Raw genomic sequence first — 71,612 nt, 5'->3', positions numbered from 1 at the left:
CTTGTAATGATTTCTACAGATATTTCTTCTTCTCAGTGATGATGGTGGGTCCAATATTTCTGGACCTTACCACCCAATAATCTGTGGGAGCAGAATAGCACTTGAGCCAAAGGGGGAATTAAGGAAAAATGTACAGCTGAAGGCAGTTATGTCAACAAGCCTTCATCTCCCCTTCTAAAAGTGGGGGTAGCTCAGGAAACCACAGTGATGTTTATCAGAAATAGTCAACTGTGACAGCCTCATTTACTGCTGACCCACATTTCTCCACTTCCTCCTCCTCTCCCCTCATGAGATTTGCAAAGTGCCTAACATAGTCCATCTCGTTTTGAAAATCTGTGAGAGGCAGGATCTATGTCCACTGACAACACCCTTAAGTGACACTATGAGAAGGTAACAGGAGGGTCTCCCAGGTGGCTTCTGACAGAAGGTGACCTGCTGACAGTTACGCAATCGACAAAAGTGGGAGGGGGAATTGCCCACTATGTGCCCGGCGCTTTAAAACATTTTATCTCATTAAATCCTCATAATACCCCTGCCAGGTCAATGCTATTAATGCCCCCATTTCAAACTGAGGAAATGTGATTAAGTGATTTGTGCAGGGACACTGGGCACTAGGAAGTGACTCAGCTGGGACTTGAACTCAGATCTTCCTGATCTCCAGGGCTCCATGCACTTTCCCACCAACTGCCTCCCTGTGGGAGTTCACAAGAGAACTAAAGCATTTCCTCTTCTAAGGCATCATCGGAAATGACCCAACAAGAAGAACAAAGAACCTGGGCTCTGGAAAGCACTTAACTCAGGAGAACAGAACGCAGATGGCCAGGCAGACCCCCACTTTGGTGTGGGCGTCTGACTCAGGATGGGCAGGAGGGGCCCCTCCCCTGGCCAGGCCTCCCTGGGGCTGTCATTGAGGAGGCTGGATGCTGTGGACTCTGAACTGTGAGAGGCTGTTCGGGCATCTGCTCTAACCTGCCCTCCTGCCACCTCCGGACAAGGGGTCAGCCTGCCCGGCTTAAGCTCTCCTTCGAGTCAGGAGGTCTCCACTCCACTCCCTGGTCCTAGCTTGGCCTTCTAGGGCTGATCCCAAAGAGACAAAGACCTGAAACAGCCTGCCCGGTCACCTTCCCTGGACCCTGCATCCCTCAGGCCATAATCCAGTACCTCCGCTTCCCTTTCCTTGCAAAAGGCACATTCCTAGAAGCATATTGGATGCATTTCCTGCTCACTCCTCAGCTTCCCCAGTCCTCCACCTCCTCTAAATGGTCCCTAGTTGTCTCGGATGGCTTTTTCTCATCCTATTCTTCCTCCTCAACTTCTGTGATGCTTCTGGCACTGCCAGTCACCCACCCGGCCCAGCTGGGACGGCCATGATGATTCCTGGACGTCATGGCCCGGGAGCTTGTCTGCACTGGCTGTCCTGACTGCCCGGAAAAGCTGCCGGTGCCTATTGATCTTGCCTGCAGGTCTTTTTCACACTCTGCCCTGCCCGTCTGACATTGTGAGGTCAACTTTTCAAGGGCAGCCACCTCAGTTTACCTTTATCATAATGGCAGAACCACATCTGGAACGCCATGCAGGGTCAGGTCGGCGTGGAACAGTGTCAGGTTACCTGACTTCAGCAGTGTTTGTAGGACGGTCCTACAGCAGAATCATTGACAGGCAACAGCACTCTAAGGTCAGGGGACCCCAGGATTGCTGATGTATTTCCCCTAGAAGCTGTACCCCACCACTAGCATGGAAAGGACAGCCTTAGGAAGAGGTAGTTTCCCTCTCTCCGAAGGCCTCCCAGCAGAGGCTGAAGCACCATTTATCACATAATGCTGGGAGAGTTAGGCCTCTTCTATCTCATGGAATCCTTGACCATGGGACTTGTTCTAAGGCGGCTGCTCGAGGCCCGAGAGGAGATGCTGGGGCTTCACTGCCTCCTTAGACTAAGGACCTCCGAGAGCAGTTTCTTCTAGAAGCTGTTTCTGGATGCACTGCCCAGGACAGGCCCTCCCCAAGGGCGATGATTAATCCACAGTCTCTAATAAGGGGAGAAATAGGAACAATCTCTATACAGGAAGGTTTTGGATGTTTGTTTTCTGCCAATGATACTGTAATGCCAGAGAAACAGGGGCAAGATAGAGATTAGAGAGTTTTTAATATTTTATTTGAATTTCTGAGAGGGACAGATTGTCTGAATTGAGCAGAATCCATTCTGCCCCTAGGGCTGAAATGGACTCAGAACGAAGTAGTCTCACAGAATTCAGCATTGAATGTGAGATTCCAGTGATTTTTATAGGGCCCTAGAGATCAGGGGACACAAAGGGGGGAGAGGGGGAATTTCCAGGAATGGACCATAAATCTGGTTCTGACAGGTTGGGGGGTGAGAAGCATAAATATATCAGTCCTAATAGTCAGGAAGGGGGAACTGCAACTAGAGAGATTGAGGCTGAACAATTCAGGTAAACTGAAGTAGAACAATTCAGGGAAACTGAGGCAGGACAATTCAGGGAAACTGAGGCAGGACAATTCAGGGAAACTGAGGCACGACAATACATGAAAAAATTCACCAACAGAAGCCAGAGAATTTTTGGCGCCACGGGAGTGCTGGGTTCTTAATACTGTCTTTATTTTTATCATTGCATTGCAATCATCTTCATTTCGGGCTGAGTGTGGCAGGTGGTTGCTGGGGTGCCACACAACCCGGTGTTTGTGGGGTTCAGCTCCTCCAGGGTTGCCGCAGCAGTTTGCTCCACTGTGAAATAAGGACCCCTGGAGGTTGTGTTCAGCAGGACAAGGAGGGGAAGTGCGCCTGCGTGTTCTTATCCTTTAGGAATAATCCTATCTCTAGCCACAGTCACCAGATGCGCGCGCAGCTTCCTCTTCACAGAGGGCGGGATCCTACGGGGCGGGGCGTTGGAACAGAGCGCGTAATTCTAGGGAAGGAGGTGGGGCGAGGAGTCCCCTAAGCCGGAGACTGTGCTCAAGTCCGTGCCCATGTACTGAATCCGTTCCACTCCCTAGAGAGAATTTTGATTTATGTCACAGGCACCTTGCCCTCCCCCGTTCCTGTCCTGGATTGGACAATTGATTGATCACGTGATTTGTAATCAGACTGTTCATTGGCTTACTGTTTTACCCTATGACGAAAGAGATCGCATGATCCAGACCAGGATTTCTGATTGGTTGCTTGTCGCTTCCGATACAAAGGCGTAACTAAGCACCCTGAGGAGGGTGGGCATAGGGCGGGGAGGGAGGTCTCTTTCAAGGCCGAGCTTTCATTGGCTACAACTGTTGTCAGTCACGCCACTTCGCCAGGGATGCTTAAGAATGAGGGGGATTCGAAGAGAGATTTCCGGGATCAAATCCCTCCCCGACCTTGAAGTCATGTGATCTTACCCAGGCATATTACCCGCCCCCACCTAAGCTCCCCCCAATATTGTCAGTCAAGCCCCGAATTTAAGCTTTGATCCTCATGTTAATCCTGTGGGAGCAAAGAAAGGTAAAAATAGGGTCTCTGCCCCCAAGGAGCTCCTGGGCCAACGCGGAACAATCATTAGTCTGAAGCAAACGAGATACATTCCGGGCAGCAGTTGTGGGAGCCGAGAAGGGTATCGGCCCCAGGCCCCAGACCCCGGGTCATAGAGGACGTGGGGAAGGGGAGAAGGGCATGGAAAAGTGTGGCAGGTCCTCTAGCCCGACCCAGCCGTCCCCACGGGTCCCAGCTCCGAAGTCAATCACCCCCCCCCCCACACACACACACAATTCCCGTGATGCTCCCCACCCCGATGACCTTGGGCATGGCTACCCAGCCCGACAGTCTCGGTTTCCTCTATTGTATAAAAGGGAAGGAAATAAGCACTTATTATAAGTACCGGAAGGAAGTGCTGTCATCCCCATTTTGCAGTAAGGGAAACTGAGGCTAGGTGACCTGTCCAGGGTCACCTAGTGAGGAAGTATCTGAGATTGAGTTTGAATATAGGTCCGTCCTGCCCCTGAGAGATAATTAATGGATCAAATGGCTCTTTACTGGGGATCGAGGACATCTGCAATGTGCTGTCTGCCCTGAAAGATCCATTCATTCTTTAAAAAATGGCCTATTCTACCCTTGGTCTGACCCAGGGGCACACCCCTCCCTGCCGATCCTGCCTAAATGCCCACTGAACGCTGTCTGCTTTCTCTATGGCTCTCTCTGGGGACATTCCTTTGGCTCCCCCCAAGTCCCATTCTGAGGCGGGAGAATCACAAAGGGAGGTCTCAGCTGCATATCGAGAGGGAAGGCGCCCTAGTCCCTGGAGGGGCCGCGGCACAGCGGATGGCGGTCCCTCATTCATCATTCCCTCGGATAAAAGAGGAGCGAGGATCTGGTTTTCGGGGTTAAATGAGAACCAACGGCAGCGGCCTTTACCCCTTACTTTGTGATACAGAAAGGAAGGAAATCCGAGGAGACCCACGTGCTCGCTCCCCAGGCCTGGAGGAGTCCATTTCAAAGGGCTCAGAAGGGAGGGAGGGAGTACCCTATGAACCGGAAACACAAAGAAAAGCAATCGCAGCGAGGATGAAAGGAGAGGGTTGTGGCCTCTGTGGGAGGTCAGCCACCCGTAACCAGTTAGACCCCCAATAGTGGCATGGGATGTAGCTCCAGAGGAGGCAGGACGGACATCTCTGCCCCCTTCCCTTACCCTTCTCTACGAGAGGAAGCAGGAGGCGGGGTCTGTTCTCGGGGGGGGGGGGGCGGGGCTAGAATGACAGACCTCTGCTTCCTTAGAAATGTAGTCCAGAAACAGGAGTTTCAGGTTCAAAATAAACGTTTCACTAACTGGAGAAGCGGGGCCCTGAGGTTTATATTTGACCCCTTCACCTCCAAATACAATTCCACAATGAACACACATAGTGAAAGGCGAAGAAACCCCTTTATTCGCGCTGATAGCAAAGCAGACCCCGGAGAAGGCAGACAGGAGAGCGCGCGCCAGCCAGGGAGGGAAGGAGTACCTCACGTAACCCCACCAGCTCCCAGGGGAAGCTCCCTGTGATCTCTAGTGCTGCGAGCAGGGGCGGGGCGGAGAAGCAGCTGCTCTCCCGCGGCTTCTTCTGAGGCTGCTCCTCCAGTCCGAAGGGGGGCGCCATCGCCCAGCTTCTCTCTCTGAGCTGGGCCCAAAGCAGAGCCCCACAGGCCGACGTTCTCCTGCCCCTCACCCGAGGGCGAGCGTGGACCTCCGCAGCAACCGGCGTTGGGGCTCCATTAATATTAGCGGTCAAAGATATGGCCAATGAGGGTCTCCCGTATGTGCTTCCTGTGGGCTGCACTGACCGTGGGCAGACGTGCCCTCCGAGGGCTCTCCCTCTCTCTATCTCTTTTTGTGTCTGTTTGTCTCTCTGTCTCTCACCGTCTCTCACCGTCTCTCACCGTCTCTCTTTGTCTCTCTATCTCTTTTTGTGTCTCTGTCTCTCTGTCTCTCTTTGTCTCTGTCTCTCTATCTCTTTTTGTGTCTGTCTCTGTCTCTCTTTGTCTCTGTCTCTGTATCTCTTTTTGTCTCTCTGTCTCTGACCGTCTCTCTTTGTCTCTGTCTCTCTCTCTTCCTCCCCCCACCCCCACTTTGTATGTGTTGATGAGTATGCCCATGTTCACTCATGCTCACCCCCTACACAGGCCATCGGGAGAATCCTTCCTAACTACTGATCTCGCTATATTCTCAGTAAATACCCTTTATAAAAAGCTAACTAATGTCTGCTGGTGGAAGGGCAATCAGGAGCTACAGGTTAAACAGCTTCCCGCATCTCTCAGGCTTCCAAGTGCCTTGGAAGTGGGGGTTGTGGAAAGGCTCCAAAAAAGGGGGCAGGGACAGAGTGATGTGGGGGAAGGGGCTGGTGCTCAGCAGGGGCTGGTCCAAAAGGCCATTCCCCAGAGCAGAGCAAGGAGGAGGCTCCAGACAGCCAGGTCCAATGCCAGGCCGCTCACCTAGGGGGTCTTGCCTAATAAAGTCTAATAAAGAGTCATTAATCGGGGCAGATGTAAATAAAGTCTAGACTAAACAATGCACACGGTGAACAGTGCTGGGAAGCAATCGGGGGCTGCTTGGGAACACCCGGAAAAGGCGATTTCAGAGAACTGGGTCCAAAAAGCAGCCCGGATCACGCTCCTCTCTGCTTGGATCACATCTGGAGAAGAGCTGGGAAAAGAGATTCTGGTCCCACGTTTTGCAAGAGAGGCCATCTAGGGGACTGAGGCGGTGGAGGGTTCTGCAGCTCTCGGGGGTCTTCAGACAGAGGTTGGAGGGCCCGTGGTCAGGAGGTTGTGAGGAGAATTCTTCGGATGTGGATAGACAGGATGGTGACTTGGGCCACGTGGTGCTAAATGTCTGTGACGGTGAGTGAGGGGTAGAGAGCGCTCCCCTCAGGAGGTGTTACAAGAAGATTTTGCCCTTAATACAGGGAATGACTTCCTGGTGATGAGAGCATCTCAAAAAGGGATTCCTTGCTTTAAGGAGCAACTGAAGTTTTCCAAGTGGAGCTCCATTGGTTTCCATGAAAAAGTAGTATCGGGGTATATCAGAGTGATTGAGGATAGAAAACCTCTCATCCCTTCCAGTTCTAAGAGTGTTATTGTCCAAGCATCATTTTTGAACATTTAGGTTTGGGTTCATTTCAGCCTTATACTCTACTTATCTTTGCTCCTCCAAAAACACAATTATTTGCACACTAGATTTGTTGTTGTTTCATTTTGTTTTGCTTTTTCTCATACACGTGAAGCTGAAGGACTCATTTCTTAGTTCTCACCTCAAGTTTCTAAGAGATTTTATTTTTCAGAGCAGGAGCTGCTGTCCTGCATAAGGAGTCAGTGGGCAGCAGGTAGTGCAGTGGATAGGACTCTGGACAAGTCCTGAGTTTAAATCTGACCTCAGAGGTATTCTACCTGTGCGGCCCTGGGAAAGTAACTGCCTCGATTTCCTCATCTGTAAAATGAGCTGGAAAAGGAAATAACCCCTCCAGTATCTCTGCCAAGAAAACCCCACAGGGGTCACAGAGAATCGGAACGACAGCTGAACAGCACATGAAGTCAGTAGAATGCACTAGCATGTGCCCGCCTGCAGCTAGGGACCCATCTTGGACATTCCCTGGGCACAAGACACTCAGCCAAAAACCTGCCTTATGGCGTCTCATTTCTGCCCCACGCCAAACAGAGCTTCCCCCGAAAGCCACTGCATCAGGCTTGGACTCCGCAGACCCGACGATGCCTTCTGCCCTTTCCTGCTTTCACTCAGGATTCAGGGCAAACCACGGGTGGGGCAGGCGGGCACCCACACAGTAACCTGCAGCCAGGGCCAGGCGGTTTGTACCTGACAAAAGGCCATAGAGTGACTAGTCAGGGAGAACGGAGTTCAAGTGGCCTTAGCTGTGTCACCCTATACAAGTCACTTAACTCTGCCTTAGTTTCCTCATCTGTAAAATGGGGATACCATAGCACCTGCTTTGCACATTGTTACATAGATCAAATGAGACACCATTTGTAAAGTGCTTAGCCTAGTATGTGCTGCACAGCGGGAGTCACGTAAATGTTAACCACCTGCACCTTCCAAGAGCTATTTACGTTTGGGAGCAGCCCTGTGGTTTCTGAGGCCACATAGAAGGTCTGGCCTGGGCCCCAGACCCCATGAGTGCGATGGTCTCTCCAAGAGAGGGCAGTCACGGCAAGTGGCAGCATGGGGGCCATCCTCCCCCTCTCATATTTTTTCCTTCCCAGGCATGAACCCATTCCTGTATCCCCCATCCCTGCAGTGTTTCTGCTGCTGCCAGACCTTGCAAAACAAGCAACTGCAGCAAGAAGGATACCAGGGTCAGGGTGGCCCCTTGAGTCATGCACTCCTAGGCCTGACAGAGGGATCTTCACAGCCCTACTTCCCTGATGCAGAACACATGTGGAAGCCCATGCAGTGCATGCCTATTTATTTCCACAGATCAGTCAAGCCCATTGATTGACCAAAATCTTTCACTACTCGCTTCCCCCTTCCCCTCTTCTTACATGACCCTCCTTCATTACTTCCCCCACCTTCCCTCTCTTTTTACATGACCCCACCCCACAATGCATCAGGACAGTGACCTTTGCCTCTTATTCCCCCAGTAAGCCTGTCTCTGAGCCTTGGTGACTGTCCCCCCTGCCCCATCTCTGCCTGGAATGTTCCTCCTCCTTCCTGGTTCCCTGCTTCCCTGGCTCCCTTCCATTCCCACTGAAATCCTACCTTCTACAGAAACCTGTCCTGATGGCCCTTCAGACTCCTGCCATCTCTCTGTGTTGATCATTTCCAGTTCACCCCCTAACATGTATATAGATAGTCATTTGGGGGGGGATTGTCCAGGATGAGGATGGGGGCCCTGGGCTGCTCAGGGAGGGCTGCTCATCCACCTTTGGTGTCCACCTGTCACCTGACTCTCACCTGTGGCTCCCAGAAGCTGGAGCTGGGACAGCCGCATCCTGTGAACTGTTTGACAGCTGGAGTCTGAAACCCATCAGTGAGTTAGGGAGTGTCCACTCCAAGCGTGTGAAGACTTCCTTCAATGTTATGAGCAGCTGAGAACTGTAAGGGCCCTTTAAATGGGCGGACACAGTGCATCGGGATTGAGGCCCAGAAATAATTTCTGTGGATATTAGGACTGCCCTTGGGCGGGATCCTGGCCATATTGAGATAGCTTCGTAATGGGTGACTCTCTCGCTGATTGGCTGTGTGTGTGACCTCACAGGCCCTATATAAGCCCACTGCAGGCAGCAACCGCTCTCTTTAACCTCCTGCTGTTCACCCTGGCTCCTAGCCTGAGTGGCCAAGCCAAGATGGGTAGCCGAAAGAGGTAAGGATTTTGGTAGTGAACACATGGGTCTTCTGACCAGGTGTTCACCAGGGAACCAACAAGTCAGGGCATCAGTCAGGGCATTATGTGAGTAGGTATAATAAAGGCTTTTAAGATTACACGTGGTTGTTCTTGAGTGCGCTACCGGTTACTAAGCTATAGATTCAAGAGATTGTGGCCAGAGACCTTAGAAGGCCTCAGAGGAGGCGAGCCGGGTAGAGCTCACACTGCAAAGGACAGTGGTCAAAGGTGCTCTGGTGGGTCTAGGACAGACTAGTAATTGTAACTGCCAGGAGAGCACGTTACAAATGGCGCCCAACGTGGTGGACGCATCAGGAATTATCAGGTTTTGAAAATATTTAATATTCAGAATTAAGATTCTGAAAGATCCGGTAGAAACGCCACTTAAGAGGGAAGACAGAGAAGCAATATGGACCCAGGTAAATCTGGGATCAGACTCAAGGACACAGCTGAACATAATGCTTATTATATCAAGAGGTTAAAGAGCCAGATGGAAGATCTTTTAACAAAGATCACCACTGAAGAACAGCAGGAAGCTTGTAGTCAAGCTCCCAGAAGGCTATCCCCACACCCAGTAAATATAGCTCCGAGAGAGAGCAACCTAGAGCTAATGCGATTGTATGACAGTAGAGAGTATAAAATGCCACAGCAAGAGTTGCTGGAATTGCAGGTTAAACTACAGATGGAGATAGAGAAAGAAGAAAAAGCTAGGTTACTACAGATAGAACAGGAAGAGTTCAAACCAGTGGCAGAAACTAAGGAAGGAAATAAACGAATCACATGGACTTCAGTTGTAGAAATTCTTCTTAGCATTTTGTTGGTTTACCTCCTGCATTGTTGTTTTAAGGAATGTATTGATTACTCTTCCATTGAGAAGAAGTTTAGTTCTTTTTATGTGCAAAGCTCAGGTTTGATTTTGAATCAGCCTTTGGGGGATTTTCCAATTCTTCTTCCCTCTGCCTCACCTTCTTGGGCCAAGGGAGAAGGGGGAGGAGGAAAAGGAAGGGCGATAATACCATCTGCACTGCCCATTAATCCATTCAAAACTCCTGTGTCTTCATTTCAAAGGACAGGAGTAGGCTTTATGCCCCAAGGCAAAAAGGAATTGTGGGGTATTGAGTATAATCAGAAAAGTTTTAAAAATACAGTTCAGTTAATTTCTAAGAAACCTTACAGGGACAAGACCTTGCAGTTAGAGAGAGTGGAGTTTTATACTTGTAAAACTGCTAGGATCGTCTTTGGAGAGTTGGAACTCCTCTTTTCTTACCTCGTGGATTTTCCACTTCCACAGGTGAGCTTGATTTCCCAACCCCCTACGGGTACTTATAAAACAGTGTTTATGTCTAGAATGGGTTGGAAAATTGTTGTTTTAATCACTAGAATAAATAGACAGTGTGTGATCTTTGACCCAGGAGGAAAAGTAATATCAGATTTATTGATTCACACTCCTGGAGTACAATTCGGTATCAGAAACTCAAACTTTGATTTTTAGGCAAAAGAATTCAGGGATATAGCCGAGTGTTCTAGTAAAGTCATTACTGCACAGACTATCCCCAAGATCTTCTCTTCTAAACAAGAGAAGGGAATTTTGGGATATGTGATTGCTTATAATTTTTAAATTTTGATTTTACATTTTAAAACATTTTTGATTTTACATCTTCAAAGTATTTTGATTTTACATTTTAAAGTTATTTTGGTTTTATATTTTTAATCTATTTCGGTTTTACACTTTTAAATTATTTTGGTTTTACATTTTTAAATTCTTTGCATTTTACCTTAGCAATGCACTTCGGGCATACACAGAAAGTGCAGCTAAGTGACAGACTGACTTTTGTCTGACTTTTGATCTTTTTGACAACAACTTTGTTTCCACTGTGATGTGGAAAGGCCTGGATGGCATTTGGAAAGGCCCAAGTTGGGCCCCGGGGACATTCCTTCCTAGGTGCAGATCCAGCAGCAGAGTTCATCCCCACCAGAGACATTTGTAACCTGGGGATCCAAGAGAAGGACCAGACAACAGTCCAGAGGGACCAGCCAGATGTCCGCAGCCCTTCAGACGCTGATGGCAGCGATGCCCCTCCTGACCGTGACCAGAGACAGCAGACACGGTTCCAGTGTTGCAGCTGAGATGGACAGTTTTGGGTGATACGCAATATAAAGACTGTAAATGGGCAATGGGCCTGCTTGCTTCTCCCGTGGCCACTTGCCATATGGTGGCCTGGGAAGAGGCTTTGCCCTATGCTTTCTATTGAAGGACTATGCTTTTAAATTAGTGGGTGAAAAACCAACACACCCACCTGCCATTGTTATTGAGACAATGTTACTGGACATGACTGCTTATGTGCACCTGTGAAACTAGAATTGTTCTAGAATTGTGAAAAGTGCAATAGAGAATTGTGATAAGCTAGAATTGCTCTAGGATTGTGAAAAGTGCAATAGAGAATTGTGATAAGCTAGAATTGTTCTAGAATTGTGAAAAGTGCAATTGAGAATTGTGATAAACTAGAATTGCTCTAGGATTGTGAAAAGTGCAATAGAGAATTGTGATAAGCTAGAATTGTTCTAGGATTGTGAAAAGTGCAATAGAGAATTGTGATAAGCTAGAATTGTTCTAGAATTGTGAAAAGTGCAATTGAGAATTGTGATAAACTAGAATTGCTCTAGGATTGTGAAAAGTGCAATAGAGAATTGTGATAAGCTAGAATTGTTCTAGAATTGTGAAAAGTGCAATTGAGAATTGTGATAAACTAGAATTGCTCTAGAATTGTGAAAAGTGTAATAGAGAATTGTGAGAAACTAGAATTGCTCTAGGATTGTGACAAGTGCAATTGAGAATTGTGATAAGCTAGAATTGTTCTAGGAGTGTGAAAAGTGCAACAGAAAATTGTAAGAAACTAGAATTGGTCTAGAACTGTGATAAATGTAACTAGAATTGTGACAACCTACCTACTGATATTTGTTAACTAGAATTGTGATGTTTTACCTTGTTGACTTCCCACCTCAGTGTTGACATCCTACCTCATTGGCATCCAATCTCTTTGGCTTATTATCTCGAGTATGACTTTGATGAATGGGTTGAACATTTGGGCCACTGTTGAGCCTGGTTCTCATTGTCATACTTCTGTTTACTGATCTGCTGCTTTGTACCTCCTTGGGCATAACACTGTCATCTCATGGACCAAGTGAACTATAGCTGGTGCTAAAAGTTTAGCTTGGTGAGATGTGCGGTTCCCGCAAAACAAGAGAAAGGGAATTGTAAGGGCCCTTTAAATGGGCGGACACAGTGCATCGGGATTGAGGCCCAGAAATAATTTCTGTGGATATTAGGACTGCCCTTGGGCGGGATCCTGGCCATATTGAGATAGCTTCGTAATGGGTGACTCTCTCGCTGATTGGCTGTGTGTGTGACCTCACAGGCCCTATATAAGCCCACTGCAGGCAGCAACCGCTCTCTTTAACCTCCTGCTGTTCACCCTGGCTCCTAGCCTGAGTGGCCAAGCCAAGATGGGTAGCCGAAAGAGGTAAGGATTTTGGTAGTGAACACATGGGTCTTCTGACCAGGTGTTCACCAGGGAACCAACAAGTCAGGGCATCAGTCAGGGCATTATGTGAGTAGGTATAATAAAGGCTTTTAAGATTACACGTGGTTGTTCTTGAGTGCGCTACCGGTTACTAAGCTATAGATTCAAGAGATTGTGGCCAGAGACCTTAGAAGGCCTCAGAGGAGGCGAGCCGGGTAGAGCTCACACTGCAAAGGACAGTGGTCAAAGGTGCTCTGGTGGGTCTAGGACAGACTAGTAATTGTAACTGCCAGGAGAGCACGTTACAGAGAACCAACTCTGGAAGAGAGAGGAAAGCTGATGACTCTGCAGTTCCAATTTCAGGACCTAAATCTGCAACGTCACTGGACCTCTTTGGAAACGAAGGACAAATAAAGAGCAAAATCACCAAAGCTGTTTGCATGTTGTCTCCCCATTAGACTGTGAATGAAAGGGACTTTCTCTTGCCTATCTTTGTAACCCCGATGGTTTACACAGCATCTGGTATGCAGTAAGCACTTAATAAATGCTTATTGTGTCAGGCACAGGGTGAAGTCCTGGGGATACAAATAGGAGCCCGCAGTCCAATGAGGGGAGACAAAAATCAGGACAGACAAGACAAATATAAGACAGATGGTGGAGTTTTGGACAAACAGGTCACCTGCTCTGGTCCAACCCCATGATGGAGGACTCCAACACTTATTGACTAGGTTTCCCTAGGTAAGTGGTTTTCCCTCCCTAGCCTCAGTTTCCTCATCTGTAAATTGAGGTGATGGGATATGATGGACTCCAAACTCCCTTCCAGACAAGATTTTATGATTTTTCCCCTTCTTTCCCTTCTCACTCTTCCTCTTCCTTCTCTTTCCCTCTCCCTTTTATCTCTGTGACCTCCCTTATTAGTTCCTACCATGGTTTCCCAGAAATGTTTACTCTGAGTCTTCTGTTTAAATTGTAAACACTGCTTTTGTTCATTAAGTTAGACTGCTCCCTTAGCCCCCAGAGGCCAAGTATCCCAATCCCAAACATCTGAAAGAGAAAGAGGAATGAGTCAGGCACTTGGTATTGACATTTTTCCTTTGTAATTAGACTTAGAAATGAATGTTTGGGTCATATATTCAAATCATTTCAATTGTCTTAATTTAATCTATTTTATTAATTTAATAGAAATCTTGGTCAGAGGAACCAAGCATGAATATTATATTAGGTTGTAATCACACACACACAGAGGAACTTAGGATCTTCCACTAAAATGCTTCCTCCCCACAGGGCAGTGCTTTGTGCTAGCTAGCCATACCTAGACCATCAGGGTCAGCAAGGTGCCAGGAAGGTCAGGAGGAGGAAGGAATGGCTATCTAGCACAATCATATAAATGGAGAGCTGCAAGGGACCTGGCAGGCCAGCTAAACCAGCCTCTTCAATTTACGGAAAGGGAAACTGAGGCACAGAAGGGTTAAAATGGCTTATCCAAAGTTAAGACACTGGTGAGTGCTAGAAGTGGGGTTTAAGTGCAGGGTGTTTCAATGCCAAATCCAATGCCATCTCCTTTGCACTAGTGCCTCTCTGAAGAGGGTTTCAGTGGTGGAGAGCCTTCCATCCTATGGGAGTACACAGCAGCCAAGGAAAGAGATGAAGTCTCTACCTGGATCCTGGAAGACCTAGAGAGCCTCAATTCCTCTCCCATTCATCACTTTAAGGCTGTGTAAGAAACATTGTGGGTTTGCTGGCAGTCTCCTGGAGAGACAATAGGCAGCAGAGGGAGATTCTGGGCTCCAGATTCCTTCCTTGCCCTTCTCTTTTGCCCTCCTGTCCCAAAGGAGGGATGGTTTGGTTTTCTGCATCCTACCCTGCTTAAACTCCATGAGCAATTAATATTGCCCGCTGGGTACCACATTTCAGGGAGGACATTGATCAACTAGATGGGATCTGGAGGAGCTTGGCCAAGACAGGGAAGGAGTGAGAGCATAGGACGATAAGAGGGGATGCTTGTCCAGGAAAAGAGGCTTTAGGATGGATACAAGAAATGTCTGCAAGTACCTGAAGGGCTGTGGTGTGGATGGAGTAGGTGCAAAATGGTAACTTGAGATCTGATATCAAAATAAGCTTCCCAACAAAGAGAACTGTATACAATGGAGAAGGTCTGGAGTCCTCAATGCCTTTCTTTTAAGAGAGGATGGAGGACCACTGGTCTGGACTGATGGGATGGTCATGGTCTTCATTCAAAGGAAACTTTGGTTCAGTACTGTGTTAGTGACAGTATAATTAACATCAACTCTAACTGATGTCTCCAGGCTGGAAGCTTCAGAGTTGGGGGGGAAGGGAAATCTATTTCTGTGACCATGAAATATCACTTTCATTTCATCCTCTGCATAGGTTATCACATACACATTGGCTTTGGCTGCTTGGTGGTCTTTTTGCTTAGGTTCATCAAGAATATAGAATGGCAATTCAATAAATTTAATAATTAGCTCTCCAAAAAAAATACCCACATACACTTTGAAGTTCAATCTACATTATTAATCTTTCCTCTATTATTTTTAAGTTTAATTAATCAACCAAATAATAAATCAAGCCCTGACTTGTAGTGTTTGCCTATTTCTGAGGAATAAATGCTCACCCTGAAATTAATTTCACAACCTGCTGCATGCGTCCATATGAGGGGTTCCAGCCTAATACTTTTGTTTGTGCACATTTGGCTGGCAAATACATCTCAGGCTTGATTGTTCAGAACAGGGACTCAAAGATGCTTATGCTTTATACATTGACTGGCTGCCTGTTCTGTACCAGGAGGAAAAGACAAAACTGAAATGGTTCCATGTCCCAGTAGCTTTTTTTCTATTGGGAGGTTACAACTATCACAGAACTGGGGGTAGGGAGGGGGGCCTCCTGAGCTAGCCTTGAAGGACTTTGGGGCTTACCTTTCAGGTGTGTGGGACAGCCTAGGCAGCCACAGAGGCAGGCCATGGGAAGTCCCCCACTAGGAGCTGCAGGACCCTCAGTTTGTCTGGAGCCTTGATGCTCCTCAAGGCCACAGGGAACACTTGAAGCTTCTTGAGCAAAGGAGTAACAAGTTCTGAAGAAGCTTAATTTGGCTAATGAGTGATAGTGATTGTTGTCCTTTCTTCTTGAAGAGGACCAAAATGACATCACAATGTTAGAGTTATAGTGTGTACAACTGAGGCTGATCAGAGCCATGAGCTCAGAATGCTCTGCCACAGATTATTCAATGTACGGTGTGGATCAGAAAAAAAAGACAACTGTTTATTTCCTCTACATGAGAACAATGCTTAGAACACAAAAGACTCAGAGGTGCCCCTTGACAGGTTATCTAAAACAGGAGCTGTCTGGGACTCAAGTGTTCTCTCAAGTGTTTAGAGCACCTGTCTTAGAGTCTAGAAGGCCTGTGTATCAGGCCTCTGCATAACGCTGAGTTTCTGCCTTAACATTCTTTGAACCTCTGTGCTAATAACTATACTTACCGCAGATTTCTTGGGATTGTAGTGAGAGAACAATATCATACACAAAACAAACAAACAAACAACAAATTACTTTGTAGCCCTTAAAGCTCTAAATAAATGCTTGTGTCCCTTAGGGTAAATCAGCAGTATTGTCTCCCCAGGGAGACTGAACTTCTCAGGACACCCAAGGGCGTTTCACTGTCCTTTGGGTCCTCAGCCCTCGGGCGGGACCAGATGCTCCAGGTCATCATTTTATTTACAGAACTGCACTCCCTGGGTCCATTGCTTGGCTTTCTTTACTGGCCTTCACTTTTGGTGACCTTCCTCCTCCTCAGTCTTTTTCATCAAGTCTTGATTTCCTTGGGTGCAATAACATTACACATGACCTTCACCCAAAACAACCCGGTCGCTCATGCCCCGGTGGATGGGCCCAATTACAGCTTTCTGTTTCTTGGGATTAGGATCTTTCCACTGAATTAAGTTCCTTAGGGTCAAGTAGGAGCCCTAGGAGAACAGACAGGCCACCCGACCCATTTTACAGAGAAGAAAACAGATCCCAGAGAGAAAATGGGAACGTCCTAAAATTACATTGCAAAGGGAAGGGAAAAAAGGAGGAGGAGGAAGGAGAAGAGTAGGGAGGAAAGAGAAGAGGTGGGAAAGGAGGATGGGAGGACAGAAGGAGGCGGGGCTTGGCCGTGGGGGCGGGGCCAGAGCCTCCGCTGAAACCCGTTTGGTTTGCAGGTAGGGGCCGGGTGGAGAGCAGCTGGACAATACCGGGTGGGAGGGGGCTGCCCCGCCCCACTCTCTCAGACACACCCAGCACACACACACACACACACACACACACACACACACACGCATCCGTTACGCACGCCTGCCCCCCTTCCCCAGAAGACCCCCCTCCAGGTGCAGCCCGCCCCGCCTCCGCGCACCTCCCTCCCTCGGTTTGCAGCCGGTCCATCCATCCGTGCACTCTTCCTGGCCCGCCGTCCGTCCGATCCCCAGTATCTGGGCCTGGAAGCCCCGCCTGCCCTCCTTTCTCCAGCTTGGGAAGCGCCGCAGGGCCCGCCCAGCCGCGGTCACGGTCACAGCAGCCCAGGGAGCCGGAGGCAGCTGCCAGCTCGAGGTAAAGCGCTGAGCGGACGGTCCCCGGCGTCCCAGGGTTCCGTGTGAGCCTCTTTACTCCTCCGCCCCGCGGCCCGGGATTTACCCCTGCGGGCAGGAGGGCTGGGGGGCGGCGCGGAGTGTGGGAGAAGGATGGGAGAGCCGGGCTGCGGGGAGCGGTCCTTCCGTGCTTCCGTCCTGAGGGTCCCAGAGCCGGAGCCGGGAGGGGCCCGGGGCTCGCGTCCTCGTTTTACAGAGAGGAGACTGAGACCCCGCGAGGGGAGGGATCACGGCTGGGAGCACTGAGGCAGGATTCGAATCCCGGATCCCCACGTCCCTCTGCCTCTCCAACAGAAAGTTTGGAGAAAGTCTCCGCGGAGAGTAATGGCCGGATTCCGGGGGTGGGAGGGTGCCCGCGACTCCGTGGGCAGGGGGGCCTCGGGGCCTTGTGAGAAGTGAGCGAGCCCCAAATCCACGAGAAGACAAGCCCCCCTTCCCCTTCCATGTGTGTGGCTCTCGCCTTGTCCCCCGGAAATCGTTCCAAGACCACCCTTTATGGTGGCGGTTGTTCCTCCCTTTCAATCATGCTTGATTCTTGGTGACCCCATTTGGAATTTTCTGGCAAAGATACTGGAGCGGTTTGCCATTTCTTTTCTAGCCCGTTTTTCAGATGAGGAAACTGAGGCCAATAGAATGAAGTGAATCGCCCAGCAGTACCCAACTAGTAAGTGTCCAACATCTGACTTAAACTCGGGAAATGACTCCAGGCCCGGCGCTGGAGTCCCGCACTGAGCCCCAGATGAAGGCCCTGGATGGGTCGCCATCCTGTCACCAGCTCCTTCCCAGCCACTTAGTCGCCCTCTTCCCCGGTAGTTACCGAGCAGACCCCGAGGGGGCAGTTGGTTAATGAAGATCAGTGGAGCCAGAGCAAAAACAAAGTATCCCGGAACCTCTCAGCTTGGCTGAAAGTGGCCCTTCCAGGGCCCGGCGGGGAGGGGGGCGGGCGGCCCTGAGCACAACGAAGAGAGGAGGGAAGAGGGCGTCAAGAACGCTTCAGACCACTCAAAGCAAGCTCAGGTCACTCGGGCCAGCAAAGGGCATTTGTCAAGTGCGGCTGTGGGTCAGCCATAGAGAGACCAGAAGGAGACAGTCGGCCCCCAAGAGGATTATATTCTAACAGGACGGACCCCAATGTGTGCCTTGTGGGTGGGCACAAAATACGGACTGCGGCTGGGGGAAAGTCCCTCTGTCAATGCCGGGGCCCTCCTAACCTGAGGGAGCTCCGGAGCAGGGAGGTTCAGGACCTTGGCCAGGGTCACACTGCCAGGAAGTCTCCAAGGCTACACTCGAATCCAGATCTTAGCTTTAAAGCCTGCTTAGAAAGTGCTAACTGGAGATGGGCAGGAGCGAGGCTCTAGCATCTGAAGGAGGGAGAGCTGAGTATGGAAGCAGAAGGAGGGGGAGAATGGGACACAAGCAAAGGCTCACAGGCTGGAGATCAAGGGTCACGTGGGGTCAACAGCAAGGCCATTTTGGCTGGACTAGGGAGAAATGGATAAACTCGGAAAATAGGAAAGGTTTAAATGCCAAACAGAAGCCACCGGGAGCTGAATTTAGGAAGGAAGACAGTGTCTGTGGTCCTGTGCTTTAGGAAAATTGCTTTGGCAGCCATGAGGCATGGATCGCAGAGGGGGGAGGAAGTCCAATTGGAGACTTGTGACCACTGAGTAAATTCTGTAAAATGGGTTGATAACAGCTTTGACTTCCCAAGGCTCTTTGGGAATCAGACATTGTATTTGAAATTCTTCAGGTTTGACATTTTATCATCACTAGCTCTTATTATTCTCATAATTATCACGATGTGTATTATTTATTTACCATCTCATTATTATTTGTCATTATTTTTGTTGGTCCAGGTCAGGGGTGATGAGGATCTGGTTCACCCAGTAGTTGATGAGTAGTGAGAAGGGGCCAGGTGCAGGAGATGCCGGGGAGGTAGGAATGGCAAGATTTGGCCCCAGTTGGCCAAATGGGGATATCCATTTCCATGAGCCCCAGGCCTTGCATCCTACATTTGTATTTTCAGATTTGAAAAAGAAGGTACAAACTCCTGATATTTTCTAGGAAGATTGGTTTATATAGACAATACAGTTTTGGGGTCTTTTCCCCAAAATGGCCCAGACTCATGTGGAGATGAAGGCTTTTGGAACGACTGGTTTCAGGTTTCTTTTCTCTGACCAGGGACCCTGTCCTGAGTTATAAGAGTGAGGGTTATCACCTAAGATCCCACCAGCTGCAGGAAGCCATTCCCATCCTTCTTAATGTTAGTGCCTCCCTTTTTGTTATTTATATCCAAATTGTTCTCTCTCCCGCTGGTATATACATATTTATCTGCATGGCATTTGCTCCATTAGAAGGGAAACTCCATGAAGGTAGAGACTTTTTTTGCCTTTTTTTTGTCTGAGGCAATTGGAGTTAAGTGACTTGCCCAGGGTCACACAGCCAGGAAGTGTTAAGTGTCCTAGACCAGATTTGAACTCAGGTCCTCCTGACTTCAGGGCTGGTGCTCTATCCACTATACCAGCTAGCTGCCCCAAGAGACATTTTGTTGCCCCAATATTTAGCACAGTGTCCAGAATATAAAAGGTGCCTAATCAATGCTTGTTAACTAATTGACTATTGCCATAATTCACCTTCACCATAGAGGTAGAGGTAGCCAGAGAGCCCGTGGATAGGGTATTGGACTTCTGGATTTGCTGGGATGAACCTGTTGCAATTCTTTTTCTTTTTTTTTTTTTTTTTTTAAGTGACTTGTCCAGGGTCACACAGGAAGTAGTTTTTTTTTTTAATTAATTTTATAATTATAACATTTTTTTAAACAGTACATATGCATAGGTAATTTTTTTTTTTTACAACATTATCCCTTATACTCCCTTCTGTTCTGAATTTTTCCCCTCCTTCCCTCCACCCCCTCCCCTAGATGGCAGGCATTCCCATACATATTAAATATGTTATAGTATATCCTAGGTACAATAGGACACTGATGCATTGTTGGTGGAGTTGTGATAGAATCTGGCCATTCTAGAGAGCAATCTGGAACCATGCCCAAAAGTTATCAAACTGTGCATACCTTTTGATCCAGCAGTGCTACTACTGAGCTTATATCCCAAAGAACCGAATTTTGTTGTTGTTGTTGTTGTTGCAAAGAAAGAATTGGATTCGTAAGGTAAAAATAATCTGGGGAGAAAAACAAAAAATGCTCACAGTTTACACTCATTTCCCAGTGTTCCTTTTCTGGGTGTAACTGATTCTGTCCATCATTGATCAATTGGAATTGGATTAGCTCTTCTCTATGTTGAAGATATCCACTTCCATCAGAATACATCCTCACACAGTATTGTTGTTGAAGTGTATAATGATCTTCTGGTTCTGCTCATTTCACTCAGCATCAGTTGATGTAAGTCTCTCCAAGCCTCTCTGTATTCATCCTGCTGGTCATTTCTTACAGAACAATAATATTCCATAACATTCATACACCATAATTTATTCAGCCATTCTCCAACTGATGGGCATCCATTCACTTTCCAGTTTCTTCTTGTATGTACAGGTTCCTTTCCCTTCTTTAGTATTTCCTTGGGATATAAGCCCAGTAGTAGCAATGCTGGATCAAAGGGTATGCACAGTTTGATAACTTTTTGGGCATAATTCCAGATTGCTCTCCAGAATGGCTGGATTCTTTCACAACTCCACCAACAATGCATCAGTGTCCCAGTTTTTCCACATCCCCTCCAACATTCTGCATTATTTGTTCCTGTCATCTTAGCCAATCTGACAGGTGTGTAGTGATATCTCAGAGTTGTCTTAATTTGCATTTCTCTGATCAATAGTGATTTGGAACACTCTTTTCATAATGGAACACTCAATTTCATCATCTGAAAATTGTCTGTTCATATCCTTTGACCATTTATCAATTGGAGAATGGCTTGATTTCTTACATATTAAAGTCAATTCTCTGTATATTTTGGAGATGAGGCCTTTATCAGAACCTTTAACTGTAAAAATGTTTTCCCAGTTTATTACTTCCCTTCTAATCTTGTTTGCATTAGTTTTGTTTGTGCAAAAGCTTTTTAATTTGATGTAATCAAAATTTTCTATTTTGTGATCAATAATGATCTCTAGTTCTCCTTTGGTCATGAATTCCTTCCTCCTCCACAAGTCTGAGAAGTAAACTATCCTATGTTCCCTCTAATTTATTTATGATCACGTTCTTTATGCCTAAATCATGGACCCATTTTGATCTAATCTTAGTATGTGGTGTTAAATGTGGGTCCATGCCTAGTTTCTGCCATACTAATTTCCAGTTTTCCCAGCAGTTTTTGCCAAATAATGAATTCTTATCCCAAAATTTGGGATCTTTGGGTTTGTCAAACACTAGATTGCTATTTTTATTCACTATCTTGCCCTGTGAACCTAACCTATGCCACTGATCAACTAGTCTATTTCTTAGCCAATACCAAATGGTTTTGGTGACTGTTGCTTTATAATATAGTTCTAGATCAGATACAGCTAAGCCACCTTCATTTGATTTTTTTTAATTACTTCCTTTGAAATTCTCGACCTTTTGTTCTTCCAGATGAATTTTGTTGTTATTTTTTCTAGGTCATTAAAATAGTTTCTTGGGAGTCTGATTGGTATAGCACTTTGGGGAGTATTGTCATCTTTATTATATTCGCTCGGCCTATGCAAGAGCACTCAATCAATGTCTTTCCAATTATTTAAATCTGACTTTATTTTTGTGGCAAGTGTTTTGTAATTTTGCTCATATAATTCCTGATTTTCCTTTGGTAGATATATTCCCAAATATTTTATACTATCGATCGTTATTTTGAATGGAATTTCTCTTTGTATCTCTTGCTGTTGGATTGTGTTGGTAATGTATAAAAATGCTGAGGATTTATGTGGATTTATTTTGTATCCTGCAACTTTGCTAAAGTTCTGAATTATTTCTAATAGCTTTTTAGGGGTTCTCTAAGTATACCATCATGTCATCTGCAAAGAGTGATAGTTTTGATTTCCTCATTACTTACTCTAATTCCTTGAATCTCTTTCTTGGCTCTTATTGCCGAGGCTAGCGTTTCTAATACAATAGAACCTGTTGCAATTCTAAACCTGGAAGCCATAAGACAAATGACCTGAGTTGGGAGCTGTTCTTGCTCAGCTTAGGGGCCTCCTCTGGATTAGAAAGGACTAAGGGAGTTTTTGAGGGACATGAAATAGGTCACAAGTGTGGCCTAGAACAGCACAATAGAGTTAGAATGCTGCTGCGTCCACACACATGGAATGAGAGCTCCTAGTTCATCTCTGATCCTTACCAGTGGAACCCAGAGATGGGCATTTGGCTGCTGTAGAACTTATTCTCTCCATCTATAAAATGGATATGTTGGCCTTCATGGTCTCATAGATCCCTTCCTGTTCTAAATCAATGAGCCTGAGGTGCTACCATTATCCTCTAATTCCTGACATGTCATGCCCCCTCACTCTCTACTGCCACTGTTAATCACTCACCTGTTCTCTAAGGTTCACTTCATCCTAGTGTATCCCTCTACAAAGGGATGGGTCGCTGTTATCTTGAGGCTTCTCCCAAAGTCCTCCTTTGGGATCTTCCCCAAAGTTCTCCCCTTGACTCACTCCAGACTGACTTCCCCTCTCAATGTTGGCTCCTTATACCCTAGGAAGTTTGGAAGGAAGTTTAGAAGGAATGAAGTAATCTAGGAAGGAAGAAAGGGAGGGAAGGAGAAAGCTTTTATATGGCTCCTAAGTTGCCAGACACTTTACTAAGCACAGATCATACAAACTCATTTGGTTCTCATTACAACCCCGTGCTATTATTATCACTCCCCATTTATTGTTGAAAAAACTGAGTCTCAGGGAAGTGCTTAGGATCACACAGTTTCTAAAGCTGGACTTGGACTCAGGTCTTCCTGACTTCTAGCACTTTATCCACTGTGACACTAGCTAGCTGAACAAGGTCAAGCACAGTCCCTGGTACCCTCCACTAGGGACTTTTCAGGTTGACATACTAGTGATAATGTTTATTAGCCCAGCCATTCATGCAGTTCCAAATGAGCCTCTGTGTACTCTCCTCTCTGGTTCACAAGAATAGCATTGATAGAAATGTAGGTCACCTCTGTTCAAAGCATTTCCCTTGTTTACCGCTGAGAAACCTGCCCTGAAAGGAAGTGAGCTCAGTCCAACATTACCTGTGCTTGATGAAATCAGGTAGCCTCTTTACAGTGATTGCTTTTCTGTTACACGTTCACCAGCTGCTTCATTTGTGATGAATTTTAAGACTTCCCATGAGCCAGTGCCAAATTCCCTGGTCTATAAGGAAGATTCCATTTCTTTGTCTAATTTTAAGCATTAGGGCTACAATTACTCTTCCCCAGTCTCCACAGTCTTCCTTAGGTCTCTGACTACAACTCTATAATCCCATTGCCAGGGTTTTTAGGATCCTGACTTAGTTTTATAAAGGACAACTAGGAGCTGCCATTTCCCTAGTCACTCACTGTCCTCCCAGAGCTTTCCCCTGGTGCTCCAATCTCCCATATCCAGTTGCCTATTGAACATCTCAAACCGGATGCTCAGGAGACATTTTCAACTCAGTATATCCAAAGGAAGAGTCATTATCTTTCCTCCTAACAATACCCCCCCTCTCTTCCCAATTACTGTTGGGGACACCACAACCCTCCCAGTTCCTCAGGCTCACAACCTAAAAGTAATCCTGAACTTTTCCCTCCCACTTTCCACAACCAAGCTATTGCCAAGTAGATTTTCCTTTTGCAGCATTTCTCAAATATGATCTTCTCTCATATAACACTGCCCCCACCCTGACATCCCACATCTGAACTATTACACTTGCTGCTGGTGGGTCTGTCCTCCTCAAATCTCTCCCCATTCCACTCCTTTCTCCATTAGACAGCTATCAGTAATCTCCTTCTTATCTTCTTCTTCTCCTCCTCCTCTTCCTCCTCTTCTCCTCCTCTCTCCCTCCTCCTCTCTCTCCTCCTCCTTCTTCTTCTCTCCTCCCTCTTCTTCTCCTCTCCTCCTCCTCCTCTCCTCCTTCTTCTACTGAAGTAGTTGGGGTTAAGTGACTTGCCCAGGGTCACACAGCTACATCAGTATCCTCTTAAAGCCCCACTCTAACCATGTTACAAACACACACACACACACACACACACACACACACACACTCACCACCATCCCCATTCAGAAAGCTCCAATGGTTCCCTATTGCCTTAAAGATCTAATGCAGAATGTTCTGGTAGTCCAAGCCCTTCATCACTGTCCCCTCCTACCTCCCAGTCTCCTCATATCTCACTCCCCAACATGTCCTCTTCCTCTAGTGACTCAGGCCTCCTGACTATCCCACCAACAAGGCACTTCATTTCTTGGCTCCAGCCATTCTCTCTGGCTAGCCCCTGGGCCTGGAATGCTATCCCTCCTCTTCTCTGATTTCTGATCTCCCTGGCTTCCTTTCCGTCTCTACTAAAACTCCACTTCTGAAGGCGGTCTCCCTCCCTGACCTCCCTGCTGAGAAGACCTATCTATAGGAAGGTCTTGTATGTTCCCTTTCAGTCTCTACTAAAACTTAACCTTCTGAAGGAGGAAACATGCACAGCACGATATAAATGCTAATTAGTGCTAAAATAATAATGTTAGATTCTATTAATAGCTATCGCTAGGAATATTAATAGCCAATACTATTCTGTGACAGAATAACATTTATATTTACAAAATGCTTTGCAGGTTTTTATCTCATTGATTGCTTTTTATTTATTTTTAATTTTTCTTCTCTCTCTCACTTTCCTCCCATTCTCTTCTCCTCCTCCTCCTCCTTCTTCTCTCCTCCTCCTTCTTCTCTCCTCCTTGATCTCATCATCTCTCATTGATTGTAACAAAGCTGAGCCGGCTCTATGGCGTTCCCTTCTTCTAGGCATTTACCACCCATCAAGATGCTCAGGAATCCCACTCTAGAATGGAAAGGGAAGTCAGATTCACCGGCCTACAGTTTGCTGACTCCACTCTGTTCCCTTGTGGAAAAGTGGAGCCGGCTCTTCCTCAGTCTTGCAATCTGCTCCATCTGTCCCAGCCAAGGGGCTGTTGGTACCGATATTTCTGGTGCTCCTTATCAGGAGACATCTCTCTTTGGGGAGAGCCTTTGGGTAACTGACTTTAGCTGTGAACAAAAGAGTTGTAGACACACAGCCTGTGCACCAGGACAAAGGAAGGGCTTCTGTTTGTTTTCATTTCAGACTCTGTGTCCCAAATAATGCACATTGGGAAGGACTCCTGAGACATCCCACCAAGCTTCCCTGGGCTGTTCCACACCTGGGATCAGCCTGTGTTCTGGGGGTGCCCTTGCAGCACTAATTGTGCCCATCGGTGACTTGGGTGAGTAGCATTGGGATGGGCTTGTTTTGGGGGTCCTGAGTACCCAGATACACAGAGACACCTAACATGCTGTGTGTACATGGACACACAGGCCAGGCTTCCCTTACTCCATCTCAGTTATTAGAATTTTGTAATTAGGAGAAACACCAAGACTTCTCACCTTTTTGCCCAGGGAATATTTAGACTTATGGAAATAATATTTTCTGCCTTCTTTCTGGTAGTGGTTGGGTTGTCCCTTAAATGACCTTGCATGCAGGGCCATGGCGTGCAGCCTAATTCAGTCCTTTCAGGTGGGCAGTGCAGACCAGCGGGTCCTTGCCACTGCCTTCTCCAGCTGAGGCCTTCTTGGTGCCTCCAGCTCAGTCCAGGCCTGGTGAGCAGGCCAGGCTGAGTGTGGGGGCATGGGGAGGGTTGGCAGGACCGGCCCTAAATTCTTGGCCTGAGGAGGCATTTTTCAGGTGCAGAACTTCTCCATGACTGTATTGCAGATGGGCTTGTATGCCCTGGAAATCCCAGATGGCGCATGGAAAGGGCAGAGGCACTGAGCAGGGAGCTTCTGAAACAGAAAACAAATACCCTCTGGGCCCCAGGGCCTGTCCAGCCTTCAGGAAGCCGGGGTCCAGCTCTCACTGGGGTCTCCATTTTAATCCACCTGCCCTGGTCGTGTCACTGGAAGACCAAGAGGACCCTGCTTCCCTGAGGCCGGCTCTCTCCTCGGGTCTGTTCAGTACGTAGCAGCCAGGAAAGGCTCAGCCCAGCCTCCTGTGACTCTGCTGTTGGCCCACTCTTGGAGGTCCTTCATAATCTGAGCCTTAGCCTTCTGCCCCTACTTCTTCACATACTAGCTCAAGGAACTACCAGTTAATTCTCAGATTTATCATCTAGCTGATGGCAGCGGGGTAGCACAGTGGATAGGGCACCGGACCTGGAGTCAGGAAGGTCTAAGTACACATTCTGCCTCAGATGCTAGTTAGCTGTGCAACCCTAGGCAAGTCACATAACCTTGCTGCCTGCCTCAGTTTCCCTGCCTGTAACATGGCAATAATCATAGTAACATACCTCAAAGTGTCATTGTGAGTGACCAGTTGGGGAGCTTAGTGGCTGGAACTTTAGGGCTCTGAGTTAGTGAGGTCTCAAGAGGACCTTCCACCACTTAAATTATTACAGTGCGGCTACTGGTATTCTCTGACCTTTGTGCATCTGAAGATGGGCTCCGTTGGGACCTGCTGCTAAAAGACCTAGTTCTTCCTTCTGTGTGAGCACGATTCTTTTAGGAGATAACTATCTGTATATTACCATACATGTATTTTTATCCATATAGACAGATAAGAAAAGATAAAAATATCAGCTTTGTCGTGCTTAGATCCCTAACCTGGAACGTTCCCGCTCTTGTTTCCAGCTCTTGCTTGGCAAATCAGGCTCTGGTGAAGCCCCAAGGGTGCCCTCGAGAGTGGGCGTGCCCTGCAGGCACTTGGAGTGTCTGAAGCACACAGTGGCATTTCTGAATTTCCGAGGAGCAGGGAAGGAACAAACTTGGTGGATGCTGATGGAGCTTCAGTGCAGCTGTGGTTGACGAGCTCCTGGGCCCTCTAAGGTCCCGGCTCTCAAATACATCACTCTGGGAAGGAAGGAGAGGCGGGGGGGGGGGGGGGGTCTGAGAGCCCTTCTGGGGTCAGGATGGGCATGAAAGGGATGACCCTTCCCTTCACCCACCCACTTATAAGCTTTCCTCCCTCAGGGCTGCCAGGCTGGGGCATGGAAATAATCTAGAGGAAGAATAATCTGTGAATTAGAGAGAGCCATGACCCCTGCCTCCAAAGCCAGCACATACTGAGTGTGACAAGCTGACAGCCTCAGCCATGGGGCCGTGGTACCTCTCTGCTCAGAGGTCCATCTTTGACAGGACAATTACAAAGTCTGACTTTAATGAAGGGGCTAAGGGACTAGCCAGTGTGACTTGATGACCTCTGTGTGTGCTGCCACACTGTGGGCCTCTCTTTGTATCCCCAGCACATAGTAGGTGCTTAATGCATGCTGACTGCCTGAGTCCTCTGGGGGACACTGATGAATGTGCCTGTGCTTCCTGGAGCTTTGGACAGAAAACACCGTCAGCTGCTTTGGGCGTTGGGTGGCGTGGGCAGCTGAAGCCGGACATATGTGTGTGCGGTGACTGGTTGGGGTGAGATGCAAGCTGTCGGGATGTGGGCGAGAGATTTGTCACAGCTCATCTATCAAGCTCCTGGCATTCATTGGCTAGGAAATCTGCCCGGGCACCCCCAGGGCTCGGGCACAAGCCAGCGCCAATTTGGGCCTGAGCTGAAGAGCAAACGGCGGGCCTTCAGAACTGCGGGGGTCTGTTGGCTCCGGTCAGACACTGAGCAGAAGATGGCCAGATGTAATCTGTGGGGACGCGTGACTGGAGAGCAGGAAAAAAGTAGGCCTAGATATCTGAATTAGGGAATCATCAGCATAGAGATGAAACTTTAAGCTGATAAAATCACCAAGCAAAAAATGGTCTAGAACGGTGGTTCTCAACTTCTTTGTCCCATGATCCCGTTCAACAAAAATGAAAAAATGTATCACGCACTATTCAGGTGAACCTAATATACTACTTGTAATATTCTTTTACATTTATTCCTTATGTACTTATAATAACTGCAGTGATCATTTTTGTCCTCCCCAAATCTCCCAATTAAAATGTATATTTTGTCATTAAAATATAAACTATTCTTCCGCCTATTGTGAAAACTCCAAATATAAAAATTATTAAATTAATTATAAATATTTTATGTGGGATAGTCTATAATTAGGAGAAGTAATCCAGCAAGGTCTCCTAAACTGAGGTGAGGGAGAAGGTAGGTTGAGGCACTGCCCGCATGGATGTGGAAGCCCCCCTAACATGAGGGCGGGAGGAGTGAGGAGGAGAAACACCATGAGCCTGCACTGGGCTCATGGAGGAAAGGAGGGGAGTGTCCCAGAAGTTGATGGACAGTTGTGACCAGAATTGATTAGGTGGCAGATGTAGCATGAGTGGATGACATGGATAGAGAGAATTACAAGTGGCACTGGGGATCAAGACATATCTCCAGGTTTTGCAATGGTCAATGTTGAAAAATTACATATGCATAAAATTTTTGTAAAAATTAAATAAATTAATTAAAAAATAAATGTTTGATAGGATTCACATGTTAAAAAAAAAAAAGACATATCTCCACTCCCACACCTGGACCACTGAGTGAAGGGAATGAATGAGGGTGCCATCAGTGACATTATCTTGAAGGGCCACAAAATAAACTCTGCAATCCTCCAAGGCCCTCAGGAAGAACAACTCCCCTTTCGGAAATGCTTGTTTGGGGTATGGTGGGTCCTAGGCAGATGTATGCTGGTAAATGTTTAACAGCCAGCTGTCCACCCAAAAGTGTGCATAAAACCCACTTTTCAGCTTGATCACTATTAGTGACATTTTCTCCATCGGTTTCTCAAGTCTAGAAACTGACAAAAGGAGCCCTGATTGGTAGGACCAGTGAGGTATCGGTGCTCACTGAACATTTAATGATGAGTTCTAGGGGTCCTGGGGTCTTTTGGAGGGTGGCCTGTCAAGTCTCTCAGTCCCTCTGCGTCTCCCCCAGGATGGAGTCTGAGGCTGCCGCCCAGCTGGAGAGACAGCACGTGCACGAAGTCTACGAAAGCACAGCAGCCTGCTTCAGCGACCTGCAGGGCAAAGCCTGGCCGCGTGTCCGCCAGTTCCTGTTGGAGCAGACGCCTGGCAGTCTCATTGCAGACATAGGTAAGCCTGGGGCTTCCTGGATGAGCGAGGCTGGCGGATGCTGGAGTCGAACCTTATGTGGTGGGAATCCACATTTGGTGGATTGTGGCTTTTGTACATCCTCCATGAGGCATCCATGGGTCTTCAGTGAAGACTCTGCAGGAAAGGGAAGCAGACTCTGTACATGGCACATGCTGGGTCCTCCATAATTGCTTATTCCTTTTCCTCCTCAATGCCCCCCATCTTTGCTCCAGCCAGAGAAGACTATCTTGAGAACTCCTTGTCTCAGCTGGCAAAGGCACCATAAAATGGTCCAATTTCTTTTTTCCTGTTAAGTGTATCAAATTTTTTATTTTCAAAACGTATGTAAGGATAATTTTTCAACATTGACCTTTGAAAAACCTTGTGTTCCAATTTTCTCCCCTTTCCCCCATTTCCTCCCCTAGATGGTAAGTAATCCAATATATATGGTAAAAACATGGTAAAATATGGTAAACATGGTAAAAAATATATGTTAAATTCAATATAGACATACATATTTATACAATTATCTTGTGGCACAAGAAAAATCAGATTAAAAAAATTTTTTAAATAAGAACAAAAATAAAATTTAAGCAAACCCCAACAAAAGAGTGAAAATGCTATGTTGTGATCCACCCTCAGTTCTCCACTCCTCTCTCTGGGTGCAGATGGCTCTCCATCACAGTTCTTTTGGAACTGGCCTGAATCATCTCATTGTTGAAGAAATGGTCCAATTTAGTCAGATGATGGTTCGAGAATAGCAGTGTCCATTCCTCCCTGGGATCCCTGGGTCAGGTCTTTCCAGAAGAAGGTTCGTCCGTCTGTCTGATGTTGGGGCTTGTGATGGAGAGGGCAGGGCCCAGACTGGAGGTTCAGGAATAGAGCCTCTTAAGGATGGACTGCCTGATAAAGTGACCCCTAACCGGCCACGGTGAATCCTCCACTGCCTCACTCACTTGGAACTTCTGACCAGCTCACTCTCACTCACTGCTACTCAGTTAATTCTGTTTTAAAAGGGTTGCAAAGAGAGTCATTTCTCCAATGACCTGTGTTTGCAAACCTGAGCAGATTCTGTTGAGTGTTTTAATTGTTCTAGATCAGCCCCTTGCAGCTAAATGCAAAGCGACCACTCATTGTACTCTTCCATGGGGCCGAGATCCTGTCTCCATGTGCACGTCCTCAAGTCCCCCACAAGTGCAAATGTGCATCTTCTCCGCAATTTTTGTGTTTCTCTGAGTCTCGCATCCCGCAAGGCGTCCCTTGGCTGAATGCTGGTAGGTGCCAGCTGGAGATGAGAGGGCTCTTCCCATCCATCACCCAAGGTGGTCTTCCTTAGGTCAGATTTGTTCTTGTCATTCCATAGGAACCCATGAAACAAGGCAGAACCACACAGCATGCCATGACAGGCAAATGAATTGGATTTGGCTGAGGGAAGGCTGTGCAAAGTCACCAGCTGGAATGAACGTAAATAGCCTGGCACAGTTAATGTTTAATCAATACTTGTTCACTGACTGATGCGTCCCTTCCGGCAAACCAGAACTAACTCCCCTACCCCCCATCCAGGCCCTTGAGATTCCTGCCCCCTCCCTTCCCTAGTACTTTTCTGTTTCCAGAATGCCCACCCTCCTCACCTCTCTTGTTTGGTTCCCACCTCCCCACTCCCTGCTCCTGAGATTTTACTGGTGTCCCCAGGAGAAGAAAGCCTTTCTGCTGATACATGTTGGTACTTTCTCTGCTGCTGGAGCTCTCCAAGGAGAATGTGACTTACCTAGGCTAGAATGAATCCAAAATTGGGCCCCCTCCACCAGGGCACACTGTCTCTATGAGACTTCTCCCGGGCATGGTCCCTAAGCATAATTTTCTCTTAATTATTCTGCCTCTTGACTTCTTTGCACAACCTTAGTCACATTGTGTGCCATTTATGTACCTGCGGAGTTACCCTGATTATTCTTTTTTTTTTCTTTAATAGTTTTTATTTACCAGATATATGCATGGGTAATTTTACAACATTGACAACTGCCAAACCTTTTGTTCCAACTTTTCCCCTCCTTCCCGCCCCCTGCCAGATGGCAGGTTGACCAATACATGTTAAATACATTAAAGTATAAATTAAATACACTACATGTATACATGTCCAAACAGTTGTTTTGCTGTACAAAAAGAATCGGATTTTGAAACAGTGTACAATTAGCCTGTGAAGGAAATCCAAAATGCAGGCAGACAAAAATAGAGGGATTGGAAATTCTATGTAGTGGTTCATACTCATCTCCCAGAGTTCTTTCGCTGGGTGTAGCTGGTTCAGTTCATTACTGCTCTGTTGGAACTGATTTGGTTCATCTCATTGTTGGAGAGGGCCACGTTCATCAGAATTGATCATCATACAGTATTGTTGTTGAAGTCTATAACAATCTCCTGGTCCTGCTCACTTCACTCAGCATCAGTTCATGTAAGTCTCTCCAGGCCTTTCTGACCCTAATTATTCTTTGATATCCACGGAGACATCCCCTGAGACACCCTTCTTCCTAAAAAGCACAAGCCCTAAGCCCGCCGATCGTGTCTTTCACAGGTTGTGGGACTGGGAAGTATCTCCGTGTCAACAGCCAGGTGTACAAGCTGGGCTGTGACTATTGCGGGCCTCTGGTGGACATCGCCCACAGCAGGGGATGCGAGGTCCTGGTGTGTGACAACTTGCGCTTGCCCTTCCGAGACCGCAGCTTCGACGCCATCATCTCCATTGGCGGTGAGGAAGGGAGGGGGACGGGGCCCCCTTCCTCCTGATGGATCCCAACCCCCGGGAGGTCAGTTAGCTAACTTAGCATGTGTGACCCAAAGAAAATTCCTCGTGGCTCGTGCCCTTGGAAAGATAAAAATAGGAGGGCCTCAAGTGGACCCGGAGTTTCTGGAGGGAGGCTGAAAACAGTCTCGGGGGTGTCAAGTTCTCCCCAGAGGGACATTCATCAGATCCAGAGAAGGGGCCTCAGAGCACATCCTGCCCAACCTCTACCTCTTACAGAGGAGGAAAGTGAGACTCAGGAGATCAAGGACACAGTTCCACAAGTAGTAAGTGGCAGAGGTCCTCCCACGCCAGAGCTGAGGCTCTTCTTCCCAACCCTGACTTTCCCTCAGAGGGAAGACTTCCTTCTCTTCCTTCCTCTCCTTCTTCCCCTCCTTCCTTTTCAGAATCTAGAAGTCATTGAGTCCACCCTGAGACCTAGGGCCACCAGTCAGAGAGGGCTGCATTCACTGGCTCTTCCTCAGGACCTACAATGTAGAGGGGGATGGACCTCAGGGAAATTCAGTCTGGCTGAAGCCAGAAGAAATCCTTGTCCTTTGTACAGCCTTTTTGTCTGCAGCCCCCCGGGGATATGAGGAGTGTCAACATTTAATACAATTTGGGCAAAGCTAAGAACCCAAAATTCTGTCTTAGATGGACCCAAACACTCCAGAACTTGGGGGGTCTGTAGATATTTTTGGCATTCCTGGAGAAATACTGAGGTCACGACAACATTCTGCGTTCAGACAATCTCAAACCACGTTAGGTTCAAGCCATATTAATAAATGATTGATAATAATCCACACACTGCATTCATTCAACAGTATTTATTAATCACACACTATAAGCATGTGCTAGGTACTGCAGAGACAAATGCAAAAACTTAAGAGCCCTGGGGCAGCTGGGGGGAAAAAAACAACTTAAGAGCCTCTTCCCTCAGGGAGCTAACATTCAATTTTGGGGAAAAGACACATAGATTTAAAAATATATATACTTATAGATATTCATACTCATGCACACACATTTTCACATATATATGCCCATAGATGCAAGCACATATGCACACATATATAAATAAAATCAACAGAGAGCAGCAGTTTTCACTAGAGAGGGGCTTAAGGTGGGCTTCGCAGTGGAAGGTAGCACTCGAGCTGAGACTGAAGAGGATCAGGGATCCATGGAGGAGGAGAGGATGGGCAAGCTGTCCAAATGCTCTGGAAACCTCTAATTATCCAGACTGGCTGAAATGTGGACCATATGAAGGAGAGACATGAGTAATGAGGATGGAGAGGGGGGGTAGGACCACAGCCTGAGGGCTTCCCAGAACAAACAGAGGCGATGGAGTCTTCCCTTCCCGGCAAGAGGGAGCCCCTGGAGCTGTTTGTGTGTCATGTTGGCAGCTGTGCAGGGGGCAGGGGGAGAGATGGTTCAGGGACATCTTTAGGAAGCCAGGTGAAAGAAGATGCTGGCTCAGTGAGTGGACAGGGGACACACCTGAGGGACATCGGGGTAGGTAGAATCGCTAAGACTTGGCAACTGACCAGAAAGGAGGGGAAGAGAGAGGGATGATGAGACTGCAGGGCTGTGAACCTGAATGACCGAGAGGGTAATGATGCGCTCACCAGAAACAGGAAAGTGTGGCATAAAGGAGAGAATTCGGGGTAGATAATAAACTGTTTGGAATATGAAGCATTCATTACATCCAACAGATTAGGGATACAAAGCAGAAATCAAATGGTCCCTGCCCTCAAGAGTTTCCAGTTTTCTTGGGGTTATCTACGTGCTCACATTTAGGTATTACAGAAAACGAGCTATAAACGAATGGAGAATTGGAGGAGGGAAGAGACACTTTTCCTCCCTTCCATCATTCTTTCTCAGTCTATATTGCCTTCTTGTGCTCTTGTGGAATACTTCCTACTCTTCATTTCCTATTGTTTCATCTCTCCTTACACTTACATTTTCCAACTGTGGCCATGTAATTTCTCTTCAATCCCCAAAGGGCAGATCCAAGAATAATTAGGAGAACCTAAGACCTTTCTCTCTGTCTTCCATGTCTTTGGCGTATATGTCTTGCACTGTGATCCCTGTTAGAGGCATAAACGTTTTAAGGCTATTTTTACCTTAATTCTCGGTTGCGGACTGATAGCTTCAGCAGCAGCGTATAATATTCCATCTTACCACAGCCCTTCCAACAAGAACTGTTTCCATCTTTTGTCATCTTAGCCACTTTCTTGGGTGTGAGAGGAGACTGTAGAGTTGTTTTGATTTGTACTTCTCTTATGGAGAAACCTTTCACATTTTAAAAGAGATTTTATAATTACTGTTGTACTTCTTCTTCCTCTCCTAGAGAGGATAGAAAGAATAAAAGAAAGAAAGAAAAAAAGAGTTGAGCAAAACTAATCAAGAGGTCAGAATGATCTGTTAAAATATAATATTAAAAAAAATTACTCATGCATATATACTGTGAAAAAAATTATAAATAAAAATTTTTAAAAAGATTAAAGACATTGCTCAATATATATATATATATATGTAACTAATATTCCGTATTCTACCTGCAGTGAAGAGAAGGGAGGATCTCATGCTGCCGTCACAACTTTGCAGGATTCTGTCTGTCGTTTAGTTGCCGTCACCCGTCCTTCAGTTCACATCGTTATTGGTCTCGTTTTTTATATTGTTTTTTAGCTGTGCTCTCTCTACTCTCCATCAGTTCACGCAGATCTTCCAAATAATATTCCATCACATTCAGCACCCCAATTCATTAGCAATCCCCTAATTGTTCCCCTTCTTTGCTACCACAAGAACTGCTGCTGTAGATATTTTGTTGGATATGGAGCATTTTTTAAAATTCTTTTTAAAATCTGAGTTCTAAATTTCCTCCTATCTTCCAACCCCGTCCCAACCCGCTGAGGAGGCAAGCAGTGATATAGCAGTTACACATATGAAGTCATACAAGACCTATTTCCATATTGGCCATTTTGGGGGAAGGGCATGAAAAATAAAATGAAGAAACACGTGCTTCAGTTTGCACTCAGAATCCGTCAGCTATGTCTCTGAATAGAATTGAAATTTGCTTTGTGGGCGCTTTAGGACTGCCTTGGATCATTGCCATGGCCAGAGCAGCCAGGTCTTTCACAACTGATCATCATTCGATGTTGTTATTATTATGTACCAGAACATTTCTTTTATTAAAAAAAGATCTCCTTTGGGCATACACCTCAGAGTGGGATTTCTGCATAAAGAACGTGGACTCGGCTTTCTCGGTCCCGAGGCAGAAGCTCGAGCTCAGAGGGACTTGGCAGCCCGGGCAGAGCGGAGGCTCTCTCGAGGAGGCTGCGCTGTCACTCTCTTTAATTACAACATAAGTTAGTTATGTGAGTGGGGCCGCGGTGGGGTTTGCGGAGCGGGATCGCCGCCCCCTTCTCGGCCGCCGCCCGCTCTGAGTGCTCTTCTCTTCCTTCGCAGTCATCCACCACTTTTCCACGGCGGAGAGGCGGACCCGCGCCGTGCAGGAGATGGCGCGCGTGCTGGCCCCCGGCGGCCGCGTCATGATCTACGTCTGGGCCATGGAGAAGAACCACCGGCGCTTTGACCAGCAGGACGTGTTCATCCCCTGGAACCCTGCCCTGTGCTCCCAGTCCCTGGCGGAGCCGGTCCCGGCCGTGTGCGCGCCCCCCAGGTCCGCCGCCAGCGGGCCCCCCGGCCGCCCGGCCTGCTCCGCCTGTGGCTACCCGCTGTGCCCTCGGGAGAGGCCGGGGTCCCGGCGCTCCCACAGCCTGGACGGCCCCGGGCCCCCCGGCTGCTGCGGGAAGCTGGCACAGCGGAGGGCCGAGGACGGCGGGTTCTACAGCGTCCTGGGGAGGTCGTTCCGCTCCTGGTTTTTCTCCCGCTCCTTGGACGAATGCTCCCTGAAGGAGCAGGTGGAGATGGCGGGGCCCGCCACGGAGGAGCTGGCCCCGTGTCGGCCCGTGTCTGTCCAGCCCGCGAAGCTCCGTCACCCGGGCCTGGGTGATCGGGAGCCCTGGGCAAAAGAACGAGGTGGTCCGGCCGACCGCGGGCTGGCACGCACCCCAGAGAACCCCTCGGGAAGGCCCCGCCTCGGAGAGCCCCTCGGAGATCCTCAGGCCCAGCAGCAAGGGGGCCGCGCTCCTGGGCGGGCCGCGGCGGAGCGGAGCTGCGGCCCGGCCCCCGGCCAGCCCTGCGAGCGGACTTCCCTGCCCCCTCCCTCTCTCAGCTTGGCAGCCGCCGTGCCCACCGGGCCGTGCCCGCCAGAGGCACTGGGCCCCGAGGCCTTCACCCGTTACTACCACGTGTTTCGAGAAGGGGAGCTCTGCCGCCTGCTGGAGCAGCACGTGCCGGCGCTCCGGGTCCTCAGTTCCACCAACGATCACGGGAACTGGTGCATCGTGGCGGAGAAGAGGCCTGGGAGGTCCGCCCAGTGAGGGGCCCCGGAGAAGTGACTCAGGGAAAGAGCGGCCTCAGCCGTCCGCGCTTTCTCCGGCCCGGACGTTGGCAGGACGGGGCGGGACACGGGCCGGACAGCACTCCGGGGCCTCTGCCCCAAACAGTCTCCGGGAGCCTGGAGGCCCTGGTAGAGAGTCCGTGGAGCGTTCGCTCAGGCTTTTATTATGACGCTTGATTTTTTTCTACGAGGCTTTTATTTCTAGATCTTTCTCTCCTTTCTCCACCCCTCAGTGAGCCATCCTTCGTGGCAAAGAATAAAAAAGAGACAAAGATGTCTAAAAACCCAACCAGTGACCCATCAGCTGAGGCAGGAAATCCAGTGCTCCGTAGCTGTAGCCCCCCACCCAGAAGGAGGGAGGGGGGCACACTTCTCATCTCCTTGCGGGCTTGGTTTAACCATTCTAATTGCACAGGGGTCATGCACAGGGGGTGGATCCCCATCACTTCCACGTCTGTGCCGCGGGGGATGCCCTCGCGGTCCTCTGGGCTTTTATCGGGAGATGGTTTGGCAGGATTGTATCCTCTCTCCTTTTCTCCCGGGGATACCTGCCTTATGTCCCGGAGAGATACCTTGTCTCTTCTTATGAGAATTCAGAGGTACGTGAACTCACGGGAGGGTGAGACCGGGCCTGGGCTTCTCCTCGGGGCACACGTGGAGCTAGACTCACTTTGCAAAAGAAGATCTGAGCATCAGGCATTCAGCAACTCCCTGGCCGGATACCTCGGCCCGGGCTGCCCCTCCCGCCCCACCCTCTCAGAGAGCCGCAGCCGTGCCTCCTTCCTCAGCCCTCTCCTCCAGCCCGTGGTCTCTGCTGTGCTCACTCACACCCCACGCCACGCCCCTTAAGTTCTGGAACCCCCTACAACTATTCCTGCCCATCTCGTCCGCGCTGTCATAATGCGCTTGGAGAGGTCTCTGCCTGAGGAGAAAGTTGCCCGTCGACAACGCGCCCTTACCCAATGGGTTGGTGCTACCCCGGATGGCCAGGCAGAGGCCAGTCCTATTTTTGCCCCACAAATTCACCTGAATGATAACTTTGGGTTTTATTTTTCTTCAGAGATACTCAAGAGAGCTGGAATTTGAATTCAAAATCCAGAGAGTGAGTCAGCTATTAGATAGTTACATGATGAGTGAAAAATAGTCCCTGTTCTCAGGCACTCACACAGTCCACCCCACTAGAAGCAGTTTGTGAGACTTGTCACGAGGAAACATCCTGTGTCACCGTTCTCTGTGGGCTGGCTTCTCCCTTTGGAAACAAAGCTCCTTGGAAGGAGGCCCTGTTCTGCGTCTGGTATTTGTATAGCCAGTGAACATCGCTGTGTTTGCCACACAGTAAGTGCTTAATAAATGCTGACTCATTCATGGATTCACTCAGATACTTTTCTGAACTGGTCCTTGTTCAGTTTTTTTTTTTTTTTTTTTTTTTTTTTTTTTTTAATCACTAAACTGGTAAAGCAATGTAAACTGGGGATAACTTACTGAGATTTTAGAAAAAACAAACAAACAAATAAATAAATAAAAAGAGATTTTAGAAAAGGATCTGACAGGGTCTCAGGCTATCCTTGTGGCCAAGATGGAGATGGACTAGAAAGAGAAAATTATATGGACTCAGAAACGGTTGGATTTCTGGAACAACAGGATAGTCCCTGCTTGTGGTTTGATGTGACCTTTAAAGGCAATCCCTGGTGGAAGGTCCTTGGGTACCTGACTTTTTTTTTTTTTTTTTTTTTTAATCAGGGCTTACCAACTGATAGAAATGACATATTACCATACTTGCATCTGACATGCTAGGAGGAATAGATAACATTCTAGATGGAATGTCATAGACAGATAAATCTGATATCTATAATAATAAATATGTAATATAAATATATGTACATATCACTTTAGGAGGAATAGATAACATTCTAGGTAGAATGTCAGAATAGACAGATAAATCTGATATCTATAATAATAAATATGTAATATAAATATATGTATATATCACTTTAGGAGGAATAGATAACATTCTAGTAGAATGTCAGAATAGACAGATAATCTGATATCTATAATAATAAATATGTAATATAAATGTATATATCACTTTAGGAGGAATAGATAACATTCTAGATGGAATGTCATAGACAGATAAATCTGATATCTATAATAATAAATATGTAATATAAATATATGTACATATCACTTTAGGAGGAATAGATAACATTCTAGGTAGAATGTCAGAATAGACAGATAAATCTGATATCTATAATAATAAATATGTAATATAAATGTATATATCACTTTAGGAGGAATAGATAACATTCTAGATGGAATGTCATAGACAGATAAATCTGATATCTATAATAATAAATATGTAATATAAATATATGTACATATCACTTTAGGAGGAATAGATAACATTCTAGGTAGAATGTCAGAATAGACACATAAATCTGATATCTATAATAATAAATATGTAATATAAATATATGTATATATCACTTTAGGAGGAATAGATAACATTCTAGGTAGAATGTCAGAATAGACAGATAAATCTGATATTTATAATAATAAATATGTAATATAAATGTATATATCACTTTAGGAAGAATAGATAACATTCTAGGTAGAATGTCAGAATAGACACATAAATCTGATATCTATAATAATAAATATGTAATATAAATATATGTATATATCACTTTAGGAAGAATAGATAACATTCTAGGTAGAATGTCAGAATAGACAGATAAATCTGATATTTATAATAATAAATATGTAATATAAATGTATATATCACTTTAGGAAGAATAGATAACATTCTAGGTAGAATGTCAGAATAGACACAGAAATCTGATATCTATAATAATAAATATGTAATATAAATATATGTACATATAACTTTAGGAGAAATAGATAACATTCTAGGTAGAATGTCAGAATAGACACATAAATCTGATATCTATAATAATAAATATGTAATATAAATATATGTATATATCACTTTAGGAAGAATAGATAACATTCTAGGTAGAATGTCAGAATAGACAGATAAATCTGATATCTATAATAATAAATATGTAATATAAATATATGTATATATCACTTTAGGAAGAATAGATAACATTCTAGGTAGAATGTCAGAATAGACAGATAAATCTGATATTTATAATAATAAATATGTAATATAAATGTATATATCACTTTAGGAAGAATAGATAACATTCTAGGTAGAATGTCAGAATAGACACATAAATCTGATATCTATAATAATAAATATGTAATATAAATATATGTATATATCACTTTAGGAGAAATAGATAACATTCTAGGTAGAATGTCAGAATAGACACATAAATCTGATATCTATAATAATAAATATGTAATATAAATATATGTATATATCACTTTAGGAAGAATAGATAACATTCTAGGTAGAATGTCAGAATAGACAGATAAATCTGATATCTATAATAATAAATATGTAATATAAATATATGTACATATCACTTTAGGAGGAATAGATAACATTCTAGGTAGAATGTCAGAATAGACACATAAATCTGATATCTATAATAATAAATATGTAATATAAATATATGTATATATCACTTTAGGAAGAATAGATAACATTCTAGGTAGAATGTCAGAATAGACACATAAATCTGATATCTATAATAATAAATATGTAATATAAATATATGTACATATCACTTTAGGAGGAATAGATAACATTCTAGGTAGAATGTCAGAATAGACACATAAATCTGATATCTATAATAATAAATATGTAATATAAATATATGTACATATCACTTTAGGAGGAATAGATAACATTCTAGGTAGAATGTCAGAATAGACACATAAATCTGATATCTATAATAATAAATATGTAATATAAATATATGTATATATCACTTTAGGAGGAATAGATAACATTCTAGGTAGAATGTCAGAATAGACACATAAATCTGATATCTATAATAATAAATATGTAATATAAATATATGTATATATCACTTTAGGAAGAATAGATAACATTCTAGGTAGAATGTCAGAATAGACAGATAAATCTGATATTTATAATAATAAATATGTAATATAAATGTATATATCACTTTAGGAAGAATAGATAACATTCTAGGTAGAATGTCAGAATAGACACATAAATCTGATATCTATAATAATAAATATGTAATATAAATATATGTATATATTACTTTAGGAAGAATAGATAACATTCTAGGTAGAATGTCAGAATAGACAGATAAATCTGATATTTATAATAATAAATATGTAATATAAATGTATATATCACTTTAGGAAGAATAGATAACATTCTAGGTAGAATGTCAGAATAGACACATAAATCTGATATCTATAATAATAAATATGTAATATAAATATATGTACATATCACTTTAGGAGAAATAGATAACATTCTAGGTAGAATGTCAGAATAGACACATAAATCTGATATCTATAATAATAAATATGTAATATAAATATATGTATATATCACTTTAGGAAGAATAGATAACATTCTAGGTAGAATGTCAGAATAGACAGATAAATCTGATATCTATAATAATAAATATGTAATATAAATATATGTATATATCACTTTAGGAAGAATAGATAACATTCTAGGTAGAATGTCAGAATAGACACATAAATCTGATATCTATAATAATAAATATGTAATATAAATATATGTATATATCACTTTAGGAGGAATAGATAACATTCTAGGTAGAATGTCAGAATAGACACATAAATCTGATATCTATAATAATAAATATGTAATATAAATATATGTACATATCACTTTAGGAGGAATAGATAACATTCTAGGTAGAATGTCAGAATAGACACATAAATCTGATATCTATAATAATAAATATGTAATATAAATATATGTATATATCACTTTAGGAAGAATAGATAACATTCTAGGTAGAATGTCAGAATAGACAGATAAATCTGATATCTATAATAATAAATATGTAATATAAATATATGTATATATCACTTTAGGAAGAATAGATAACATTCTAGGTAGAATGTCAGAATAGACACATAAATCTGATATCTATAATAATAAATATGTAATATAAATATATGTATATATCACTTTAGGAGGAATAGATAACATTCTAGGTAGAATGTCAGAATAGACACATAAATCTGATATCTATAATAATAAATATGTAATATAAATATATGTACATATCACTTTAGGAGGAATAGATAACATTCTAGGTAGAATGTCAGAATAGACACATAAATCTGATATCTATAATAATAAATATGTAATATAAATATATGTATATATCACTTTAGGAAGAATAGATAACATTCTAGGTAGAATGTCAGAATAGACACATAAATCTGATATCTATAATAATAAATATGTAATATAAATATATGTATATATCACTTTAGGAGGAATAGATAACATTCTAGGTAGAATGTCAGAATAGACACATAAATCTGATATCTATAATAATAAATATGTAATATAAATATATGTATATATCACTTTAGGAGGAATAGATAACATTCTAGGTAGAACGTCAGAATAGACAGATAAATCTGATATCTATAATAATAAATATGTAATATAAATATACGTATATATCACTGTAGGAAGAATAGATAACATTCTAGGTAGAATGTCAGAATAGACAGATAAATCTGATATCTATAATAATAAATATGTAATATAAATATATGTATATATCACTGTAGGAAGAATAGATAACATTCTAGGTAGAATGTCAGAATAGACAGATAAATCTGATATCTATAATAATATGTAATAATATAAATACATTTTATATTTATATATAATTTTATAATATTTCTATAAATATAATAGATAATAATAAATCTAATGTTGTGACATTTACTAGTAGTAAACATCAGTTCTTAGACTTAGGTACATTTATTTCACAAGTAAATTCACTTAAAAAGAGATCCGCAGTTTCCGTGGACTGTAAGTTGAATATGATTTATGATTGTTATTGAAGGTCAGTACCTCCTGCCTCTGCTTCCCCCTCTGAAAAATGAAGAGGTTGGGCTCCATGACCTCTAGGTCCCTCCCAGCAGTCCTTCAGCATATGATTCCAGTCTGTCCTTTCAGGAGGAAGTGGAGAACCAAATATGGAAACTGGTCGACTTTTTAACCTGCAACTTTTGGCTAGGGAGTAGAGGGAATGAATAAGTCATCGTGTGTGTGTGTGTGTGTGTGTGTGTGTGTGTGTGTGTGTGTGTGTTTTATCATGTATTTTTTAAAGTGAGATGAAGTAGAAGAGAGAATCGTAGATTACAGAATTATTAGCTAGAATTGGAAGGGTTCTCAGGGGTAACTGAATCTACCTTTTCTCATTAAGAGGCAAGTCTAGAACTCAACTTTTCTCTATAGATAGAATAGTAAAGGATATTAACCCCCAAAAGTCTCTCTTCCTCCCCCAGCTTTCCTTTGGGTCTGCTTTCCTCAGGTGATAAATGCCATCTCCATCAGTTGTGAGCCCTGATAAAAATATCCAATTCCACAGGAGCAAGGGCCCTCTATTAGGGGTTGTCATCAAAGGTCACATGATCAGTTGACTATTCTTTTGTTCCAGAAATCTGATTATTTTTGAGTCTACTTAATGTGAGAGGAGAAACCCTGTACCTGACATTCCTGTTTTTCAATCCAGCTTTAGTTTATGTTCCCAGGCAATCCCTTCCTACCTCTGTGCTTCATCCAAGAAGGCTCACCTGCTGTTCCACACACATGGCACTCCATCTCTCCTCCCCACGCCTTTGCACAAACTCCACACCAGCATTGGATCCCCTTCTCACCTCTAATTTGTTAAGTCCCTACTTTCTTCAAGGCTTAGCTCATATTCCTTCTCTTTTAAGAGGCCTTTCCCGATTCCCCCCAGTTATCAGTGACCCCTCACCCTATCACCACAACTACACTGTTTATATATACCCAGATGGCTGCTCAGGTCCCCGCCAGCCCAGAATGTATCCCCTTCCTTCAATGAACACAATTTCGATTGTTTGCAGTCAAATATAAGCTCCCTGAGGGCAGCAGTGTCTGTATCCCTAACACAGATTGTCACGGGCATTGAATAAATTCTTCTGGAGTAACTGACTGGATAAATGATGAAGATAAGTTGCCTTTCAGTGATAACTACTTCTCTTTCTAAAAGTTAATAGATTATCTCCTTAATAAAATATTCCCCAATGTTTGCAGGAGTCAAAGTCAGGTTCACTACCCTGTTACCCACAGGCCTGACTCCTTTCTCACTTTTGGAAAATTGATGCAAGATTTAAGGTTCTCCAGTGCTGCAGCATCTCTCCTGTTCTTAGATAGACCTCTAGGGAATCCAGATGGTGGGCAAGGCAGGGAGAACTGAAAGGAGCGTGAATTTCACACTTTCATTTTCTTTGCTTGCCAAAAAAAATTTGATGCAGAGAAGATTATTTGTTAGCAGAAGGCATTGGGCTCATGGCTCACCTGGATTAAATAAGGAGCCCCTGAAATGTTTCATAGGAATCCTGGGGTTAATTACAGAGCTCAGGATGCAGAATCCAGACCATCTCTATGTAGTGAACCAGCAACCTGAATGCAGGGGAGATATGGGCCAAATAAAGACCTTCACAGAGCCTGGGGGTGCCCTTGGAAGGAAGGCCTGTGGCTCAGCTGGAAGAAATAGCCCATCCTAGCAAATCACTGGGGAAGCTGGGTGATACAGTGGGCATCCAGCCTTAGACATTTCCTATCCGTGTGATTCTGGTCAAGTCACTTAACCAAGTTTACCTTAGTTTCCCCATCTGCAAAACGAGCTAGAAAAGGAACGACAAACCACTCCAGTATCTTTGCCAAAAACAAAACAAAACTCAAATGGGGTCACAGAGAGTCAGGTGTAACTGAAAAATGAATGAACGGCAAGCAAACCACCTGAATAGGAGCCAGGTAACAGGTGCCATTATACATTTGTAAGCAGTGAGGCTGGAGAAAATGAAAAAGAAGACAAGTTAATTCAGATGGGCTGGGGAAGTGAAACTATAGGGTACAAGATATAGTTGGGGAATCTGCAAATCTGTTCTGGATGGTGTTCCCCATCTCTTATGGCACATTTTTACTAGCACTCTTATGGACTGCTAATTGATTGCCTCTTTAACAATAAGTTTTGGAGCCACAAAAAGATGAAATACAGAAGTTTATTACTACTCAAAACCTTGATTTAAACAATACATAAGAAAAAGAGGAAACATAGCATAAAAGTAATGCACAATTAATAAACACGGTGGTCACCGAGACAATATAAAAAACCAACAGACAACCTAGAACATACATTGTCACCACTATGCGGAAGCCTAAAGCATCTGAATTCCAGCAGCTGGAAGAACCTGGGTTACAGCAACCCACAGTCCTGAGTGGGAAGCAAGTGGTACCAAAACTAACAGTTCTCAAAGTCTCTTTCCACTAAGGGGTTTTTACAGGCTGAGAACAAAGAAACCATTAAGCTTACTATTCTCATTTGATATGTGACCTTTGAGACAGAACAGCCCCTCTTAGATACAGGGATGTTCTATGGCAAGAGTTCCATCAAAGAGAATATTTGTTTTTTCCTTTAGGAGGATTATGTTTACTCCAGGAACTGGCCAGGTGTGCAGGATAAACACAGGCTGACCATAAAGAATGTTCATTAATTAAGACACCAGGAAGATGGCCAATATTCCCAAGGCTTCCTGAGATCTATTAGATAACTAGGAGCACGGTCCAAAGTTCTCAGCAAACAAATTTACACCCGAGACTCACTGGAGGTCCTCACTAGAATTCCCTACACCTCCCCACAGGGGCAGTTTGGGAATAATATAGTCTGAAAGGGAAAATCTCTTGTTCTGCCTAAGAACAAAGAATGTTTGATGAACATTTAAAAAAAAACAACAACTTAATCAATGTTCAGTCAAATCCTCAAGCATCATTTTTCTAGGAAAGAATTCCCTATTCTTTTCAAATAGGAAAGCACAGGGGCAGAAACTAGGTTTTAGACCAAAGTTTTAAGCCACATCTTACAATCAGTTCAAAATGAATCCATGCCCTGAATAATAAAGATCATTCTAAAGGTGAATTCTAAATACACAAACAAATAGAGGGAAATACAAAGGATTAAGTAGAACATACTTATTATATAAAATTCAAAGACTTTTCTATCAACAAACCTAACTCATATGGAATAAGAAAGGAAAAGATCAGTTAAGGAAAATATCTTTGTATCAGATGAAAGTGTTTCAGATCCAATACACAGAGACAACTTACAGAAAATAAGTTTAAGATGAATAAACAGTTCCCGCAGAAGTGCAAACTATTAACATCCATATGAAAGAATGCTGCAGGTCACAAATAATAAAAAAAAATGTAAATCGAAACAACCATGTGATTTTTAGCAAATCGGCAAAGATGACAAAATATGGAAACAGTCAAATGTTGAAAGAGTAGTGTTAACAGACCTGCTAGTACATTATTGGTGGAGTTGTGAATTGGTCCAAGGATTCTAGAAAGTAACTGGGAATTATACTAACAATGTCATTTAAATAGCTATATTCTCTGACTCAAAGAGTATACTGTTAGACATATCCTACAAAGTATAGAACAGGAAAAAAGTTTCTACTTACACCAAAATATTTATAGCAACATTTTTTGTGGTACCAAAGATCTGGAAACACAGTAGGTGCCAAATGAGTGGAGAATAGCTATAAATCATGTTACATAAATGTAATCAAATATTATGGGACTGGTGTAAATGATGACCCTGATGAATATCTGGAAGATTTATATGAAATGACAACATGAAGTAAGCAATCAGGAAAACAATGCAAACAATTCAGCCATATGAATAGCCAACTCAGAACAATGAAAAGTGAATGTTATGAAATAATAAAGGCCATGTTGGCCCCCAAGAAGAGATAAGAAAAGGCGCTTTTTCCCTGTGCCTTTGCAGGGATGGGGAGGAGGAAGGCAAAGCAGGTTACTGGGTAGCAAGTGAATATGAATGACATGAAAAGTCAGAATCTGTTGATGTCCTGAATGGTTTTCCTGCATTTATTTAAACATATGGGATGGTTCTCTGGGGAAGGAAGAAGGGAAGGATAGCATCACAAAGGGAAATGAAAAATCAGAAGGTAAAGATCTATTAAAGAACACATGGGATAAGATAATTTTGCAATGGAAGCATAGTATGTGTTTCAGAATACTGAATTAATTTCCCAAAACTGCCCATTTGTAACTTGGAATTTGGGTTAGGGTTAGAAATGAATTTAGGATTAAAGTTAGAATTTATGGCTAATATTAGGAACAAATTTAGGAGAAGGTTTAGAAATGAGTTTGTGTTGGGTTTATATAAACGGTTAGGATTATTGTTAGAAATAAATTTAGCATTAGAGACAAATTTAGGGTTAATTCACAAACAAATTCTTGGTTGATGATGAAGAGAGGTCAGCAGACTCCTGAGGCTTTTCTGTTGTCCCTCTAGTTCCCCTTTTCCAAATGAGACTGCTGGGGACCAAGAGTCTAAAAAGAAAATTAACCACACTAAATCCCTGGCCAGAGGAAGGGTTAAAAGGAACATCTTTTGTCCTTCATTGTTGTCATTGTTCAGTCATGTCTAATACCCTGTGACCCTCTTGCCCATTGCCCTCTTGTCTTCCATTATTTCTCCTTTTTCTTTCTTTTCATTTTTGCTGAGGCAACTGGGGTTAAGTGACTTGCTCAGGGTCACACAGCCACTCCATTATTTCTCAAAGCCTGTCTAAGCTCATGTTCATTTTTTCCATGACACTATCTTTTCATCTCATCCTCTGCTGTCCCTTTCTCCTTTTGCCTTCAATCTTTCCCAATATAAGGCTCTTTTCCAATGAGTTCCGTCTTCTTTTTATGTGGCTAAAGTAGTTAAGCTTCTGTTTTAGTATCTGGCCTTTCAGTGAAGACCCTGGATTAATTTCTTTAAGTATTGACTGATTGGATCATTTTTCTGTCCAAGGACTCTCAAAAGTCTTCTTAAATCCCACACTATGAAAGCACTGATTCTGTGGCACTCAGTTTTCCTTATAGTTCAACTATCACTGCCAAATATCACTACTGGAAAAACCAAAGCTTTGAATATATGAGCTTATTATTATGAATATATTCATTATATGAATATGAATTATTATGAAGATATGAGTTGGTAAATTGCTATATCTGCTTTTTAGTATAATATTCAGATTTGTCATCGCTTTCCCTAAAGATAATAACAAATTTTGGAGGGGATTTAGAAAAACTAGGACATTAATGCATTGTTGGTGGAATTGTGAAAGGATCCAACCATTCTGGAGAGCAATCTGGAATTATGCCCAAAGAGCTATAAAACTGTGCTTACCTTTTGATCTAGCAGGGCTTCTACTGGATCTGTATCCCAAGGAAATCATAAAGGAGGGAAAAGGACCCACACATGCAAAAATGTTTGCAGCAGCTCTTTTTTGTGGTGGCAAAGAATTGGAAAAGGAATAGATGCCCATCAAGAGGGGAATGGCTGAATAAGTTGTGGTACATGGATGTAATGGACTGTTATTGTTTTATAAAAATGATGAACGTGTCATAACTTTCCAAAGAGCAACCATCTTTTAACTTCATAACTGCAGTCACCTGTCTACAGTGACTTTTGAGCCCCAGAATTTAAAATCTGACACAACTTCCATTTTTTCTTCCTCTATTTGCCAGGAAGTGATGGGGTCAGTTGCCAAGATCTTAATTTTGTTTGGTTTGGTTTGGTTTTTAGATTAAACTTCAAGCCAATTTTTACATTCTCCTCTTTACATTAAAAGGCTTCTTAGTTTCCCTACACTTTTTGTCATCCACAAAATATAGTTGAGATTACTAATTCAATATGCTTGGCATTTGCTTTATATACTCTTCATATAAGTTAAATAAATATGATGACAATATACAATCTTGTCATACTTATTTCCCAGTCTTCAATCAGCCATTCTGTGTTCTATTGTGTTACCTCTTATTTTATTATTTTTAATTTGTAAAATAAAAGAAGCATTTTTATAACAAAGTAGAATAAAAAAAGATGATCATACACAATCTATTATGTACAGCTTACTATTTCTTTTAGGTATGTAATAAAGTTATCATTTAACTTTCTTAACTTTCCTTTTTTTCATTTTTTCACACCTCCCTACTCCTAACCATGGAGATGACTACCATTAGGCATAATTATGTGTGTGTATATTATATATATATAAAATCATTCTATAATGCTTCTATCTATCAGTTCTTCACCTAAATGTAGATAACTTCCTTCGTGTGTTTTGCTTAGTTAATTCAGGAATTTATGACAGCCAAAATGATTAAATTACTCAGTTTTTAAAACAGCACGGCTTTTACGATGTACAATGTTCTCTTGATTCTGCTCACTTAATTTTTCATTATTTTATGTAAGTCTTTCCATGTTTTTCTAAAATCAGTCATCTCATCATTTCTTATAGCACAGTGGTATTCCATCGTGATCATATATCATAATGTGTTCAGCCATTCCCCAGTGGACAGACGTTCCTGCAATCTCCAATTCTTTGCCACTACAAAGAGAGTGATATTTTAGATAGATTCTTTTCCTTTTTCCCTTATCTTGGGAAAAGATCTAGTAATTGTATTTTTGAGTATAATTCAGATTGTTCTCCAAAATGGCTGGATTAGTTCACAGTTCTGTGGATAATGAATTATGTTCCAATTTTTCCACATCTCCTTAAACATTTGTCTAACTTGCTTCTTGCTCTGTACACAAGTTTCTCCAGAGACAAGGAAGATAATCTGGTATTCCCATCTTGTTGAGAACTCATCACATTTTTTTGTGATCCACCAAAGGTTTTAGTGTAGTATATGTTTTTAAAGAACTCCCTTGTTTTCTCCATAATCCAACTCATCTTCCAATATTATCTCTTTTATCATTTTGATACTTTTCATGGGGTTTTCTTGGGAAATATACTGGAGTGGTTATTTCTTCTTCAGTAAATCACCTTTTGTCAGCACTTTATTATGGCAGGTCTTGGGCAACCCTGGCTCATAGTTTCACTGAGCTATGCAAGACCCTCCCACAATGCAGTGGTCACAGATGGATTTGTCCACAAGATGGTGCTATTTTTCAAGAATAATAAGAAAGGTACCCTATTACCTGGGCAGCTGAGTAGTGAGTGGATAGAGTTCTGGAGCATCTTCAGGGTTTTAATCTCACCTCAGACACTTACTAGTATGTGAACCTGTCCAAGTCACTTATCCTGCCTCAGTTTTCTCATCAGTAAAACGAGCCGGAGAAGGAAATGGCAAAGCACTCCAATATCTTTACCCTAAATGGATCCATGAAGAAACAACTGAAAAACTAACTGAATAATAAACCTATTACTTAAGAATGAATGAATGTAGGTCAGTTTTGACCACTGGCGAGAGTGGCCAGGGTGTTAGGATTAGCCCACAGGTGACAAAGTCTTTTCAGCCAATCCCAATATACTTCCAGGATCCATTATTTCATTTTACCCAGCCTTAAAAGCCTTCTCCTTCCTCAATTGATGTAGTAGGAATGCCTATGATGGATTGATGTGATAGATGTATCTTCACCAGTTAAAGATGTCGGGAGGAAATTTCCTGGTGAATTCTATTTTGGCAGAGATTTCGCTCAGATCCAGAGGCTTCCTCTAGTTGGAGAACCCCAAATGTACAGGGAGTATACATTTGCTAGCTCTGTCACCTGCTTAATTGCCTAGTGTGAAATGATTGATTCTTCAGGAAATACCACGATAGGGAAAATTAGATTTTTGGATGCAATGAAAAAATTGGAAATGTTATTTTGTCAAACTTAAGTAACAAATTATGATGATACTTAAGTACTTTAATCTGCAACTAAAAATCTTTGGCTTAACGAAAATGCTTCTATTTTCTTTCTCTCAGCAGTTCTCTTACAATAGAAAGGGGAAAGGAACAATCATTAAGCATCTGCTATGTGCCAAGTGCTGTGCCAAGAACTTTATAAATGTTATCTAATTTGATCCTCACAAAAATCCTTTAAAAGCTCATAGAAGTGGGGCAGCTAAGTGGTGCAGTGGTTAGAACACTAGTCCTAAAGTCAGGAGGACCTGAGTTCAAATCTGGTCTCAGACCCTTAACACTTCCTGGGTGTGTGATCCTGGGCAAGTCACTTAACCCCAGCCTCAACAACAACAACAACAACAACAACAACAAAAAAAAAAAAAAAAAAAAAAAAAACCAAAAAAAAAAAAAAACCCAATTCACAGAAGTAGTATTAATTTTGTTGGAAAATGTCATTTCAAAACTGAAATATCAAAAGCTTTTTAGGGCTTCAGACAGAAGATTGCATAAACTTTTTAGATGAGGGAAGGTGATCTCAAACATAAAACAGTCTAACTTTTACTGTTGCTTATTTTTCTAATAGCCAAGATTTGTTTTCTTCACTGAAATTCAGACAGGGTTCAGAGATCCTTGGGACTGTCCACAGTTGGCAGATACCCAAACTGGACCAAAACATTTTGGTTGATTTCTTCCTTCATCCTTCCATGTCTACCTACATTTATCTTTGTTATAAAATGTCGTCATCTTGTGGAAAGATAGCTGTATTGCGGCAATACCCATTTACACAAAATACACACACAAACATAAATATGTTCAGATCTACTTATCTACATCCACACAAACAATAACTATACAACAATAAAGCAGTAAAGAAAATAATTGGAGAATTGTTCATTGTCTCCTGCAGGCAGAGAATATAATGAAATATTACTTAAATTACTATATTTATTCAGTGTCATACCAATGAAACTATCAAAGGATTACTTTATAGACCCAGGTTGCTGGGAAAAAGGCAGTTACTGTGGTCATTACCTGTCTGTGTCTCATTTTCCCCCTCTGTAAAATGGGAGGGTTGGACTAGAACAGAGTGTTCTCATAGTAGTCAGTATGATGGGAGTGCATCTTCTAGGAGAAATACAGCTTTAATCCTCAGGTTCTCAGACTTTAGGAGTGCTACTGTTGTAACAAATCTGTTTGTCAATGATGCTAAGGTCTATTGGCTTTAGGAAAACTATAATATAGTCCTAGAAGCTTTCCAAATTGTCAAATAATCTGTTGGGTCAGTGATAACAGGTTTTCTGAGACAAATGGGGAGGTGCATACCAGACCACTCCTCAGTTCTACCTTTGGGTCATAAAATTAGCATATCAATGACATGAAGAAGCAGATCTTTTTGTCTTTTTTCTATAAATTTGTCTTCTTGTCCTTGATTCTTTGCTACATCCTTTTGGAACTTAGCCTGCTTCAATTAGCATTACAATTACAATAAACTTTGCCCCCTGACTTGGAGATGGGTTCAAACCTGCAAATTCTTTTAAGAAACCTTGCGACACTTGTCTGGGACCCCGAACTTTTGGGGTCTCCTTTTAAATCTCAACAAGTGAACTCAGATGTTTTAAGGGGGTCTGTGAGGTCAAACTATTTCAAATTATTCTCAAATAACATCAAATACTATGGTTGCCTGTGAAAATACTTCTTCTTTTTCCAGCTACCTCATGGTGTGGTCAGATATTTTTTCCCTATACTCTGAACATATGGCAATAGACTGAAGGCAGGAGCAGCCAAGAAAACCCAGCTATCTTCTATTAAGTCATAATTTAAAGAAATGTGCATAAAGATATAAAATAAAATGATATTCTTATCACTAGACTTTTTGTGCTTCAAAAATAGTTATTTTTTCACAGAAATATTCTATTTGTGTTCACTCATAATGATTTTTTTTTTAGAATTGTTAAAAAATCTGATGGACTTGGCTCTTCTCAACAATGCAGTGATTCAAGGCAATTCCAACGGACTTGTAGGGGATAATCCTGTGTTTGCATATTGCATCCCTTTACTGACAAATACTTTGTCCATGGGGAGCTGCCCTTTTTCTCCAGATCCTAATAAATCCTTTTTTGCTTTTCTTACTCTGAGAGTCTCTGATTATTCTTGTGGTCGCTACCATCCCACAGTTTTGAGATGGAGAATGCCATCCATGTCTGGAGGCAGAATTACGGAGACTGAATGTGGATCAGAGCATAGTGGTTTTTTGTTTGCTTGTTTGTTTTTTCTTTCTTGTGATTTTTCCCTTTTGTTTGATTTTTCTTGTACAACATGACAAAATATTGAAAGAATTGTTCACATTGAACCTAAATTAGATTGCTTTGTCTTGGGGAGAGGGGAGGAAAGGGAAGGAGGGAGAAAATTTGGAACAGAAAGTATTACAAAAAGGAATGTTTAAGGGGCAGCTACTTGGTGTAGGGATCTGAGTTCATATTTGACCTGTGTGACCTGCCTGTGTGACCCTGGGCAAGTCACAACCCCAGTTTCCTCAGGGGAAAAAAAATGAAAGCTTAAAACCATTTTTACATGTATTTGGGAAAAAATAAAGTACTATTAAAAACAAATCAGTATTTTATTAAAATTTTATTCATTTAACACTTGGCTCTTTTTTCTTTTTTTATTAAAACTTTTTATCTCAAAACATAGGCATGGGTAATTTTTCAATATTGACCCTTGCAAAACCTTTTTGTTCCAAAGAGCACTTGATATGTTTTTAATTGCTTAGATCGGACTTTATTTGTGTGGAAAGTGTTTTGTAGTTTTGCTCATACAGTTCCTGATTTTCCCTTGGCAGATAGATTCCCACATATTTTATACTATTGACAGTTATTTCGAATGGAATTTCTCTTTGTATCTCTTGCTCTTGGATTTTGTTGGTGATGTATAAAAATGCTGAGGATTTATGTGGATTTATTTTGTATCCTGCAACCTTGCTAAAGTTGTGGATTATTTCCAATAGTTTTTTGGTGGAATCTCTGGGGGTACCATCATATCATCTGCAAAGAGTGGTAATTTGGTTTCCTCATTTCCTAGGTGAGGTGTGAGGTGTGAGGTGTGGGGGATGGCAACAGGGCATCTAAGAGGTGTTTGTCCCTGTGGGTCGTCCCATGTTCTCCAGGCTGAAGAGCAGCTGAGAATCCAAAGTTTGAAGCCTAGAGAAAACAGATCTCGGGAGCAGATTAAAAGTGGGATGTCATCCAGGGTGGAGATGGTGACATTTGGGGAGAGGAAAATGCATCAGGTCCCCTCCTGGGCTGCCTGTAGAACGCTGATGGCCCATCTAACTATCAAAGAGAAGTAGGACAAAACACTGAGAGAAGATTATTTGTCCAGAGCAAAAGGTGTTAAATAGCTTGAAGTTTAGTTCTTTCACTCTTAATTTCCAGGAAAGCTAATTTCTCCCGGGGTTGGGAAGTCAGAAGAGGCAAAGGCCTTAATATCTATTCAAGATAAGAATACACTTTAAGGTCTTGGAAATCTTTTAACTGTGCAGCTTTTCTTTAAAAGAAGAGACTTGATAACACATTTAACATGGATGGGACTGCGTGCCATCTAGGGGAGAGGGTGGAGGGAGGGAGTGAGTGCAAGGGATAATGTTGTAAAAAATTACCTATGCATATGTACTGTCAAAAAATGTTATAATTATAAAATTAATTTTTAGAAAAGTAAAAGAAAAAGAGAGAGAGTTGGTTCCTCAATAAGCAAAGATCCTGAATCTTCCCTCCTAATTTTCCCACTCTTATGGGGGAGGGGTGGAAGGAGTCAGAGGGAGTACCAAGCATCAGCACTGCCTACCCAGCTTACAGGCCCCTGAGGTGTTCAGACTGTCCTGGGATAAAGGGAAACAGGGCCAGGCCCCAATTTCCTACCAGGGAGCAGGATGCTGGAGGCCAGTTCAGCCCCTGTGGTGTTCGCTGACGTAGTTTTTCCAGTTTCCCTCTTGCTCGAACTCAGGACAGAGACTGGGGTCTCCTCGGACAGTTTCCTACAGGGCAAAGCCTGGGAGAGATTTGTATTTAAAAAAAGCACATCCACTCTGAGTGTTTCTTTCAGGAGGCAGACGTTGCCCTGAGAGGAGAAGAACTGAAAGTCTCAGGTTAGCAGCAGTTTTGGCCTTGGACCCCTGAAAAAAAGTTGAGGAAGTGGGTGGGCCCAGGTCTCCTCAGGCTGAGTTTTTAGCTCTGAAAGAGAAAAGTGTGCTGGGTGATTTGGCTCATTGCCTGAGAGCAGAGGTAAAAAATCAGTCCCAGGGTTTGAAAAAGAAAAGAAGCTGCATTTAGGGTTTCTTCTATAGCCCCGGACCCCTGGGGTAGAACTGTGACACAACAGAGCAAGGGAGAGCTTGTCAGGGACCAGGTATAGAACAGAGAACAAGAACAGAGAGAGCTTGAGAAAAAGACAACAGAAAGACAGACTGCTTTCCTACAGGTTTAATCTGCCTTGATTCGGAATTTCATTCCCCAGCCATCATTCCAAAGGTCTTTCCTGAAGCTGCAACCTGGCCAGGGCTGGAGCCTAGAAAAGAAACCCTTAATTGTTGGCAGGGGGCAGAGAATGCCAGTCCAGAAAGAACAGGAGCTAAGAGCCAAAGGTCCTGAGAAAATTAGGAGTTAGGAGGTCCCACCTGTAAGGTCAGGTAGGAAAAATGAGACAGAGGGAGCCGCAGCCCAGTTCCAGGAGACAGTTAGGCTATTTATCTCCTCTCCAGGAGCAGGTGTGGGAAGAGTAAGGGAAAAGTAAGTGCCCTGAGACTAGGAAAAAACGAGCGCAGTCTGAAATCCTGTTTTTGTAGACAGCCTCGTGAGCATGCAAAAGTGTAATTTTGAGGCTTAAAGGATGTGATGGGAGGCACTGCTCTAATGCAGGATGCCCAAATCAGGGAAACCAAGTCCTGTTTTAAAATGAAAGGGACAAGCACGCTTCAGGAGGTCTGGAAGCTGTGGCTCCTTTAAGAGCCAGGTAAAAGGTGTGGGAGGGGCGTGGCCCGCTTGTCCAGAGTCCCAGCCAAGTACCGTTTTACAAGTTGATGGGAAACTTTTCGGAAGATTTTGAGAAGATTGAGTCCCCAGTCTCCCCGCTGCTGTACAGTACCCCAAGAAGGGGACAGGATGGGAGCATTTAAATGGCAGGTTGCTAAGCCACATGGGAAATGCCATTTTACTCAGTGCAGTGCATCCCGAATAGTGAGGGCTTCTCTGTGGCTTTCACGCTGGACCTTAAAGTCCCCCAAACTTTGCTGGGAGAACAAGGCCTGAAGGAGAAACCGCTCACTCCTGTCCAGGGAGTAGCAGCCGGTAGAGACATCTCTCCAAGCTCGCCCTAATTCAGTGACCTTTCTCCTCGTGGCTACAGACTGACCACTACGGTGGAGTGCGAGAGGGGCTCAAACACAGATTCTCTTAGGTTCTCCAGTTATCTCCCCAGAACAGATCAAAGAGACTGCTGGCCTGGGACCCAAGAGGGGTGGGGTCCCCAAGACAGCCACGTGTCTCCTTGGCTTGTGGGGGGTGTTAAGGAGACACTTCCTCTCTTGTGTCTTGGAGTTCCGGCCTGAGGGCCGGCTTTTTGGGGAAAGAAAAAGGAATTAGAAATGCCTTGAGATGCAAAAGAAGGTCTTTTGTAAGGAGAGATTTGGCTACAGGGGCCCGTGGGTGGAGTCCCAGGTTGGTTCCTCACTGCATTTCATCCAGGGCTAGAGTTGCTAGGTGGGGGTTGGGAAACCTGAGCAGATCATTAGAATGGGGGCTGGGAGAGCCCAAGTTAGCTCAGATCCGATGGGGGCTGGGAGAGCCCAAGTTTAGCTCAGATCTGATGGGGGCTGGGACAGCCCAAGTTAGCTCAGATCCAATGGGGGCTGGGAGAGCCCAAGTTAGCTCAGATCGGATGGGGGCTGGGACAGCCCAAGTTAGCTCAGATCCGATGGGGGCTGGGAGAGCCCGATATCTTCCATTGGAATTCAAAAGGGTGCTTTGGACCATGATTTGTGAATCAAAGATTGGTCTTGGAGGTTGGGGATCAGAAAGGAATCTTAAAGGGGCCACAACCCGCATCACCACGTCTGTGTCATAGAAGTAATTTGGTGGGACTCCTTCAATTCCTATTTTTTCAAAGAGTTTATATAGCATTGGAGTTCGTTGTTCTTTAAATGTTTGGTAGAATTCACCTGGGAATCCAAAACTTGGCTCTTTTCATCAATGAGGTGATTCAGGCCAATTCCAATAGACTAGTGACAGAGAGAGCTGTCTGCATCCAGAGAGAGTCCTGTGGGGACTGAGTGTGGATCACAACGGAGCATTTCACCTTTTAAAATTGTTTTTGTTGTTTGTTTGCTTAATTTTCCCCCTTTTCATCTGATTGTCCTTGTGCAGCATGATAAATGAACATCTGTTTAGAAGAATTGCATATATTTAATTTGTGGATTGCTTGCTGTCTAGAGAAAGGAAAGGAGAAAAGTTTGGAACACTGGGTTTTGCAAGGCTGAATGTTGAAGATTCTCTCTGTACTATTTTGAAAAATTTAAAAGAAAAGAAATTAGGATCACAGGTGGAAAAACAAAGGCTCAATCTGACGGTCTTTCAATGCTACTCCACACCCCTGTAAAGACAGACCTCCAGAAATAGGGACCAGACCCCACATTCTGCAGAAAAGCAGATTTCCCCCAAAAAAGAAAGGCAAAGAACTGCAGGCGCTGGGCCACATTCTGGAAGCTTTGGGATGCAAGGGCTGCCTTGTGTATGGGCAGGGAAGCTCAGCCTGCCTCAGTTTCTCCATCTGCAAAATGAGGATTGCAGCAGCACCTGCCACCCAAAATAGATGAAAAGATCCAAGGGAGCATGTGTGTGTAAGCTCTTGGTAAGCCTCAAAGTATTATGTAAATTCTGGCATGTTTTCATTTCTATTTTTCCCCAAAATGTCTGGGAGCTCTCGCTGGGGCCCCCACAAGAGGAGCTAGCTACTCCAGCCAGAGCGTTACATGTAAAGTAAGGGGGCAGTGAACAACAGCAAGAGAAGCTTTGGGGGCCAGGGGAGGAAAGGAGACAAGCCCCCCCAAATGTAGGCAGAATCTTCCACTATAAACCCCCAAACCACAGAACCTGAGAGGTCCATGGGTACAAAGGTCTGGCGAGCAATCAAGCCAACTTATTGACGTAGAGAGTGGGGTGTTTTGTGAGGGAAACAAGGAAACAGTTTGAGGAACTGGGGGAGGGTCTTGTGGAGATCCAAACACACAAAGTCACCGGGAGGGGCTTCCAGGCATGGAGAGTGGGGGATGGGGGAGACTGGATAGGGACGGGCACTAGCCACGTTTTGGGGCACTAACTCAGGTTTTGGTGGGTCAAGGTTGGGGAGAGAGAAGAATCTGGACTCCTTTCTGGGGGGTTGTAACCGGAAAGGTGCCCTCTGGGGAGCCCCTCACTTAACAGGCTCCAGGAGGGACCAGACCCCATTCTCTGGGCCAGCCCTGGGAGCAGGCCCCGAGTCCTTGGGGCAAATCTTAAAAGCAAGTGTGCAAAAAATGACTCAGAATGTGTGAGAACGCTGAAAAGTTGGGTTTCCACAGCTCCGCAGGCCTTGTGGGGAGGGGTACCCCGCAGGTTAGAGAGGTTAAGGGAGGTTAAGACCCCGGCAGAACAAGAAGTGATCAACAGGCGCCTAGAGCAAACAAGAAAGTGGGGCCCGGGGAGGCCCAGGTGGGCTCAGCCAATCAGAAAGAGTCTTGTGGTTTTGAGAAAAGTACAAATTAACAGAATGTCCGATCCAGCCCGAACCAGTGGGGGCTATGACCTGACCGAATCACCCCGGCCCCTCTCAGGGAGCTGATTGAGTATTGGAGGCCGCCCAGAGGAGGAGCCTTCTCACGTTTCTGAACATGGGATGTATGATGGGGGGAGGGGCGTATCTTATACATATTAAGGGAACGTATCAGGAAGAGTGTACCGCCTGAAATGGACCAATCTGCTCCCTGGAGGGAGGGGCTGCGGCTCCCCAGCAAGTATAAAGGTCCCCGCTCCTGTGGCCTTGCTCTGCTTCGGGCCAGACTGCCCTGAGAGCTGAGGCTGGGGGGGGGGCTTCTGAGAGGGGGAGGTTTCTGAGAGGGGGAGGTTTGTGGGGCTGATCTGATGTCTCAAAGCCCCTAGCGTGGATGGGGGGCTCCGGAGAGAATGGCTCTGAGAGGGGGGGTAAAGGCGAGGGGGGGGCAAAGGGGGGCTCTGTTTCTGGGGGGCTGCAAATTCGTGGTGACTCGGGAGGAGTTGGGGGCCGGGAAGTCTGAAGTCAGCCCGAACTATCTTTAGTCCTGAAGGCCAGAAAAGGGGGAGAGGTGTTGAAAGGGGGATTGAGGCAGAAAAAGAACCAAGGGGGGGGACAATGAAAGGGGACGGGCCGACGAAATGCTAAGACAATTCCTTAAGCTTCTCCTTCAGATTTAGCTAAGTGGGGGAAATACTGAACAATTTTTAAAGTTAGGGACAAGGTGGTCAGCGGACTTAAAGCTGTGTAGAAACTGTAGCCACAAAAGTCTCCAGAGAACTGGGAGAGAGCACTGAAGTCCAGAGGAAGGTCAGGCGGAGAAGGGAGGGCGCGGTCTGGCTTCCCCAGGCCTGGCCTGCATCCCCAGGACCTGCAGCTCCCTTTGGGCCCGGACGCTGTTCGGACTTCTTTCCCGGCTTGGTCCCGGTTAGAGCTCTGCTCTTTGCAGTGGGGAAGACTGAGGCAGGGGCAGCTCTCTGAGCCCAGAACAGGGGCCCGACCCTCAGACTGGGGGCTTCGGGCTGAGGCTACTTGAAAAGTGGCCCAGATTCCTTCCAGCCCGAGGCTCTAGAGTGAGAGCTCCCAGAGGGCCAGGGCGGCCTCCCACGGAGACAGGCCGCAGAAACAGGCCTGGCTTCTCCAGGTAGTGATCCGCACGGGGCGGGAGACTGAGGCAGGGGCAGCTCTCTGAGCCCAGAACAGGGGCCCGACCCTCAGACTGGGGGCATCGGGCTTCGGCTACTCGAAAAGTGGCCCGGATTCCTTCCAGCCCAAGGCTCTAGAGTGAGAGCTCCCAGAGCGCCTGGGCGGCCTCCCATGGAGACAGGCCACAGAAACAGGCCTGGCTTCTCCAGGTAGTGATCCGCACGGGGCGGGAGACTGAGGCAGGGGCAGCTCTCTGAGCCCAGAACAGGGGCCCGACCCTCAGAATGGGGGCTTAGGGCTTCGGCTACTTGAAAAGTGGCCCAGATTCCTTCCAGCCCGAGGCGCTCTCAGAGCGCCTGGGCGGCCTCCCACGGAGACAGGCCGCAGAAACAGGCCTGGCTTCTCCAGGTAGTGATCCGCACGGGGCGGGAGACTGAGGCAGGGGCAGCTCTCTGAGCCCAGAACAGGGGCCCGACCCTCAGACTGGGGGCTTCGGGCTGAGGCTACTCGAAAAGTGGCCCAGATTCCTTCCAGCCCGAGGCGCTCTCAGAGCGCCTGGGCGGCCTCCCACGGAGACAGGCCGCAGAAACAGGCCTGGCTTCTCCAGGTAGTGATCCGCACGGGGCGGGAGACTGAGGCAGGGGCAGCTCTCTGAGCCCAGAACAGGGGCCCGACCCTCAGACTGGGGGCATCGGGCTTCGGCTACTCGAAAAGTGGCCCGGATTCCTTCCAGCCCAAGGCTCTAGAGTGAGAGCTCCCAGAGCGCCTGGGCGGCCTCCCACGGAGACAGGCCGCAGAAACAGGCCTGGCTTCTCCAGGTAGTGATCTGCACGGGGCCAAAAACTGGGCCCAGAAGGATGCCTGTAGCAGGGAGAAGAAAAACGGATGCTCATGTGGAGAAGCAATTTGTAAACGATTGGGAGGCAATGAGGGGAGGGCTGGGGGGGCTGCGCTACAAAAACAAGCGCTGCCTGCCCTGCGGAAGCTCACACTGCCTAGAGGGGCTCTAATACGCAGCCAGTACGGAGGAAGTATTGACAAATAACTTTCTGAGCCGGGGGAGTTGGGGTCTCCAGGCGGCAGCTGGAGAAGGACCCAAAGAGGTCCTGAGGATGTAGCACTCTCAGAAAGGGGATGGCATGGGCACACACCCAGGGAGGGCGCTGAGGATCTGGGGGGAAAGTGGGAGCCCGCTTTGGCTGCACGTTTAGGTGGGAAAAGGGAAAATAAGGAAAAAAGCTGAGAAGGGGCTTGGAGGCTGGGGCTTTACTGACCGGAGGCAGGCTGGGATTTTATTCTGGGTCCAGAGAAACTATTAAAGATCCCTATCTTTCTAAATGCTGTTTTTCTTGGGTGGCAGGATAATTGTATAAATGTGTATACTACGTTTTAACATATACTAAATATTTAGTATGTATTGGACTACTTGCCATCTAGAGGAGGTGGTGGAGGGAAGGGAAGGAGGGGAAAAGTTGGAAGTTTTTGCAAGGGTCATTGTTGAAAAATTTCCCATGCATGCGTTTTATCAACGAAAAACTATAAAAAGAGGTTCCTAGCAACGTGGGCAGAGCTGCGTAGGGCAGAAGCACCCCTCCTGCTGGAAAGTCAGAAGGGCAGGCCGCTGGGATTCTAATGGCAGTCAGTTGTGGGGATCCCCTTTTGGTCTTCAAGGTCCTTTCCAAACCCGAAAAGTTTTAAGGGGCAAAAAATGGAAGTTGGTTGTGGGGAAGTCAGCTTTTCTAGGAAACCGACTAATTGGCAGAGAAATAACGGGTTTTCTTGCTGAGAAGAGGGTCTCCCCAGCGGGCAGAAGTCCTGGCAGGTACTACTGCTTTCGACATGCTGCAAAGCAATGAGGGAACAGAAACCTACTTTACGAGCAGATTTGGGGGGGGGGTCTGGGGCAGTTTGAGCGCATTATCAGACCAAGATCTGGAACTTCCTGAAGAAGCAGCCCCCCAGAAGAGTGCTTATGACCAGGAATTCCAATTGAATAAGGATGTTTAACTTGTCTGGGGAGAATGGGCAGGAATCGAAGGGGCCAGAATGTCTTTGTTAATTTTACAGCTCAAAAGGGAGCACAGATTCACAGCCGTCCCCCTATTTTGGCCGTGAGATCTGGATCAGAGAAACCTACCTGAAAGCCATAAAATTAGCAAATAATATCAAGCTCTGGTCAAACTGTCCTGTAAATCTCTCTTCTTGCTCTTGGTTCTTTGCTTTTGGCATTTCAACTGGCCTTACAATCACAATAAACTTTGTCTCCAAAGAATCTGCAGGCTTGAACCATCTCCAAGTCAAGGGGCACTTTGTGACCCCAACCTTTTTGGGGTCCCTTTCTGAACCTCAACAAATGCAAAAGCGCTTTGAATCTGATGGGGAGTTAGAACTTGCAGTGGTTGGTCTAGGGCGAGCTTAGAGCGGTGGTCCTCAAAACTTTTTAAATAGGGGGCCGGTTCGCCCTGCCTCAGACCGGTGGAGGGCTGGACACTCGACGCCTCGGCCGAAGTGTGCGTTGGTAACGCCAGTTTAGGTCGAATGTCACTTACGGTCTGATTTTGCCATAACCCGGCGGGCCGCACAAATGTCCTCAGCGGGACGTAGTTTGAGGACCCCTGGCTTAGAGGCTTAGTGTACGTTGGTAACACGAGTTTAGGTCGAATGTCACTTATGGTCTGATTTTGCCATAACCCAGCGGGCCGCACAAATGTCCTCAGCGGGCCGTAGTTTGAGGACTCCTGGCTTAGAGGCTTCCCCACTTAGAAGAGTACGGCAGTCGCTGTAAGGCAGTAAGGCAGGAGGGTCGCCCCAAAAGCACCGAGTTTCTTTGAGAAATAAGAAAGGGGTCTGGGATGGGGTCCCAGGGACTGAGCAAGACCCCTGGATCTGGCCCCATAGGGCCACGGCAGTTTAGCTTTCCAGGGGTCTTAAAGGCCTTGGCCCAATCAGGGGAAATGTGTCAGGGCCCTGAATGTATCTCGGAGGGGCTTGGCAATAACTGGTGAGGAATAAAATCCAAACTGGCTGTTTCTTGGAGGAGGGCTCAGAGTGATAAGATGGCTTCCCCTCCTCTGTGAGCAAAAGGGATGGGAGGTAATTCATGGCCAGAACACTTGACAGACTGAAAGGCAATGTGGGCCTTTGGACAAAGAAAGTTTGATTTTCCCCTCGGGAGCCCCCCCCAGCTGTGCCCCAGACACAGCAGTGACCACAGCAGGCAGCTGGCCTGGCAGGGGAGCAAGGCCGGGTGCTCAGGGGGGGAGACCAGGAATTAGAGTGGGTGCTGACTTGTCAGGGAAGGGAATCCCCACATTGGGAGTTCCCCTACTGGAGAAGCTGCGCTCCAACTTCCTTCCCCTCCCCACAACTGAGGGAGGGGAAATTATCAAAGTACTGGATTTTAAGAATGGCTGAGTACATCAGAAGACCCTGGGACAATTTAACTGCATGCCCGCACCCCTGGCAGTGCCCAGAAATGCCAGATGCATAAGGTTTGCTAAGGGCTTAGATCCCATCCTCATAGTGAACCTGTGAGGGGGGGTTTTCGTGAGCCCCATTTTGTAGCAAACAGGGGTGATGTCAGATTTTTAACTCGGGTGGTCCTCACTGCAATGGCAGCCTTCTCCCCAAACTGGGTGTGTTCAGTGCCATTACTGCCCCATTTTTACAGAAGAGGAATCGGGTTCTGGGAGCCTCTGGGGTTCATAGGGTTTCAAACTAGAGTTAGAATGAGAGCCAGAGCTGCTTGGGACCCGAGAGACCATCTTCATTTATGGGGACATACGTACAGATCAGGAAACTGAGACCGAGGGGCCCCTGCCTGCCTCTCCCCCAGGTACATTCATGTTATTCCCAGCCCAAGCATGGCCCCAGAGAAAGCACCGACAGCACATTTGTGCTACAAGGAACTTTTATTTATAAGAAATCCTAGTACAGGAAATTAGCCAACTCTGAATCAGAGCACGAGGGCAGTCCCTTTAACATACGTTAATTCTCCCCAGAATTCCTCGTACTCTCAAACGAAACAGGAGAAGAGCCCGTCTTGCCCAAGGTGGCGGAGACCCCAGGCCAGAAACCTCCAAGGAGAAAGGTCCCCGGAGAGCAGACTGCGGGCTGCAGGAGGCTGGGAAGGCCGGGGAGGGCCCCAGGACGCCGGCCTACATGACCGTGCAGTTCTTGAGGCCGAAGCTCTGCCGTGGCCTGGGCCCCGGGCGGCTCTGGGGCTCCTCTCCCCGCATCCTGCGAATTTCTCGGATCAGCTCGTGGAAGGCCTGCTCCACGCCCTGCTGGGTCTTGGCCGAGGTCTCCACAAAAGGCACCCCGAGGCTCTTGGCCGCTTCCTGGCCCAAGTCCGAGTCCACCAGCCAGTGGGCCTGGTCGTGGTCGATTTTGTTGGCCACCATTACCACTGGCACCTGGCTGGTGCCCTTGACCTTCTGCAGCTGGTCCCAGAAGATGTTCACATCTACGAAAGTCTTGACGTAGTCTACTGTGTAGACGCAGAGGAAGCCCTCTCCCCAGCGCATGCAGTCCTCCCACTGGTCACAGTACTGCTCACTCCCCGGGGCGTCCAGGATGCTCAGCTCGCAGGGGGCCCCGTCCACCACCGCGGTGCCGTGGTACAGGTCCATGGCGGTGGGACGGTGCTCCGCCTCGAAGCGCTTCTGCAGGAAGCGGACGGTGAGCGCGCTCTTGCCCACGCCGCGGCTGCCCATCACCACCAGCTTGTACAGCATCTCGGTCCTGCCCGGCCCTCACCTGGGGAGGGATGGAAGGAAGGGAAAGAAACGAGCCTGACTGATTGCCAGGCAACTTGGGACCCTCATGCTCTTATCCCCATTCAACAGAGGAAACTGAGGGAGAGGGAAGGTTAGGTCCACCTGAGGCTGGACCAGAATCAGGCTGTGCGGACTTCGGGCCCAGGCCTGCCTCAGGGGCACAGGGGCCAAGCCGCAGACCCCAGGGGGAGGCTCCCAGCTCCCTTCTCCGATTCCTGCCTCCCTGGTCTCTGTAACCCTCGGGAATCCCCTTAGACTGAACAAGCCTTGGGACCCCTGCACAAGCTCCCGTGGGCCCTTGCTGACCATCCCCAAAGGGCTCTTGGAGGGGGTGGGCTCCAGGCCCCTCAATCCTGCTACCTCCACCAGACCCTTACGGGGGCAGCTGGAGCCCCCGCCCTGAAGTCAGGAGGACCCTAGTGCAAGTCTGATCTCAGACACTTAACACCTCTTAGCTACAGGACCCTGGGCAAGTCACTTAACCCCAATTGTTTCAGGGGAAAAAAAATAAGAAAAATTAAAGGTACCTTTCTTAACTCCCAAAAGGAGTTTCCAAAGGGGGTCTTAAGAGGATGGGGGAGGACTCCCTATCCCTGCCTTAACGCAGCCACTACCTGCCAGCCCCTTTGCTAACCTCAGGTTTTATTCCAGGTCTTGCCCCCCCCCCCCCTGCCTCTACTTACCTTTCCGAATTGTAATGGGGCTGGTGGGGAAGCCTGGCTGGGGGTCCCCGTCAGAGAGGGAGCAACAAGGTCAGCAAGCCGGCAGCCGCAGAAAGACTCCGAACCTGCGCTCCTGGGTGAGGACCCGGTCCCCCACCCCTCCCCACCCACCTCGGAGCCTGAATCCGCCCCCTCCCCACGCCCACCTCTCCATCTCAGCCCCGCCCCCTCCCCTCAAACCGCGTTCTGCCTCGGACATTGGGGAGCCCTCAACAATTTCAGGGGGTTTCTAAAGCCCCGCCCCATGAAGGAATTAGTGTCGGCCCCCAAGTACCGGTCCCTGCCATATAACAGCCGCAATGCTCTGCACCCGCAGACCCCTCCCCCCCAGCTGCCCCCCAGGAAGTTCGGGGCTCCCCCTCCAAGTGGTCCCGGGGCAGTCAGACTTACGGCCTTGGCACAGGCCTTACTGCCGTCGGGTCGGCTTGCTCCTCCCTTGCTTCTGCCCCCCAGCCTCTTGCAGAAATGCCCCGAAGGGGGCAGGGATGGACCCTTCTCTCCCCCAAGCTCCCTCAGCATCCCCGTCCTGCCTAGAAGCTGGGACCGTTTGCTGGGAGCCCCCCCTGACTCCTCTCCAGCAGCACCCCCGCTCCCGTCCTGCACGCCGGGGCGCCCCTCCCCTTGCCCAGAGCGGTCCCTGGGACCCTCCCTCCGGAGCGCCCTGTCACCCAGTTCTCTCCTTCATTCTCCCCTCCCTTAACAAACACTTCTTGGATCTCCTAAAAGCCTTCTCCTTCACCCCGATATCCAGTTGGGGGCAAACCCTCATTTCTCCCTCCCGCCCTCCTCCCCACCCCCACAGCCAGGCAGGACCCTGGTTCAGGCAGCAGAGTTCAAATCCCATCCAGCCCTGGCCCGCTGTGGGCTGTGGGCAGTTTGCTTAGCTTCCTTGGGCCCCACCTCAGTCTCTAATCCCATCCCGTTCCTCTGCCATTTTTGATACCCCTAGAGCTGCTCATAAACTGCTTAGAAAGGATGAAAGCCAGCCCACCTTATCAACTGCTAAAGAAAAACCTGAGGATTGTAGACCTCTTTCTTATCTGTAGATAAAACACTTTAAGTAGAATATAGGTGGGAGAGGGGCTGGAGGGGGTGAAGTGGATTTGAAAGCACCAGGCTTGAAGGAGGCTTGACTGGAACCTGGCTGTGTTGGCCGAGTCACTTCACCCCCATTTGCCTCAGTTTCCTCATCCTGTAAAATGAGCTGGAGAAAGAAATGACCGATCACTCCATCGTCTCTGATGAGGAAAAGCCCAAATGGAATCCACATGAAGATTCGGACACGACTAAAAGGTGGAACAAAAACAGGATAGAAAAGCCAATTTCTATCCCCTTTTTGGTGAGCGGGGAGGGGGTGGAAGCAAGCTTTCACATTAAGACTTATCAAGTTGCTGTTATTTTACCCAAAACAATTTTCAGGTCAAGACCGGAGGACCTAAGTAGTAAAGGGCCACTTTTGTGGGCAGGTTTTATATTTTGTGACTGGCTTTAGGAGAAGTCTCCCAAAGCACCAGGCTGTTTATTGAGCTGTTACTGATAAAAATCGGAGATAACCGACTAAAAGGAGGGAATTCTAATCAATGAGAGATGACTGCACAGGCAAGGCTCCTTCCTCCCCTTTCTGGGGCCCTTCCTCCCAATGAGGAGGACCTTGCCTCCTGATCCGAACTGGCTACTGGCTTCCCGGGACTCTGGCTCCTTCCCTCATCTTATGAAGGTGGATTTAGACCCCCCCCCCCATGAAGCAGCCCTAGGCCCGCCGAGCTTTGGGGCTCACACTGGCTTGGCCCTGGGTACAGACGGAGGCTTTCTTTGGTCAGGGCTGAGCACCCGGCCTTGCTCCCCCTCAGGCCAGCTGCTTGCTGTGGTCCCCGCTGTGTCTGGAGTACGGCTGGAGGGGGCTCCCGAGGGGAGAATCAGAAGTAATGGCTGCCAGTGATAGAGCCCGGTCACTTAGGAGCTGGAAGGGAACGGAGAGGCCCTCTAAACCTCTCCCGCCACCCCAATCTTACTGAGGGGGAAACTGAGGCCCAAGAGAGCACGCCTTCCTAACTCCCAAACCAGGTCTCTCCACTAGGCCACGCTCACTCAGGTCATTCCTACCTCAAAGCCCACCAAGCCCCAGAGAAACCACTAGCAGCACACTTCGAAACACCAGCGATTTTATTTGTGACGACCTGCCGCTGTGGCGTGTCTGCTAAGAACATTTACAGCCTGACTCCTCCCCGCGCTTGTCCTGAAGGGCACAAGCCAGGGCAGACCCCCCCCCCCCTCCTCTTGGCTAAAAAGAAAAAGCAAAAATCCAAAGAAAGTCCCAAGAAGCTCCTGGAGAAATCCTGGGAGTCCAGAGGGCCCGGCCCGAGGAGGCAGGAGGAAGGGTCCAGGTGGACCGTGGAGGCTGCCATGGCCCGGGCACAGGGTCCAACTGCTCACATGATGGTGCAGTGCTCTAGCCCCCGCCCCGGCCCTGCTCGGCACCGAGGAGGTGCCCGAGCCCCTCGGCCGCATCCTGCGAATTTCACGAACCAGCTCGTGGAAAAGAGCGTCCGAGCTCGGCCGAGGTCTCCACAAACGGACCCCGGAAGTTCTCGGCCGCTGCCCGGCCTTGCACTGGGGTCACTGCGCAGTGGGCGATGTCAGTCCTGCTGGCTAACAGGCCAAGGGGCATGCGGTTGGCATGCGGTTGGCGTCCTTCACTGTCCGGGGAGGGTCAGGTGACATCAGTCCTGTTGGCTACCAGGCCAAGGGGCACGCGGTTGGCGTCCTTCACTGTCCGGGGGAGGGTCAGGCGACATCAGTCCTGTTGGCTACCAGGCCAAGGGGCACGCGGTTGGCATCCTTCACTGTCCGGGGGAGGGTCACAGCCACCAAGGACTTGGATGTCATCGACTGCATAGACGCAGAGGAAACCGTCCCCCCAGGGCGCGAGCTCCAGGAACCGGTTGGGTTCCCCTCACTTCCTGTGGCGTGCAGGGTCTGCAGCAGCAGGGCTTGCCATCCGCCAGTCCAGCACGGGAGAGAAGGGGCCGCTTCTGCAGATCCGCACCGAGGTCTGGGCTCTAAAAGGGCCGCGTTTAAGGGTTTTAACTTCTCTCAGACAAGAAAGAGGCCGACACTTTCAATGACGGCTTGTGGTCTCCTATGAAGTCTGTGGGGGCTAGGCTTCCTGGCCACCTCGTGGCAGGGGCCCTAGTCGGGCAACCCCCACATCACCGGAAACCTGGCTGAGCAGTCAGGGCCACTTGGTGGCAGTCTGCCTGTGTCACAGTATTTGGCATGTTGGGGACACTCCAGGGAGGCTTCCAACGACTGGAGTTATCCCCGGTTCTGGCCAAAGCCAGGCCTCTCCCTCCGGTCCGGCCTGGGGGCCATTGCCTTCCTTTGGTCTGGAGTGCTCTCTCTCAGGTCCCACCCCTCCGAGCCCCCTCCTCCGTTAAGGCGGCTTCGGTTAAGGCCACGACTGCGGCATCCACCCTCCCTCCCACGCGGACTCACCAAGGTGTCGCCCGGTGCTAGTGGTGCTGACGGGCTCCAGACGTCCGTGGGGCCTGCCCAGGTAGAAGGGAAGCTCTGTGAGGGCAGCATTTTGTACTTGTGTGCCCGGGCCTGCCACGAACCACGTGCCTGAGCCCTCTTTGTAGTGGCCAGAGGCTGGAAACTGAGTGTATGCCCCTCAGCTGGGGAAGGGCTGAATAAATATGGTATATGAATGTTATGGAACGTTATTGTTCTGTAACAACGATGATTGTAGAGAGGCCTGGAGAGACTTACAGGAACTGATGCTGAGGGAAATGAGCAGGACCAGGAGACCTTTGTGTACTAAAACAACAGTACTGTATGATCAATTCTGATGGACGTGGCCCTCCACTGAACCAGCCACACCCAGTGAAAGAACTCTAGGAGATGACTATGGACTACTACATAGAATTCCCAATCCCTCTATTTTTGTCCACCTGCATTTTTGATTCCCTTCACAGGCTAATTGTACACTGCTTCAAAGTCTGATTCTTTGTACAGCAAAGTAAGTGTTTGAACATGTATACATATATTGTATTTAACAGAGATCAATACATGTTAAGTATGTTAAAGTATGTCTGCCAGCTGGAGGAGGGGGTGGGGAGAACAGAGGGGAAAAGTTGGAACAGAAGGTTTTGCAAGGGTCGATGCTGAAAAATTACCCATGCATATGTTTTATAAATAAAAAGCTATAATAAAAAAATCACATGCCTGTGGAGTGACCAACATCCAATGGAAGGGCACTTATTGATTGTAAGGATGGGCAGAGCTTTCCTGGGTCTTCCCCTCCTTCTCCTCCCCTCCAGGGGTCTCTGCAGAAAAGGGTCAGGGCTCGAGGTCAAAGAAAGGTCTTGACAGATCCAGTCACCCTTCACCATGGAATGGGCGGTTCCAGCTACTGCATTAGCTAAAGATGGGGTCCCCCTCCCGAGCCCAGGCTGGTCTCAGTCTGTGGAACTGAAGCAGCTGGGAGGAACGAGTGCCCACACTGTGCCCCAGCTGCCAGGCCCACCAGCCAAGGCGCCTTCATCACAGAAGGACCAAGCCACCCAAACAGGGCCAAAGACAGAGGCGTCCTGCCCATTCTGTGGCCTACCTCCTTGGGTCTTGTCTATGAAATAGAGATAATAATAAAAAAACGTCAGCTCCTCTTAGGGGTCGTCACTCCTTTCTCTGCCATTCCTTCTGGTGGAATTATTTGCTGGGATTGAGGCAGACCCTTCCCAGCTACAGTCCCCTCCAAGCACTAATACTGCCTTCCACTGGGAAAGGCCCCGAAAAAGGCTTGCCCTGGGAGGGGGCCTGTGGGAGAGGCCCAAATACAGCTGGGGAGGCATCTCCGCTTCCAACATGTGCTTGACCTGACAAGCCAGAAACAGTAAAGCTGGTTAATAGCAAAAGACCTGAGTCTTTTCATGGGATGGACTAAAAAGGAAGTGATCCTTACAGACCAATGGTCACCAATGTTCTCCTGTGGGTAACACCACTTCCTGTAGCGGTCAGTCGACTTTCAGTAAATTCTCTGATTAAAAATGAACATTTCTCAACTTGTCTCTGGGCACAACAATGCCTAGGACTAACTTCCAGCTTTAGAGTTAGGGAGCTGCCTAAGGCAAACCGAAGCCTGCGCAGCATTATAAAGAATACAAGTGGGGCACGAGGGGGGGCAGCGGATGGAGCACCAGAAGTCAGGAGGACCCGAGTTCAAATCTGGTCTCAAACACTTAACTCTTCCTAGCTGGGTGACCCTGGGCAAGTCCCTTAAATTACAAGGTAGGATTTGAACCTTGTATCTTCCAGGTTCCAAACCTAACCCGCCAGCCACTGCATCCAAAATATGTGCCACAGTGGCAGCTAGACATTGTCTCCTAAAGGAAGAGAATTAAAACATTCTCTCCAAATAAGAAGCACCCTATGGGCTAACAATCATTTTCTTGGGGAACAAAGGGGCCAGTCATTCCTCCTCGGGATGGCCTGACCCACTAGCCTACAGGCCTTGGAAGGGAGTATCTAGAGCAAGTAGATGAGCACCGCCAGATAATGGGCCGGCGGCACACCGGGCAGGGCTCGTCCCGGGGCCGTAGTCTCCTGGCATCATGGAGCAGGTCACGAGGGTCGGCAATGCTGGGTACCACGCTCAGACGGATGATGCAGGGCTGGCTCCACGATGCTCACTCTGCCCAAGGAGCTTCCCCAGGGCGTGGCACGACGAGCATCCTCTGAGCCGGTGCTTCCTGTGCCTGGGGGATCTGGAGCGCTGCTCCCCTGCGCCGGTTTTCCATCTGGATTTGTGGGAAAGCCATTAAGCAGCTTGGTGTAGCTGATGGAGTCAGGAGGACTCGGGCTCCCCTGAGAACTCCTGGCCGCAACCTCCTGATCAAGTACTCTGGGTGACCCTCCAGGACCACAGGGTAGAGCGGGCAGTCTCTGCAGTGGACTTCCTTCTAAGGAAAACAGATCTTCTTCAAAATCAGATCCGTCCCACATGATCCCTGCCCCCATCCACAGACGTGTGGAAATGAGCTGCTGGGTGGGGGCCCCAGGGCGTCCGGAGCCTGGACCGCAGCTCCGCTCCTAGGACTTGGGAGCTAGCTTGAGCAGCTGTTTCCTGTCTGCAGCGTCAGAGCGTCCTCCCGGCTCGGGCCGAGCGGGGCAGTCCCAGAGGGACACGGCCCGGTCTGACCGTGGGACCGGCTGGGCTCCAAAGGCTCCTGCTGCCGCTGCTTGCTTCCCATGGGGAGGGCCCGTGACGCTGCAAGAACATGACGAGCTGGGCGAGACGAGGCGGGGCACCCAAGGCGTCCACCAGAGTGGAGTCTGTTGGCCTGGGGCTCCATGGACCACACGTGGACACCTGCAGTCCTTCAGGAGCCAACGGCTGCTATTTCCTCAGGGAGACAACTTTCCCACGGAGACGAATTTGTGGGTGGCCCCTGCCCGGACCATTCTTGGCACGCTTTATTTTGGCTGCCCGTCCAAAAATGGGATACAACGTTACGAGTGGTGATACACACTTATTCTCCATGTGCTTTTTCATATTTAATGAGATGAAGCAATTTATAGAAAACTAGTCAAGAGGCAGCTTGGTGGCATACAGTGGTAGAGAGGGGTTTTGAAGCAAGAAGCTCTGGATTCAGGTCCTGACTGAGGTGGCTGGCTCAGTGGGCATCCCCCTCCCCCCTCACCACAGACTACAGAGAAGTGCCGACCTGTGTTGGTGCAATGAGTTCCTGCACCCAGGCGTTTCCCCACCGTATGAACGGGTACCTGGAACGCATTTTGTCGGACGGCATTACGAGTGGAGCTCAGATTCTGCAGACCACCATGGTAGGCCCTCTATGGCAGCGGGG

General features: G+C 46.4%; 1 protein-coding gene and 1 pseudogene across 2 annotated transcripts; one reads left to right on the top strand and one right to left on the bottom strand.

Moving 5' to 3' along the window:
* The first annotated feature begins 16,585 nt into the window (after positions 1-16,585).
* TRMT9B (tRNA methyltransferase 9B (putative)) lies at positions 16,586-37,965 on the top strand. Of its 2 annotated transcripts, XM_074276889.1 has the most exons (6): positions 16,586-16,967; positions 17,604-17,669; positions 25,258-25,396; positions 29,026-29,183; positions 31,750-31,923; positions 35,422-37,965. In XM_074276889.1, exons 4-6 carry the CDS (start codon positions 29,027-29,029, stop codon positions 36,396-36,398), a joined length of 1,308 nt encoding a protein of 435 aa, XP_074132990.1. In that variant the 5' UTR covers positions 16,586-16,967; positions 17,604-17,669; positions 25,258-25,396; position 29,026; the 3' UTR covers positions 36,399-37,965. The 2 variants fall into 2 exon arrangements, with proteins under 2 accessions (XP_074132990.1, XP_074132989.1); XM_074276888.1 differs by lacking the exon at positions 17,604-17,669.
* A 25,438-nt stretch (positions 37,966-63,403) lies between these two features.
* On the bottom strand, positions 63,404-63,982 carry LOC141547321 (GTPase NRas pseudogene; annotated as a pseudogene).
* Between the last annotated feature and the right edge of the window lie 7,630 nt (positions 63,983-71,612).

The sequence above is a fragment of the Sminthopsis crassicaudata genome, chromosome 6 (genome assembly GCF_048593235.1).
Source record: "Sminthopsis crassicaudata isolate SCR6 chromosome 6, ASM4859323v1, whole genome shotgun sequence".
Classification (NCBI taxonomy): Eukaryota; Metazoa; Chordata; class Mammalia; order Dasyuromorphia; family Dasyuridae; genus Sminthopsis; species Sminthopsis crassicaudata.
Note: the sequence above shows the minus strand (reverse complement) of the source record. Positions and strands in the feature narration are given on the sequence as shown.

Coding starts and splice junctions, on each gene's coding strand:
- TRMT9B (XM_074276888.1), top strand. CDS start 29,027: ATGGAGTCTGAGGCTGCCGCCCAGCTGGAGAGACAGCACGTGCACGAA. Junction 29,184..31,749: donor CAGTCTCATTGCAGACATAG/GTAAGCCTGGGG, acceptor TGTCTTTCACAG/GTTGTGGGACTGGGAAGTAT. Junction 31,924..35,421: donor CGCCATCATCTCCATTGGCG/GTGAGGAAGGGA, acceptor CTTCCTTCGCAG/TCATCCACCACTTTTCCACG.